A 60,948-nucleotide genomic window follows, 5' to 3' on the forward strand; every position below is an offset into this window, starting at 1 on the left:
AGAAAGCACCCAATAAAATGACAACAAAATGTATTTTATACTGCATATGTGTATTACTAGTGAAAACACTTGCTGCACATAATCTATGGGGTTTCACATAGTTAATGTTATTTAATCACATTTCTAAAAGTATGCACAAAAACGACATGTCGGGTGCCTTTATGACTTCACATAACTTTTTTGGGTGAGTAATAGACACTTCTCCTTATCTCTGGGATAGAGTCACCAGAATAGCAGCAGAAACAGCTGTTGCAGGGAGTAAGAATTATCTCATTGAGCAAGTAGACTCATCCTCACCTCCGACCTTAATGAATGATGCATGAGTGATGGAAATAGGGAAGTCACCAAAGGCAGGCCTGCTGTGCTGAGAGCTCGATCCCCGTCCACCAACACTGAAGACACCTTAACTTAACTGCATTCCTGGCACAGTCGCAAATAATTGATATTCTAATGAATTATAGTTTATGAGCTATCCTTCCACTTTGTGAAGCATGTTTGAAAGAAAGAAATGACAGAAATCAGCCGATCTCACTCACCGTCCGCCCATTAAGCTCAATTCGCCAACAAGGTGTGTAGTGCTCGCAAGAGACAGAGCTCAAGTTTTTACCTTAATTTAAATAACACATTTTCTTAGTCTGAGCCTTACCTGGCTTGGCCGGCTTTGGAGGAGGCTTCGACATTTGCAGGGCTCGAAGATTAAATAAAGCTACAGTGTATTTATTTCAGGCTCAAACGACGCAGGAGTGGTAACACTTTGCTGCCAATGAGGAAGTGCAGCAGCACAACAGGCTAGCCGGAAAAGTTCCGATGCGCATGCGCAAAGCTATTTCATTTATTCTAACCTAATTTGTGTTTTACATTTTAGATATTTTGATAATATTTCATGTGAAAACCCTAAACATTGTATTTTATTCAAACATAGCTGTTACTTATCATTAATCAATATATATTAATGTATTGCTTGTTTTTTCGTATTGATTTACAATGCTTACGTTTTAAACATTTATAAAGATGTTTTTATAAAAAATGTGCATAATGAATGTATTCTTAATATAACTATCATTATAAGTAGTTTACATAACCTCACTTTTTGTATAGAATATTTTGTATTTGATTTTTATATTACTTCTCATTTCAATCAATTAAGATGTATTTATGTATAATGTTTAACGATATTTAAAGTGTGTTTTCATCTCATTTGTTTTTAGGTAAGATGCATTAATTAAATGTATTTTTTATGTTTTTGAAGTAATAACAATTTTAAACGCATATTCAATTAGGTTTTTTGTGTATATTTTCTTTAATTAATAGGCATCTGTTGTAATGTTGTAACACTGATTATTGATTATTCCTGTATTCTCAATGTGTGTCTTTTTTTCGCAATGGGTGGGTCTTTAGTGACGTAATAGCGTCATCAGCCAATCATGAGCGTTCTAAGGCGGAAAAGCCTGAGGGTACAGAGTTGATGCAGCCACTACATGCCTGGCCACAAGTTAAGTTTGCACATGAACTGTACATTAATTAGCTTTTTCTAGTATCTTCTATTTTAAAAACTTTGCAGCGAGCACCCCCAGCAGGCTGAAATGAAGACACTCGTTTTGGGAGTTGGTGGGTAAGTAAGCTGTTAAATGTGTTGCTGTAATAACCCTCTCCGTTTGAGATTGTGATTCATCGATCATGAAATGTTTGTTGGTTTATTGTGATGAGTGGGAAATGGAGGGAGACTGGACCATAGTTCTTGCATTAGCCTCCTATGATTAAATTACCTGTTAACAGTGGTAATTATCCAGTGGGGGGGGCAGCAGGGACTCATCAGATCAATAACATGTGACAACCTTGTGGCAGATAAGACTGATAAGAGGTGGTTATTTTTCAGAGAAAAAGCAACACGTGTAACCATTCTGAGAGTCAAAAAGAGAAATCAAAATGTCTATGTATCTGTTATATCTGACAATGATTCATTGTAAGAATAGAAAACATATTTTTCTTTAAGGGAATACTCTTATAAAGTCTATAATATAGCTTTTCTTGCATTTGAAATCAGCACATTTAAGCACATTGGGACACACAGATATGTTAATTAGTTGCATGCATTTCAACAGATGTCATGCTAAAAGTGTGCATCAATTCTTTAGTTTCTTTTTGCAATATTATTATTTCGAGGTTTGATTTTTTGTGTTTTTAATGCAACTAAGTTAAATTTAAGAAATAAACAATTTCAATGTGTATTGTTTTTCTTTCAGGGTGACTAATGGAGGTAAATCTACTCTTTCTAAGAGTCTACACAAGCAGGTACCCAACAGCTGTCTCATTGCACAGGATGCATATTTTAAGGTATACTTCTTTAAATCATATCATTATGTTTTGCACTTCGTCTGGAAAAGTGAGAGTTCGAGAGATCACAGTAGAAGTTTTTTATTTTCAGGATGATTCTGTGGTACCAGTGGACATCAATGGGTTTAAGCAATATGACAGTAAGGAGACTTTATTTAACTGTGTGTTAAGATCCTGAGGTCTTTGGTGATTTGTTTGGGAGTTTTATCTACCTGGGGATGTTGTTAAATGTGCAAATGGTTGGTAAGTTTCATGAAATAATAACCAAATGTTAAAAATTATTAGAATATCACATTAAAATCATCAAAGACAAGCAAAACATTCTCAATAATCTAATCAGAGAATGATTGAAATGTTACCAATATATTACTTAAATGTGTATTTAATTTGATGTCTTAATTATATGGAGTAGTCATTAAAAGTACTCGGCAGTCAGCAAAGTAAATCCTTTTATTATCTTATATTCTGTCGCAGTGCTTGATGCTCTTCACATGGACACCATGATGAGAGAGGTGGAGTCTTGGCAAAAAGACCCTGTGGCGTTCCTGCGGCAGCGAGGCCGTGAACACACCACAGCATCAGCGGAGGAAGAGGAGGTTTATGTGCTGATCGTGGAGGGCTTCCTCATTTTTAACCACAGGTACATAAAGAAGGCTTTCCTGAAAATACTGTGTTTATGACTGGTCATTTACACTGTCTTTTTTTGTATTTTCTACCTAAAAAGAACGAAGCAACTTGATATTGAGATCAAACGCAGTTGGTGCAGTGTGACATTGGGCTTTACATTTATAAATTCAAATTGCTAATCAGCTGAATCTATCAAAATCAAATCTAGCATTGCTTTGAAAGAGGTATCTCTGAAAATCAACAAAAATGGTATATCTATAATAAGTACTACATTTGATAACTGATCTGACAACATATCCCTTTTTATATTAGAGATATGATATTTTTCTAAATCGTAATAGGTTAACTCTGACATGTTTTTGTTTGTTTTTTCAGGCCTCTGAGTGAGCTAATTTACAAAAAATACTTCATGGAAGTACCTTACGATGTCTGCAAAAGGAGACGAAGGTGTGTGATGTTATAATCAATACACATTATTTCTTGGTTTACCTTTTTTCATGGATATTGTTTTACTTTCATTTCATTGTTCAATGTTTGAGAAACGTTGTGTCTTCCTGTTTTGACCTCTCTTGTTGTCTTTGATTGACAGTTCGAGGGTGTACAAACCTCCTGATCCTCCAGGATACTTTGATGGATTCGTGTGGCCAATGTACCTGAAGAACCGTCTGCAGATGGAGAGCATGGTGTCTGGAATATGTGAGTCAAAGATGTCATGAATAAAGTTTGTGTTTCTAATCAGATCAACACTTTAATTCATTTGGAGCATTAGGGTACTTATTGTGTTTTGAGACCTCAAAGATAGGACATTTAAAGGATTAAAAGGTAATATTTATCCGTTTTTGTTTTTTTAGTATTTCTGGATGGACTGAAGTCAAAGGAAGAGCTACTGGCTGTGGTGTGTAAAGATGTCTGTCAGGAACTAGAAAGGCTCAGGGGTGAGTTCCTTAGGATTTACTTCTTCTTATGTTTTCCAAGATTTTTATGGGGCTGTCTTACAAGCATTCAATTATGATTTATATTATTTGCAGCTGTGAGTAGAGCATATTCATACTGCACATTCCTACTGCATTAGGACATTTTCTGTTTGACTTTTGCTGTGTGGGCTTACTACATACTTAAGAATATGCCTACATTCTTATGTAGTATTCAAATGATATACAGTTGCCCTAGAGCCTAAACAATACATCTACAACAGATTCAAGTTGACTAAGACAATTTTATACTAAGTATGTGTTTTCATTGTTAGTTGGGAATGTTTGAAATGAAAAAGAATGCATATCGGTGGGATTGTGGAGAGACAGGCTTAAAGTTTGACAAAGATCGTTTGAACCTTCAATTTAAAATACAGTATTTAAAAAAAGAAAAAAATATTGAAGTTATTATGTGTTTTGTTTGCAGAGGACGACTGAAATGTTTGGAGTTTTATTTGTTTACCTTTTGAAGATGGAAACTGCTGCTCCTATGAATGTCAGGAAAGTTCAAATGTTTTGGCTTGTGTGACTTTAAGGACCAAATCAAGTATTAATGGCTATGTTAAACCTACAATAGTTAACGTAGCTAAAATGTGAACTAGAACATTAACCATACACACACATATAACCTCAACTTTTTATGTGACTCCAGATAACCAAATAGTGTGCATCATTGCTAAAAATAGTATTACAGATTTTTCACTCATATTTTAAACAATGATAATTGAATACTGTGGTTTAGTGAGCTTCAATATTTGTTTTATATCATTTGTCAAAGGTTACAACTGTGAATTTGTAACATTAGTTTGAGGTTGTCTCCCTCTGTTGGTTCAGTCTGATAAACTTGAGACAGACTGGTGACCAACTTGTATTATTCTCTTTTCAACTGTTCTAAGCAAGTACAAGGAAAGAAGCAGCACAACAAAAAAATCACATCCTAACAAGCATGTTGCATCTGTCATTCTTCTTTTATAATCATTAAACCAATTACATTGTGAAGTGAGAGTGTCCAATCTTGGAGCATCTTTTTGTACGTATGAGAGGAAACTGGAGTAAAAGATAACACAAACATGAGAAGTTATGCACATTTCTGGTATTCCCCAAAATTACTGTTGACCAGCCTCACGCCAACAATCTCCCTCTGTGCATTGTCCACCCTTTCACATCAAAGTTTTCATTTAACTATACAAAAGACTACATTTGGCATTATATGCAGGGACCTTATAACCACCAGTACTATACTGGAATAACATTTCTTGGCACCAGTTTTTCTGTAAGTCAGGTAGTTTGTAGTACTTTCAATCAACAAAACGTTATTTAGGAATAAGCACCTTTGGATAAAATATGACTTACTTCACAAAACATGGCCAAAACACAAGCTCATAATGAAGAGTCTGTCTATCTTACACTGTACTGGTGTAACATCCAATTGCCAAAGTCAACTGACCTCAGTGATTTGGGGCTCCCAGGTCTCTACTGTATCAGGCAGTATCACACTTTGCCGAGTGCGTTATCTAGCCTCCATTCCATGGTTTGCACTGATTTTAATGTTTCTTTCTACTAGCAACCACACAAAAAGGCTCATGGGTGAACTTTAACGCACATTTCTGCTGATTGAAGGTATTCCGTTTACCCTTACCCTATTTGACCTATAGTTAGACAGAACATACACATCTGAAACACACATTTTGCTCCCAAAATAATCTTAGAATAAGACAGCTGTGCACTTCCATTTATCCAAAAAGCTCTCATGTTTCAAACTCTTTTGTTTTTTCTTAGATTTGAACCGCATCTCACAGTCTGCATTGGTGGTTTATGATTGCTAACTTGATATAAGAAATGTGTCTCCTGTTACCCAATCTGTGTTGAAATATGTTCTATTGCAGTATCTGCAATGCTTCCAGCATTTTTCTTATTGCATCAGAGAGGTCCGTTTGCATCCCACACAGCATGCTATCCAAAAGTAAAGCCGGTTTTAAAAAATGCCGGAACTGTATGTTCAAAACTTGGACTCAGAGACTGGGCACTCCTCTTGGTTAGCTCCTGCATTTAAAATCCTATAAATAGAAAGCCTGCTCTCATTTTCAGAATGAAACCTGTTTGACAGCACTTTTTTTCTAGTTTGCTGTTTGAACCGAGGAATGCTTTCTAAAACACTGACATGAAATGTCTAAGAACTTCATTGCAAAACCCTCCTCTGACTGATGAAGCTGGTTTGGTTTCCCATGACACTTAATGATAAAAAGTTTACCAAAAGTCCATGCTGTCAGCAGAATAATAATGTGTCCATCAGCAGTCAACTTGCCTGACCGGCATGTGCAGTGTAGGAGTTGTCACATGTAAATCTGGGCATTCCTTACTTCCTTATACTGACTATATCCTCTTCTAACTCCACACATATAAGCTGCATTTGTTTTTATACATCGACAGCCTCATATCTTGAATTAAGTTTTGGCTGTTCAAACTCAGGAGAAAACATGTCCAACACAGGATTTTCAACTTTTGCATGCCTGTTTTTTGCATGCTGCTTCTGCTACAGCATAGCTCGGCCAACTAATCTCAACCAAGAGGCTTCAAACGACAGACCTGTGATCGGTGAGAGAAATGTGCCACTAGAAATAAAGAAAAGCAATACAAATATTCAAGATGAATTGGAAAAAAACGATTGTTAATTGTCACAGTTACTGTGTTTTTGTCCCACAGGTATTTTGACTCAGATGATTTCAGATACGGCCATGAAACCCTTCGGGAAGACCTACATACCTTCCTCATATGTGAAATACATCGAGTCTGGAGGCAGCAGAGTGATGCCTATCGGGTAGGTTTAGTCCTTTTAAACTGGTGTTAGTCATAAAGACACACCATCATACCAATCTATATGGCTGGAAGATTTGATATCATATCTATTGAAAGCAGGAAGTAAAAACTGGTAATCATGGACATAATCCAAGAAAAATCTACATTAAAATTCACTATACCTAAAAGAAATAATACATCAATCCAATCTGAATAAAAATAAGAACATGGTGTTTTTGGACTATACTAAAAGACTCTTTAATTATTTAAGGAAAAAAAAAAAAACACTGCATCCTTTTTTAACGTATCTTATGTTTGGAACAGTCATTTACATTATTTGTTAACTTGCTGTTGTATACTTTTATGTCACTGTGGAGTTGCTGCTTTCGTGCTGTCAAAACACACAAATAATTGGAGTATTTTTTTCTTCCGCAGATTGACTCTTACCACCGCTGATTATGAATCGATTTTCAGGAAGATAAATGGGTGAGCTCCATTTCTATAAATGTCTTGGAAGAGGAAAATGCAATAACATTTACATCTTAAACAAATTAACTGAGTGACTGAGCATTTCTGTCACTGACTAACTCTGTGATGTCGGTTTAGCTTGGTTTTCATCGGGGGGGCAGTGGATTTGGAGAAATCTGACTATGCCAGGGTGGCCAAGATTTTTTACAGACTCGCTCTCAAGGTTTGTACGGCATTATTTTTCATTTGTGCTGCATTCAATGAAAGGAGCTATGCCAATAGAGTTTATCATTATTTCACCTTTACATGAAAATGGGGATGCAGGAAATGTGCTTTTCTGCCACAGCCTGATCAAGATTCAGTTTATTGAACAAAAAAGTAAACTCTCACTGTGTTTATTGCAGGCCAATGATAATGGGGACTTCTTCCCCATCTGGGGCACGTGCATGGGCATGCAGCTCCTGACTGTGCTGGTGGCCGGTAAAAGTCTGCTGGAAAAAACCACGGCTGAGAACGTAGCGCTGCACCTCAACCTGACCTCAGGTTAGAGCTTTCTGCATTTCTTTGGATCTATTTTCTGGAGAACATTTCCTGCATGTACTCAATCGTACCACTTGGTGTCAGTAGAAGCAAGTTACAAATGCAAGTTAAAATGTTTTTGTCTAATAATAATGTTCTTGTTTGATAAAACCCTGATTTAGTATATTTCTCCCTGCAGAGGCCGAGTCTAGTAAGATGTTTGAGGGTTTCCCCCAAAAGCTCATGAGTGCTTTGACCGAAGAACCTCTCACTGGCAATTTTCACAACTATGGACTATCAGTAAAGGTACAAAAGATCTGGTGACATGTGTTCAATGTTTTCACGTTTTTTGTTATTGTGCTTAAAAAACATAGAAACCATCCTCCAATCATTTCATTCATAAAATGAGGGTTTCAAAAAGGGTTTCTGTTACTCAGGTCTGACACTTTTGACTCAACAGGAACTTAATATGACTTGCAGTAAAGACATATATTAACAATCTGCAGATTTACTAAAGATTACAATACGAGTTTTTTCTCCATAAACTGTGTGGTTTATTAAAGGCTGGAATAAATCCCAAAGACCCAAACTGCACAATGTAGCAAATTTAATCTGATATTAAGCTTATATGGTGCATATTTTTAAATAAATGTCTCTTTAATTGAATCACCACACAGCAAACCATAGGCCAAATTATCCAGCACAATAAGGCTGAACAAAGTGTACAGAAATTCGAGTAATTATGTTCAGGTACCCAGGCATATCTGTTGGCCCTTAAGATAGCTAGAAACACTTCATTGTTCAAATAGCGAGTTAAGAGTTTCAGAGCATTGCAATAAAGCACATATTTGTTACGTAACTTTAAAACATAGAATATTGTTTAAAATACGGAGCATTACAATTTTGATGAAAAATAATACATGTAATCAAAACTGATAAGACAATTGTTCTTTCAGAACTTTCAGGAGAACGAGCCGCTGCGCAGTTTTTTCTCCCTTCTGTCTACAAATGTTGCTGAAAACCAAGTCCACTTTGTTTCAACCATAGAAGGTTACATTCATATTTTAACAAAGATCTCACAAACTTATCATCATTGCACTGTAACAGAGTTGTAACTTGTCTTTTTTCCTTCATACCAGGTAGAAAATATCCCTTCTATGGAGTCCAGTGGCACCCAGAGGTGAATCGTTTTCAGTGGGAAAGAAAGCGTAACTTTCCTCACTCTGCTCACGCTGTCCAATTATCTTCCCTGCTCGCACAGTTCTTCGTCAATGAAGGTAATAATAATAATATTTTTACATTTCATCAGGAATGAACTATGATTGTGGGTTATAGACCATTACAATAAAACATGTTCGATTACATTTTGCGATCTCCATAGATGTTGCAATATAAGCTACAAAAATGACAATCTAATCAGCCAACCTTTGTGTTGAAAAGATAGCTTATATTTTTAACTGTAAACGTGTTAAAGTAAATGGCAAAAGCAACATAGTCATGGATTTGTCAGCCCTTGTGCAGATAGATTTGAATTAACTGGAATGGGAACAGAAAAAGAAAAAGTTTGGAAAGTGTTAGCAAATTGCTCTTTGGTGGGGAAGACAAACAAATAAAAAGCCCTCCCTTTAAATAGTTTAAGGAAAATGTAATCAGAAAGTAATTTAATGGTAAAATGTAATAACATTAACACCGATAAAACATGTTAAAATAGCCGAGTTAACAGAATTCTTGAACAGAATAACAGTACAAAATGTATAATCTGTTTTTGTAGTATATACCAAAAAGTTAAAGATGCTAATGCAAATATTACATTGAACACTTGTTTATCTGCCTTTTATACAATTTCCCCATTGAGATGATTCATCTATTATTGTAATCTATTCACATGCATCTCACTTCTGCTTTGTTTAGGAAGGAGAAGTTTACATCAGTTCGACAATCCTGAGGAAGAGGCCTCGTCTCTGATTTACAACGACACGCCTGTATACGCTGGAAACTTCACAGGATACGAACAGATCTACTTCTTCTGAAATCCTCTAGTATCTGTCTCCTGTCCCTCTGTGAATTTACAACAGAGACATCTATATTCAGTCTGTGGTAGTTTTGATCAATGATTGTTTTTAAATTGCTTGATTTCAAAATACATTTATATTTGTGTCATTCCTGAATGTAGCTTGATGGAAAATGCAGGGTCTGTCTGTCCGTGGAATTCAGAGTCAATTATTGTACTTTTTACTTTCCTACATTTGTCTGTAGTAACTTTAAAGGTTTACATTTTTAATGCAAAATATATTAATCATTATATATACAATGAGATATATGGTACAAACTCATAAGCTATGCAGCAGAATACTTAAGTATTAGCCCTAGGACATTTGAGTGATGTCAATCATTTTAATCTAATAATATATATGATTGTCAAATAAGCACTTTTGTTTTTGGTACTTTAATTGATGCTAATTCTAGTATACTTTTGCTTCAGTAAAATGTTTAACTTTCTCATCACAAAGTCTGCATACAGAAGCTGTTCTGCAGCTTTTAAATGGGCCACATGATGTTGTCATGTCAAATGATAAAATGTCCATTTTGTTCTATTTTTACTTTACATGAATTTGTCTTCCATGTCAAATTTGAGTTTGAAAGTTAATTGTTGACCATGGAAACAGCGGGTATCAAAACAACTTCTCTTTAAAATGCATTAAAACAGTTAAAAGCTAAATAAATGTAAAACAAAGTCCAATTGAATCATTCTGAGATTTTATTTTGGTGTCTAGTCAAGGCTGGATTACCAGGAAAGTTACATAAAAAGCTTGAAATGTATCGGTTTGATTTTCTTTTTTTGTGTAACTCAGGGTTTTTTGGAATCAGTCAACCAATGATTTTTGGCATTATTGTTTAATTAAATAATTGTTTTAACTTATTGTGTATGAAATCTAGTGACAAAGGTAATGCTTTGTCCAACCAACAATCAAAACCCCCCACACAAGTCAAATAAAAATAAAAATGTTGAAGACAAAGGAAAATATACAATGTTAACCCATCATTTATGTCAATGATGATTTATTTGTATTTGGATTGACTTTATCAAGTGTCACATTTTCACAGCTTTTATTTGATATATAGGCTACACAAAAGGGTGTCCATAGGGGCTTAAGTAAGTGTTGCACCAACACCCAGAAAGAGGGGTAATCCGGCCCTGTGTAAGTGAGGAGCCTTTGATTCATGACCTCAAATTAGCTAGCAAAACACAATGGTGGATGTGTTGGCACCAGGTTGGCACAAAACACAAGCAACCAGGCCCTCACACACACACACACACACACACACACACACACACACACACACACACACACACACACACACACACACACACACACACACACACACACACACACACAAAGACCGCCTGCTGATTGGTCGCCCCTCACGTCAGTACTGTCTGCAGGGGCGGAAATAGGCAAATCCAGCCAGTGCTCTAGTTTCTCACACAGATGCTGCTGCTGGGTCAGTGTTATGCCGTCTATTAACAATAACAGAGTCAAAAGAGCCACAACGACGAGAAGAAGGAGGGGAACATCCACATCACCATTTCTCCTTATCTCAATCTGCAGGGATGGAACAAACAATGTGACATAACCGCGCTTCAACTTCCGACCAAAAACGCTTTTTATCCACCTTTTTATTCGTCTTTTTCACAGGTGCCATTGTCTCGTCGCCTCTCACAACTGGCAGACAGTCCCTGGCACGGCTCGGTTCACTTTACAGCCTCCATCCATCTGCACGGAGGCTGCGGCTTGTTGGTAAACAGGATCGGACTCCCTCTGGTGCATTGATGCACCCGTTTCAGTGGTGTAACGGTGAGCAGTCATTTTACATTGTTAGGCCTCTCACAGAAAATGTGCAATACAGCCTGTTATTTAGAGGGAATCTCTCGTGGCAGTTATATAATAGAGCAAGACTGTAGTCTCTGAGTCACTCCAGTCTTCTTTTCAATTTAGACATTTCTATTGTGAGAAAAGACAATGTGTGGAGCATATCGGTGAGTTTAAAGTGCCATGTTGAAGCAGTATATATCATACATGGTTTATAACACACTCATGTTGTTGTTTAAAGTCTGGGATTCAAGAAGTTGTATAAAGGGTTTATTGATATATTCAACATTAACTTTATCCCTTCCTGTTGCACCCATAGGTGAGGGCCCATGGTATTTTGAATGATAGTAAAACATTGTCGTAATCATATAAAATGTCTTTATATCATAAGTTATAATCACTGACAAATACTGTCAACTAATACAAACGTAAAAATGTTATATATTTTCCTAAAACTACATTATTAGTGATGCAACAATTTGTCCATGAATCGATTTCTCAATTGACAGAAAATAATTCAGCTACTATTATAATAATAGATTATTAATTTAAGCATTTTTCAAGCAAGAATAGCTCCACAAATGTGATGAGTCTAATATTTTCTTTGTCACACATTTGCGAATACATTATCTTTAGATTTTTGGTCTAACTGTTTGAGTGCATCACCTTTTTTGGACAATAAATAGACAACATATTTTGCAGATTCATTTATGATGGAAAATACTATCATTATAATATGTTATAAACCATGTATGGCGTGTATTGTATACTGTGTGTGACTGCTAAATAGAAGGACCTGTACATAATAAAAATGTTAGGTTACCAATATCCAGTTTATATTCTTATAATATATCTGAATGTTATATCCATTTTTGTATTGACAGGTAGAAAGAGTCTGCTTAATAAATAGAATCCTTTATTTCCATCTAGATTTCTTCCAGTTGAGCGCCACACAAGGCCAGTCATTGTGCTCTCTATGTAACATGTTGCCTCTGTGGATAATGTGGTTCACACTATGTGCAGTCTCTCACTTACACTCCTCTCCCCCAATTATCCACTAAAGACAAGTCTAGCAACTTTCCCTGTCTTCTTTGAAAACTGCTCTTTGCATCTGGAGGTATATCTGTCATGCTTAAACAAAGGAGTCTCTCCATGGCAGTGAAATGGTGTGTCAGTGCTTTATTTGTCAGGGTGAGACCTGGTGAAAAATTATGGATTATCTTTCCTATTCCTCGTGTCACCTTTTTGAGGGGCAGCTGCCACAGCAGTGTCCTCACTGGACTGTTGGTGGTGTTCAGACAAGAACAATTACTCCCTTTGTGCTGATCGACTCCCCTTCTATTCATAGAGGAAATAGTACACACACACACACACACACACGCGCGCGCGCACGCACACACGCACACACACTATCAAAGAGTGACATTCTCTTGGCAAATGAAGCAGTGTCAGGCAGCCGCAGCTCAGCTCTGTTTGTCAGTGTCTCTGTGATCATGCCTACAGTGTTTATGCGTGACACATGTAGCACTTTGATGCATGTGATGGGGAATTCTGGGCCCAACCTACTTTCTTCCTCTTCTTCAGCAGCAGGCAGTCATGCAGGCGAGCTTGAGTGTTTCCCCGATGAACTATTGAATATTTTATGGCAAGTTCTGTCTTTAATGCTAGCAGCAGCAGCAGCGGCAGAAGCAGCTTTGTGTGTGAACGCAGCGTATATAGGACAATACTCTACCAGGCATCTCATAGGATCTGTCAGGGAAGATGCCATAGTCGAGGCAGTTTACAGCCCTAGCAAATCACGGAGGGACTTCCCTGCCTTTTTAAACCAACAACGCCAAAATCTGTCTGACAGCTGAAACTCAATATGACCGACTCAGATTCTCTCTAAATGTTTCGCTATAGATAGCTTTCATCCTTTTCTCCCTGTGTCTGCTTCTCTCAGTGCCGTGGCAACGGTACGCCTCCTGAGTGTGCCAATATATAGGTCAGTGGTCATGCAGGGCTCCACCCAAAGCAAAATACCACATATAGCTGTCTACTCGCATACAAAAGGTGGAGGAGGAAGACGTGTGTACCGGCAGTCGTGACATGACAAACACACACACACACACACACACACACACACACACACACACACACACACACACACACACACACACACACACACACACACACACACACACACACACACACACACACACACACACACACACACACACACACACACACACACACACACACACACACACATGCACAAACACAAAGACTTGAATACTATTGACCCAGATCTGATTTGCGAGTCTGCAGCAGCATCACAGGTGATTTATGCCATCAGCTGTGCAGTGACATGAATAGTAATAATAATAGATGCATTTTGTTAGCACTTTTACAGGTGCTCAAAGACGCTTTACAGATATAGTGAAAAGAAAAGATCAACAACTAAATATATATAGTTAAAGTCAAATATTACAAAAACAATCACACATTAAAAGCCAGATTGAAGAGGTGAGTTTTTGTAAGTTTTTTGAAGGTGGTGAGGTCAGTGCAGTCTCTGATGGGTTGTGGGAGTGAGTTCCAGAGGGAGGGGGCAGTGACGGAGAAGGCTATGTCCCCCCAGGTCCGGTGATTGATGTGGGTGGTGATGGATAGGAGGTTGGCTTCTGATGAGCGGAGGCAGCGGGAAGGGGGGTGGTGGTGCAGCAGGACTGTGAGGTAGGGGGGGGGGGCCTGGTTGTTGAGGGCTTTGTAAGTAATCAGGAGGACTTTGAGGTCGATTCTTTGACGGACGGTGAGCCAGTGGAGGTTCTGGATACAGGAACATATATCATAGCCCCCCCCTGGCTGTATGTGTCTCTTTGCCTGCTGGGACCTTTGTGATGCAGATTGTTTGACACAGTATGAGGATGATGGAGAATATTTGTCCTACATCTATCTGCTGGTTTGTTTGTATGTCACTTGTATGTAATGCTACCATTGTGGACGCTGAGTTTTAGCCCTCTGTGGTATATGAATATGGAGGAGCCGACGCAATCATAATGAGTTTTAAAATGTATTATGAAGCACGTGCAGGACTTATTATGAATCAATAGCTAAACGTGTTTTTGTAGAGGAGAAGGGACGTTCTGGCACAACTTCACCTACTACCAAGGTACTGTATATGGGAAAGGGAAAAAGTCCAGAGTGAAGAGGAGGATTTTAGTCGTTTTATTAGATTACCATTCCATTGTATTGACTTGCAGAGCTGTAAAAGAAAACAAAGTCCTATTTCACAATGTTGTATTCATTTTGTGGGCTTTTTTTTTGATAGATTTTTGTGAAACACTTTGACCTTTAGTTATGGCACTTTGGTTTTTAAATGAAACCATCTGAGACCATGGTTGGTTCTGTTATATACTTCTAATGCGTGGCAAAGGGCCCAACTAGACATTTATTGTAAGGGATTGGAAACAAAAATATTGTGAATGGCTGCTTTCATCTTTAACAAATATTGTGTTCTATAGGCTTATCATAATATGATAAGCCTATAGAACACAATATTTGTAAAAAACAAAAACAAATTATATTTAAAAAAACAACATATTATGTTGTTTTTTATGTAAAACAGGAATCTGCAAGGTAACTAATGACTATAGCTGATAAATAAATATACCTCTCAAATGAAGTGGAGTAATAGGGCTTATGTACGCTATTATCCACTACAATTACATCCATTTCAGAACAGAAAAGGCTTTGCAATGTAATTATTATAAGGGTTTGACACTTAATTTGTCTGATAATGGTAGTACGGCCCTGCACATGTCTTTCAGTTTGTGTTCAATTCACAAACATTTGAGACCCTGGTAGTGATTGCCTCTCGCTGAGTGAAGTCATTTAGTATGGAACTTAAATGTGCAGCCACAGACGAGCCTGGATAGATGAAGCATCACGGCTCATTCAGAGAGAGTGGAACTACCAGGTGGGAAGTATTGATCCTCTCATACTGCAATTTCCACTGTGAGATGGGAGAAATGTCAAATAGAAATGTCAACGTTTCACTTCGACTGCAGAAGGTACTAGAAATACAGCAAAAGGCTGTGTAACAAGAAAACAATACTAATCTCAGGGATATGATAAAGGTAAAGGACTCCATTTAGCCATCCATCGGTTGATCCATCTCTCTATTAATCCATCCATCGTCCTATATGTCTGTCTGTTCATCTATATATACTTTTGGAGAAATGTTATCGCCTATTTAATTGTGTGTCATTCTATTCATCCTCTCAGTCGTCTATTTATCTATCCATGCATGCACCCATTTGACATACAGTATATCCATCCCCCAGTCGATAGTGCATCCAGCACACAAAACGGATATCAAAAGATTACCACATCAAGGGGAAACTGTAGGACTGTAGATATACAAGCTGTTGTTATAATAGATACATTAAATAAAAAGCAGCGTTTTTGGACCAATTTAACAACACTCGTCAACCACCTATCTTCTTCCTACATAGCCATGTCATTTTCAAAATAATTGCGCACTGATTCGGCTAAGTTGAACAGTCAATCATAGCGATTTCTCACTGGTCTGTGCCACAAATGTAATCGGGCAAGTGATAAATCAGAATCGAGGTTCTTGCCAGGTACGTTTATACATGCAATGAATTTGCTTTGGTGTCTGGTGGTGCAAACATAAACCATCTAAGAAAATACGTTGCAATTGTAGGTCAAAAGTAGAGTATAATGATGATAAAAATTATGTTTTTTTAAGAAACGATTTTGTGGTGTGGCAAAAACTGAGCCATGGTCGCTCTGGATGGCTCGACATTGATGTGTCAGGGCTTCTGTTTTAGGAACAGTAAACATAGACAAACAACATAAACAGACTTTCCAGTCCACCTAACTCTTTGGACTGTGGGTGGAAACTGAAGCAGATAAACAGTAAGAACATGCAAACGTTACATATACTGTACAGAAGAAGCTGGTTTCTGGCAAAGCTCTTAAATGTGCAATTTCTTGAAGTACAGTTTATTTTAGATTGAATATAAGCTGATGCTGGTGGCATTGAAAAGTATGGATTTCTCTGTTATGATTAACAATATACAAGCTGATTCCGATCTCACAAAGCCCCCTCTCACATGCACATCTGACTTCTCATTACTCATGCAGACGCACAAAACACAAGTGTGCTCTGTGTGTCTCCTTGTGTCTGTCCATATCATCTACAAGTGTTTTTCGGCGTTATTTCCCCCCCTAGTAATCAGGGAATGCATGGTTCTCTATTTGGTAAATAAAGTCCGTCATATCTAATAGTCATGGCCACATTTTATCTTCAATCCTCCCCCTCCCCCGCCCCTCTTCTGACCTTGACTGCAGACAGCAGTGCTACAGTGATAATCTATTTCATGGTAAAAGAAACACACACAGTAGTGTAGCGTCACAGCCAGAAGGATGAAACAAAGGGGGGCACCTTTGATGGGAATACCATCTGTTTGGATTGGAGCACTCTGCAAAGTTCAAGCCATGAAAACAGCCATTAGTGTACGAATCAGCTCACTGTACAGGAATACAGATATATTTCTGTGAAATAATTGAATAGTGCAATGACTTTAATGAAATTGCACTCAGTGATTGACTCTGACTCTGTGGCTAATTGTTCTCTTATGTTTATTTTTGATACCTTCACAGCGCACAACAAATTGTGGACGTAACAATGTTGCTTTGGCGTACCATTTAGTTTTACATGTTTAGGTCCAGGAATGAAAAGGGCTTTACCTTTCCCTCAGCCTTTCTTTCTAAGCATATGTGTGTATTTGAAACTTCAGTGTTTTACTTCTGTTATATGCAAAGTTGCAGGTCTGACTCTGAGCTGCACATGGATAGTAGAGTTCTCTATATATGAACCTTTAATTTGTGTTTTTAGACATTCCTGTGTGAAGCAGAGTCAGGCTTTCATTGTTTTGCTATTTTTTCGTTGCATACTTCTTGTAAATGTATTTTTAAATCTTTCCTCTGTCTTTTCTTCAGGGTGCTTCTGTGGTCTGGGACTGGTTTATTCCAACAAGTCGTGCACCATGCCGCCCATCACCTTCCAGGACCTGCCTCTCAACATCTACATGGTCATCTTCGGGACAGGCATCTTTGTCTTCATCCTGAGCCTCGTCTTCTGCTGTTACTTTATCAGGTGAGGGGCAATAGAAACAGAAACAGTGATCAAAAAAAAGAAAGGCGTTAAAACAAAGGAAAAGGTGTGTTTTGTAACATGGGCACTTATCTCAGTTTCTCTTTACACCAAAACAAATTCAAGAAAAACCTAAATGCATTACCTGGCTAAAGTAACGTACAGTGAGGACAGTAACAGGGTATGCTGTGTAATTAGAGTACATGATACCGCTGGACTTGAGTAAAACATCTGTCAATGATTCAAGGCTAATATGCTACATAATTTAAATGCATGTTACTAAATGTTTAGCATCATAACTTATCAAGAACCGAAAAACGTTATTCAATCCAAGTAACTGCTACATTGCTCACTATAACATCTAATCTATAGAAGTATTACACAAATCAATAAAATAGATATTTAGTGATCTATATCAAACTGCACCAAAGTAGTGGACCGACCAACGTCAGTACGGAGAAGTGTGTGTATGTGTTATGTGTGTGTCCGTGAAAAGAAGAGGAACAGGGTGACCTCTCAACTGTTGACTGTGTGTGAACTCCCTGATGAGCTGAGGGGACGTTTGTGTCTGAAGCACGGGATATGAGGCAACAGGAAGTAGCCCGATACAATGTGTGAAGACAGTAGCAAAGAAAACTGCAGAGACTCAGAATAAACACGACCTGAATAGCACACAGTCGGAGTACACAAAAAAAATCAACATCAACGTCTACAATGTATACAACCTCATAAGGAAATGTCAACACCTGCAGTAGGATTCGGTTTTTTTTTTTTTAAAAGCTCTCTTTGGATGGCTGGGCATCTCATAATGAGCCATTTTAGCTGTCGCTGTGAGAATCACCTCTGTTATCGAAATGTCAAACAATTTACAGAAAACCTTGGTTTTTGGCTGGATAATACAAATACAACCACTAAAGGCTGGTAGTTGGTATCCAATGTGCCGCTTTTCCTCAATCATGTGCATTTAACTCCTGTGCAGTTAATTCCTTTTTTCTATATATAATTACATTAATGAACAGCTGCACAAAAGGAAATTCAACATGCCTCCAAAACATCGTTTATTCTTGACCTTAAGACACCAGTTGACAAAATAATCTCACCCTGCTCCCTATTTAATAGATGTTAACTTCTCAATCATATCATCCTACATTTGTTGGATGTTTTATAGGCCAAACTGAAGTATTTTTACTTGAAGTAAATATATTTCTGGACAGAGCTTTTTATGTTTCAGCGCATTGTTTAGCTGCTTGGCCAGCTACTGGACCGTTAACTCTCACCAATCTCAAAGTTTTGTTTATCGGCTGCAGCAGACAGCTGTTTTTAGTGAAAAGTACCAAACGGCAGACAGAAACAGTTAGCGACTCTCTGTAAACATAATGGAGCATTTAGCAGCCAAGTATTTCCCTCAGGAGTTGTTAGACAACAAAAAAGATTCCTTCTTAACTGCTGGATTTGTAAACAACTAACAAGTTCACCATATAACCCTAATTGTGATAATATGAAAATGTTCTGTTCATAACTTCTGGCCAAAAAATTTAACTTATTTATAATAATTTATGTTGAATAAAAAAACAAAACACCTAATGGACTCTGTGGTGAGATTAATGTGTCAACTGTTCTGTGATGCTAACAATTAACTTTGATTCGTAAGAAATGTAACCTTGTTTTTTAATCCAATCATTTTTGTATTCAACATGGATGAGAATAGGAAGAAAGCACCTTTTCAATTTCAATTGAAAACAATTAAAACAAGGGGAAACCCCATGTGTTGATGAACATCCATAGCAACTAATACATTGGCCTTTTTTCAATAAAACACACTTAGGATTGGATACAGTTTAACTAATAATAGATCCTAAAGGTTGGAATTTTCAGTGCAAAAAAAATCCATTGTTTCAACTCTTAGGCAAATCTGGGAATCTTGTATTATATAAACAATGGTATCAATGACAATTCAAATCAATCAAAAAGCATTTTCGATTTTCTGAGATCATTTCATATTGTAGTTATCTGCCCGAGAAAATAAACTTTTGCAATCAAATTTCTGTAATCATAATCCTAATAATGTGAATGCTTTATTTGGTCTAGGTTTGGCTCTAAATTGACCGTCAACTCTGTCAGACAGCCGGGATCCTTCCTGTTTTCTTGAAGCACTTACCTCTGAATCACGACCAATGAGTCACTTCCTTTCGGCTCCTTAAATGGGCTGAAGGTAGTCTTCGGTAGGAGTGTGATTGTGAATTCATTTATAGACCGGGGTGATTCATCACATGAATACTGAGTGATGAATGCCATTCTTTGTTGGGGGCAGGCTTCCCATTATCCACTCAGACAGGCTCTCTGTAAATCAGTGTCAGGGACTTAGTGATGTTTGGTTCACCGTGACTTAAAATCTGTCTCTATTCAGCTATGTTATATTTCCTCCTCTAATCATACAAAGCAATTATATCGTTTTCTAAAAAGCCTTGCAAAATGGTGGAGTACACACACACAGCAATATTTTCAGCCTTCATTTTCAAACAGTTTCTATTATAGTGGCACAAACCGGGGGTGTACACAGCAGTATACCTGCAGTGTACAAGACGGTAAAACCACAAGAGTGCCAAAAGCACTCACCCAAAATATCTCATCTTAAATTATACCCTAATGTGCTCTAACAGCACACTTGTCGGAGAGAACCACGATTTGCAAGCCTTAAGTGAAATCTTAAAATAGGACTAATATTGAGTGATTTTGCATTTTATTTAAACTAAATTACAATTTGGTCCTTTTAGTTGTGTGTCATACCCTCCTCCCTCTCCCCTCCATTTCTGATATGAAGCTGTAGATTCACATGAAAAAACCATCTTACATGCCGAGAATGAGAAAGGCAGAGATTTGGGAGAATAAAGTGACAGTTTAATTCCAAAATGCTTCAGCAGCAGATAGGGCAGACTGGAGGTCATCTTCTATCATGAACACAGCTAGAGAGTCAGCAGTGAGATTCATTTGGTTAAATCTGTGAAAAACTTTTCTAATAAGAAACATTTAGCCTATAAAAAGTTTGTATCTGTCTTTGAACAATCAGAACTCGAGCTGATGCTCTGTGGATTTCTGAAAAAGATCATAAAACGGAAACTGTAATGCCAAAGCAGGAAACAAATGAAATGTGTGTTGATGTATTATAAGAAGTCACATTATAGTTAAAGGGGACCTATTATGCTATATTTGAAAAATATATTGTAGGGCCATACCTATACAAAACATGTCTGTGAAGTTTTTTGCTTAAAATACCAAACAGATCACCCATTGTAGCCATGCCTCATACTGCTCATACCCTTCTATTGGCGCGTTTCCACTGCAGCGGGTAGCTCGCTTTAAGCGTGCCGAGCCGTGCGGGGCCCGTTTTTGGTTGCGCTTCCACTTGGCCTAGTTTTGGCCCGGGGCTACTTTTTCACCTTTTTTCTGGCCCGACTAAATCGTGGTTCTAGGGCCAGGAACAACCAGGCTGAGTCGGGCTGAGTATGCTAAACTAGAGAGAGAATCGCTGGCAAGGGGGCTACAACTACAACAAGATGAACATATTTGACCGTGATTTAATTGTAATACACGTTTCAAAATGATGCCGAAGTAACAACATACTGATACCGGTTAGTAAAAGCCATGAATTAATGCTTTGACAAGTCTGCAGACAGACGGCAGGCGAAAAACCCTTTTAAAATGCGTGCTTTCTAAATCGAGCTTGGCTAAGCTAACGTTATATATGCTCCGACCGTCCACACTCACTATACTATAGTAACTACCCCAGTTCCTAAACTGTAATGGAAGCGCAGCATTAAAGTGAGCCGGGCCTAATAAGGCCTAACCAAACCGAGCGAGGCCGAGCGAGGCCTGCAGTGGAAACGCGCCATATTACAGCCCTGTTCCAAAAAGACTGATTCTGCTTTAAATGGAACGGCTGCTGCGAGCCACGCCCCTTTGTAGAGTCACGCAGCTTTCCCCTGCTAAGAGAGTTTTCTACCGGAAGAAGCTCAGCTAAACACTGCGGTGCCGGTGACTAAATGCCATATTATGTTCCCAACCACTTCAAGCATTATTTCTGAAACAGTATGGAGCTCAATCAATCAATCAATGTTTTATTTATATAGCCCAATATCACGAATGTTACATTTGTCTCAGTGGACTTCACAGTTTGTACAGAATATCAGTATGACAATACAACACCCTCTGTCCTTAGACCCTCACATCGTACAAGGAAACAATTCCAGAGAAAAACCCACAGTTTAAAGGGGAAAATGGGAGAAACCTCAGGGAGAGCAACAGAGGAGAGATCCCTCTCCCAGGACGGACAGACGTGCAATAGATGCCGTGTGTAAATTGAAGAGATAATACATTTTACAGCGTAGGTAGACCAAATGTTTAGAAATGCATGTGTCTATAATAAGAAGATAAATCCACGAGGATGTCAACAATCCTGTGGGAGCCATCAGGGAAGTAGTATGATGAGATTCAAATCCAGAACTCAGGAAAGAGGATCCAGCTCAAACCTTTCTCTCTCGCAGGGTTTACCGCAAGGACATTACGTTACACATATTCTCTCCAGTACAGCGTTAGCTCTGAGTGTTAGCATGCTTGCTACTATAAACACAGACCATATTACTCCCAAAACACTCAGCGTATTGTGTCTGATACAGCACATAGCTTGACATGTTCTTTCTTAAGTGTTTATCGCTAGAACAGTGCCATTATATGTATTATATATATAACAACTTTACTCTAAGTGCCTCCTGCAGACATCCTGCTGAATACACAGACACACAGCTGCGTGAGGGGATTCAGCTAGACGACTGTATACGGAGACGATAGGTTGGGACGTGTCACGTGTGCCACATTTTACCAATGACGTCATAGGACCCAAATGCTGGATCAGCTCGTTTGCACACACCGGGGACACATATTTATGTATAAAAGACATCAAAAAGTGCATTTTGCATAATAGGTCCCCTTTAACATTAGCAGTACATCAGCTTGGTTAATATCAAAGGAAATTATATAGTGTTTGATGGGCTTTAATAAAGTATGTTAAACATATTAATGAAAAGAAAAGCAGCAGTAGTTGTTTTTTTGGCACATATCCTTTTATCCCCCCACACCTGTTGAATTCATTGTGTTTAATAATAACTGGTCTGCAGTAGCTGTATGAACATGTTCTATTCTTGTAGACCGGGCACAAAACTGAAACACTGAAATCTCCGTCATTCCCCTCTTTCACCCACTTCACATTATTCTTTAGCCATGGGAAATCTGTACACGTGTAAAACGTGTATCCTCACATTGTTCTGCAGGGAAGATTGTTAGTAGCAATCAGCGTAAACAATAAACCAAGTGACAAACACAACCAATAACTGTCACTTCCTTACTTAAAGCATAACAATTTTGTATTTTTATTTCATTTGAGGGGTAACCGATGGCATAAATAATTATTCATATCTCATCTAAGATGCTCTCACTGCATTAATTTAAAATCCCAGACAATGATAGACATGTGAGTCTATGTTTAGTTGTGTAAAAACAATAGGCCAAAAATAACCCGCGGCTCGCCAAATGATAAAGATCTCCTCTCTATTGTTGTTTATTAGGGTGGTGCAGGGATTCAAAGACGCACCGTACTCATTAACTATGTTTGTGTGTGTGTGTTAGCATTGGCGTGTAGTTGCTACATTGTGGGAACAATGTGTGTGTGCTTCCAGGGGAACTTGTCTTTGTCTCTGGATGTGTAGTTGTTTGAAAAGAGTTAATTATCAAAGCTTACCCCTGCAATTACACAGCTTCTGTTACACACAGCAACATCATGTTACTGCACAAACTTCTCCAAATCTCAGCCGGGATCCAAGGACCTGCTGTGAAACTCATCATAGAATAAATATAGACATCTTTGTCTTTTAACAAACAAGTGTCAAATGGGTAACTTACTGTATGTACCACTTTCAAATTGTCCTTTATATTCATCTCTAAAGTTACTAGTTACTTTGCAAACTATAATTTTGCTAACATAGAAGTATACTTTAATTCATACAAACATATGATACGAATGAGCTGTTCCGCAACCAGCAGCAACAATCAAATGTTGGTTTACATTATAAATAGGACTTTACATTTTATATGGAAATAGTATTCTGCATTCCTCACTGTGTAAAAGGTCCATCGTAAGAAGAAGAAATCTGGAAAACAATGAGACCTGATTGAAACGTTGTGAATTAATATCCAGCAGCACGTAAGAAACTGTGTGTGTGTGGTTCTCATACCTTTTAAATATTCTTGCCTGCATCTGTTTCTATTGTTACTTCAGTGACAGATTCTTACATCACTTTAAACTAGAACGTCAAGCCAAAGTATAGTTGATTGTATGTTAAAATGATTGTTTCCAATAATTTCTCATTATTTAATATGTTTATTAAAAACCTTTTTCTCTTTTAATCCACAGCAAACTACGACACCAAGCCCAGAGTGAGCGGTTTGGATACCGAGAGGTAAAGACTTGACTGCAATATTTAAGCATACTTTACGGAAACAAAACCCTCTTTTAAACATGTTTATTTTGTGTCAATCCTGCAGGTGGTTTTAAAAGGTGATCCAAAGAAGTTGAATCTTCATGGGGTAAGGATGTGATTATCATGCACATTTGCACTGATTCTTGCACATAAACCCACCTTAAGAGATTTATAACGTGACACAAACGTAAACAAAGATAATGCATGATAATTTCATCAAATGAGGGTCCTCACTGCGTCCTGTGTGTCCCTCCTGCAGCAGACGTGTGCCGTGTGTCTCGAGGACTTCAAAGTGAAAGACGAGCTGGGAGTGTTGCCATGCCAACATGCTTTCCACAGGAAGTGAGTACATGAGAGAACAGTGGAGTCTTTCTCTGATGCTTGTTACCGCTTTGCACCCGCACTGGCTTGTTCACATGAAAACGTTCATGTTTCATCTAAAGTTCAGTGATTACAGGAATTATACAGAGAGTTTCAGTGGATTTATTGCTGACTGCAGCTATACAGGAGCTCTTGTTCAACATTCAGGGAGAAAGAGTGAGAGCAAACGCGTATCCCAGCATGCAATGGGTAGACAACAGGAATAGATAGTGCTACTGTATGATCTTGTAGGGGAGGCATTCCTGATGTTAGTTAGGCTTCTAAAAGTGTGATTTCCTCACAGTCATCTGGAAAATGATAAGATTTTTTTTTATGTCAATATTAATCAGGAGGGAAGAGAGGTAAAAAGAATGTTATTTTTGTTTGACACAGTGCATAACAGTAGAAGCTGAATATATTCTTTGAGATGTTTAACAGTTTAAACCATGTCTCTCAAACTGCAGTTCAATAAGGACAGATTTAATGGAAATGTATAATAAAGAAAGACTTAAGATAAAGACTTTATTGATGTGAAGAATCCTCACTAAGTGTCAGTCTGTATGAAGACAGGAGATTGGACAGGTACCAGGTGATGGCAGTAAAGATAAAACAGCAGGTGTTTGTTAAAGCTCAGCTTCCTTAACATCTTGGACGTGGTACATTGTGCTATAGTAAGTCTGAGAGACGTTATTATTATTATACTTAAAGATTGGCTGGAGAAACGTGGGCAGAAAAGTCAATGGGTGGGATCTATTATTATAGATTAAAAAAAAGAATCATGAGTCATAGTCAAGGAATAAAACGAAAATGTGGACTAACTTCAATCAAAGTTTCTTTATATTACAGGGCTCTCTCATGTTCATGCATGGGCAGTGGTGAAATGTACAAGTCCAGTTTTGAGGAACATCTTTGCCACGTTATCCTTATTTTTACACTTATAGTTACTTTGAACATCAATTTACATACAAAACATTGTCCGTTTAAAATAAATAAATTAGGATATTTTGACTATTTCAATAACTTTAACGTAATTTTCATGCTTAAATAGCAGGAAATGCTTTTCAGACCCTCAAATGGGGAGCTGTCCTGTGTTTCTCTGTTTTATGTGATATTAAACCGATTATCTTTAAATATTAGAATATCATCATCCATAATACAATTCATTGTTATTTGCAGCCCAAGATCCAAATATTTCTTCCCCATGGTTAATCAAGTATGGCTTGGCTTTGATCAGTGAAACATATTAGTGAGAGGAATCATGATCTCATGTTGCTCTATCCTTTTAATTTCTCTCCTGAACAGGTGTCTGGTAAAATGGCTGGAGGTGCGCTGCGTCTGCCCCATGTGCAACAAACCAATAGCGGGCCCCCCTGAGCAGCACCACAGCATAGGGACCCTTCTGGATGAACTGGTGTAACTGAAGGACCCCTGCAGCCCGGGGTGGCCCGCCCGCCACGCCCGGGCCCGAGCAGCTGATATCATTTAGCGACTAGCAGGAACATGGACCCTGTGCTGCTGTTAAAAGATCAGCGAAGAAACACCGACATGATAACAGTAAATTGGGGTAACCTAGTTACCGCCCAGAGAAAGACTGAAGGATGCTGTTGCCTAGCGACCATATCCAAGATGGCAACACGACACCTTGTGATGTCTGAGAAATTATCTCCAGCCACCCACACATCACTCCACCACTCTTCTTTCAACATCCCCCCACACATCCCTCACATCTTCTCTGGTTACCTCGAGTCAGTTTAATGACACAGCGACGAGTGAGTGTTGAAGGATGGCAGCGCGGGGTCAGAGGCACTGATCCCACGGCATGTCTGAGTGTTGAATGTCATGGTGGTTACTAACATGAAATAATTATCGGAGGATGTTATTAAATCTCTCACTTAATTATTTTAGTAAAGACGTTTTTAAACAAAGCTACAGAGAAAAATATATTTCATCGTCCCTTAAAGGTGGGGTAGGTAATTTTGGAGAAACCAGCTCATGCTCTGTTAAGAGCATTCCATGGAATATAACAGAAAGTGTATCTCGAGCCGGTTTCTCAAACTTACCTACCCCACCTTTAACATGTTGAGAGGAGTTACACTGCTTACAATTCTGTATTTAAAAAAAAATGTTTCAACAGGTACAACAAGGGTTTACCAAAAAGACCTGGAGCCTCATTTATAAAGCCTTGCGTAGGATTGGCGTGGGAAGGTTGCTTACGTAGGACAAAGAAAATAAATACGCACCGACACTTTCCGATTAATAAAAGACTACGTAGGGCACATCCTACACCGGTTTCCCTTTTATAAATCACAATCAACTCCAAATGCGGCGCAGCTTTTGCGGGCTTCACGTAACGCCCATATTTGCCTATAAATAGTCAAAGAAACGCCCATTCATTCATTCCTTTTGACTGACTGCATGAAGAAGAGCTAAAACAAATAAAAAAAGACATCTCACACAGTGGGTGTTTCTCAATGTCGAGTAAAGCTGCTCCAGAGCCACTATTTCAAGCATACTACGTCATCGAGTGCCACCGAAGGACTGTTCCAATGTCCAGCATACTTGGGATTCTACCGAGCCCGGCGTACTTCGTAGCGACAAATTTCGAGGCTGCACATGTGTAGACTCCCTGGTCTTAAAATCCCCACAATGCATTGCGCAGGGACCAATTTCCCCAAATCGGTGGCGGAAAATGTAAAGCGGGCCTCATATGACGCACACCTGCACACTTGCTAGCCTGTTCCACTCTTTGTTTTCCGAATGCCAGGAAGTATTCTTGCCTCGCTTCTGAAGCAAGTGACTCGGAAGACATGTGCTACCAAGCAAGCGTATTCGACATTGAGAAACACCCCGTGTCAGATTTTGGTTATTTTGGGAAGGTCGAGATAAATCATATTGTTTGGTGGATGCAGTTTGAACCAGAGTAGCAGCATGGAGGTCGGATCGTCACCAAAATAAATAAATAAGTGAAAAAGGTCAGAAAAAGGTTAATGACAAAAATAATACACATAGCCTAACCTTCCTCAGGCAGTGTGTTTGTACCGGGACAGGAGATACCCCCTTGATGAGAAACTGTAAGAAATGATCAGGGAATCCCTCCGGAGTGGAGTCATGACGACTGGATCTGAATGATTTTTTTTTATTTGGTTGTTTGTGTTCCAGCTGTCGATCAGCAACTATATATCCATAATCCACCAGTTAAAGGAAATACAACTAATGTGTTGTGTTATATTAGCTGTACAATTGACCACATATGGTGTTCTTAGTTTCCATACCTCCTGTGTTTTACGAGCGACTTATCAAGTAAGCGGCGAACGGCATAAAACATGATTAAACATGATAGTATATGCATGCTCGTATCTATACAACCTATAGAAATGCAAAACGGCGTCAGTTTAAAGTGGACCTATCATGCTATATTTGAACAATATATTGTAGGGCCATACCTATATAAAGTATATAAATATAGTTTTTTTTTCAAAATACCAAACAGATCCTGCATTTTAGCCATGCCTCATTTCGCTCTATTTGCTCTTTCCAGCCCTGTTTTTGCAGGGGCTGATTCTGTGAGGTAAATAACAAAGAAGACCTTTGACCGGCACTTTTCTAATTTTGTCCGGAAGATTTCAACTTTAACGGACATGTTGACCGGCGAAAAAAAATCTAACTGAAACTCTGCTGCACGGTCCCCTCGTTCCTTGGAAGAGGCGGAGAGGTGGGTGTTTGTCATCTGCTGGTGGACTAACCGGAGATAATTACAGTGCTTGCCTCAACGGGGAGGGATTGCATTGAATAACAGCAGCAGAAGCAAACGCTTGCCTCGGGGAGGGAGAAAAAGAGCCACAGCGGAGAATAAACAGAAGGGCAACCATGCGCGGGAAATCTTCTTCGCTGCTTTTGCGGCAGACTACAGTGCCACTTACAGGCCTGGCATATGTACTACAGCGTCTCCAGCGCTTTCGAGCGGCAATGGCCGGCTGTGGCCCAACCCCACATTCCCCCTCGTTCCTGACGTCAGAGAATTTTCAAATCTGTATCAGTCTGTATCAGATCCGTTGCAGCCCTGTTTTTAGAGATTTGGGTATGGAGGAAAAGAGAGAGGGTTGTGTTTTTTGACACTTGGACACATATTCATGTATAAAAGATGTACAAAAGTACATTTTGCATGATAGGTCCCCTTTAAAGTAATTCTGTCCTTCTGTTTACCGCATCATTCATGAGAATACATTTCTTAACAAGAGAACATAATCGAGGGGTGATCAATAACATTTCCGTATTTATTATTTCTCCAAGTTATGTTTTTGTGTGCACTGAGGAGTCTCAAACAGGCGTTTGTTTAATCATTTTAAGATTGGCTTCAATCAATTTGTGAAAATGAATTCTTCATATACAGTATGATAAATGAGAGGTAACATTCTATTTATGGTATTATTTCCACATATTTCTCTCCATTCTTCCTTCTGCCAACGGTGTCGCAGTTTCTCGTCTCTCCCGTTTTTGTGCTTAGTGCGTACGCATAGGTCAGAGTTTGCGTGGAGGACCGCACATTTCCCGTCAAGTTTTTTTTTTATACATCGCAAACTGTGCGTAGAAACTGGCATATGCCATCTTTTGTGCTTACGCACCGTTTATAAATGAGGCCCCTGGAGCCAACAACATTGAGGCAAAGACATAGACAGGGTTTACTAAAACTGCTTCAAGGGAACTTGTAAGGTTTTGGGCCAAAGATTATGAAGTTGCATTGGTAAAAAAAAAAGATGAACATTTGAATTCAAGCGTCATCAGTGGGACCTAAATTAATCATATTAACATCTCAAACTGTAATCCACATGTAGCAAATTAATCAGTATTTCCATGTAAAACCAATTGCCAAACTGATTTAATACTTATGATTGATGTGTAAAATCCATGTTGGTGCCCGCCTCTACAGTGATATAATGTTCTATGTGTTGTTTTCCCCACTGGGATGTTATTTTAATGTTCAAACATGTTTAAATTGTGTTAACATAGATGAAAGGAACTGACACTTTTTACCTTTCACTTGAACATTGTGTTTTTTTGTTGATTCTTTTTTTAGATATTGCACTTTAAATTCACAAAAAAACATACCGCGTTTGTTCTTCTAAAATGTTAAGACTAAAGTTTGGAGGCAGCATAGCTGGTCCCTTGTTTTAAGGTTTGGTGAATCTTTTATAAAAGTCTGTGAAGTATCCGAGAAGCTGCTTCATGTGAAGAGAAGAGAAGCAGCAAAGCCTCGGTGATGTTCTGTGAATTCATCTGGGAAGAAACTAGATCTCACTTTTATACATTTATGTGGCATTATTGCTGGTGATTCTGTTTTTACATTCCTCCATCCTATTTTTTGTGATTTACACGATTCAGAAAGCGAAACACTGCCTAAAATTGAGCACAAAACTCACAAAGCACATTGTCCACAGGCACCTGCACTGTACATTAAGCCAAACACACACACACACACACACACACACACACACACACACACACACACACACACACACACACACACACACACACACACACACACACACACACACACACACACACACACACACACACACACACACACACACACACACACACACACACACACACACACACACACACACACACACACACACGTGAGGCTGTCGACTTCACATGAGTCCGCGTGCCAATAAAATAAAATAAAATAAAATGTCCAAGAGATTTGTTCACTCTGATTCTTGCCACATTCCACATTTTGTAATCCAAACAGATGTAAATATCTTGAAACAATAATAAATACAGTTGTCTGTTTTGCTCAGTTTCTCTTGTTTATTTCTTGGTAGTCTTGTATCTGGCGCCATCATGAGGTGAAAAACTGTAGGAAAATGTGTTGGATTATTCAATCTAGCTCATTGGTTCACCACCTTTTTGGCTTTTGACCCTTAAACAGAAGAATGCCATAGTAAATTATCCAAAGACAAATTCATTTTTAATGATTTATTATGGTTCTGAAAAGTTCTGGATTGGTAAAATCAATTATTTCGCTAGAGAAAAGCAAGGAACACTTCTTTACAGATGTAAAGATTTGTTGATTTCATAATTGGTTATGATTTCTATCAATTGCTTTTGCTAAAAAAAAATGTGTGTGTATCCATCGAGAGTAAATAAAAAATGTATTTTTTACTTTAAAGGGTCAGATGACCCAAATTACATATTTCTACTTATAATGCCACAGTATCTTACCATGCCGTTGTTTTATCAGCACCGCCATCAGAGATTTTGAATATTTTCTTTGGGGGTTTATTGATTTTAACTCACTGCAAGTCTAGATACCGCTGAAGGTGATTTGTTTTCCTTTTGTGGAAAGTCAGTGCTAAAGGGCATTGGAACTACATACATTGTTTAGTAAATATTAAAGGTCTCCTACCATGCAAAATGCACTTTTTGATGTCTTCTATACATAAATATGTGTCCCCGGTGTGTAAGGGAACTCACAAAGTGTCAGAAAATACAACCCTCTCTCTTTTCCTCCGTACCCAAATCTCTAAAAACGTGGGTTCAACGGAGCTGATCCAGATTTGCGTCCGATATGATGTAATATCTGAAATGTGGGCTGGCTTTACGCCAACGGCAATATCAGAAACGTTGCTGTATCAGAACCAATGCGCATCGTTTTGGAAGTAATATGATCTGTGTTTACATTAGCAAGCATCGCTAACACTCAGAGCTGACGCTGTACTGGAGAGTATGTGTAAAAAATCAGGATATAAAAAAGGAACTCACCTTGTGGTAAACCTGTGAGAGAAAAAGCATTTGAGCTCCAAACTGTTTCAGAAATAATCCTTGATGTGGTTTGGAACATAATATGGCGTTTAATCACGGCAGCATTTAGCTGTGTATCTGGGTAGAATTCTCCTGCATGAGCTCTCATCTCTCGTTCTTTTTTTTAAAAAAAGCTACGGACCCAGAATCAGCACTTCTCTAACAGGGCTGAAATAGAGGGTATGAGGCATGACTAGAATGGGTGATCTGTTTGGTATTTTGAGCAAAACACTTCATAGACATGTTTTTTATATATCTGAGACCTATAATATATGCCTACAAATAGTATAATAGGAGACCTTTAAGTAAGAGAATGCCCTTTTTCTGTCAGTGCATGTCTTCATATCAAATGTGTTTGATACAGGCTGAATAACTACCACATAATACATTTTATTTTAATATTATTTAGAGACTTTCATTATGAAGTGTCGTGTTAAAGAAAATTAATTAATATTGGACACTGAAATCCATTGTTTTAAATGTTCAACAGGGGGAAACACAGTAGCAAACTGAAAGATTTAAAGGAGTCAGAAGTGCAGAGTTGACATCCATATGAAAACAATGAGCATCTGTAGGCGGCCTCATTAAATGTGAAAGACCCAGCGCTATTGGTGGGTCCAACCAGTAACTAGCTATTTCCCCGCAGCAGATTGCAGGTGGCAGAGCATCGAAAGTCTAAAGAGGCATTCCTCCTTACTCCTGTCGCCTTCTAATTAGACTTAAAGGCAAGGAGGAGCCTCGGAGGAGCTGAAAGGGGATTCAGGATGGAGGCAGATGGTGTGAGATCTCAAATGGAAGGAAGTGAACACTGGGTCTGATAGACTGAGAGGGATGGAAAAGGAGAGTGGAGAGGAGAGGGAGGTGGACGGAAAAGGTGGAGACTGAGAGGAGTTACTCAGTTTGGACACTTTAACTCTCTATTTTGAGAAGGTAGAGATTTGTTCAATAATTAAATGGATGAGATAACTCTGTTCTGACGAAACAAATGCCTCCAAAAGAAGCAAGAAACACAGCGAGAGGAGAAGATGAGCAGCTCAGGATGATGGACATCTGGGCGAAACTATCCTTTGAGACTCACAGCAGTTGGTGAATATATCAAAATGTTTCTTTTAAATCTGTCTGTCCTTAATTACAGCATTGCAGTGTGTTAAGAGTGTGTTGGTGATGATGTGTGTGTATCAGTGTCATCATAAATCTGATGACCTGCTGTGATATCCTGCTTGTGAGTTGATGGCATTATGGAAGCACTGCAGTCATGTTAAATAGATAAAACTATATGCGACTATATGAGTCACAAAAGATGGGAGGTTAACCAAGATATTTAAGCTGAACATCTTTTGATGCTAAAAAAGGATTTAATTAGTGTGCAGGATCCAAAAGACAAGCTAAACCTCTTATTTAGATTACAATACTTAATGGTAGAATGCTTTAATAGGGTCAGCATTGTATGAACACATGCATCATGTCATAAACACACGCTTTTGCTGAAATACCCACACACTTGCACACACACACACACACACACACACACACACACACACACACACACACACACACACACACACACACACACACACACACACACACACACACACACACACACACACACACACACACACACACACACACACACACACACACACACACACACACACACACACACACACACACACACACTGCTTGGGTGGACCTGGAAACACATAAGCAAGTCTTTCATGAAATCAGCCTCTACCTGAGCAATAAAGAGCCATCTGTGCTGTGAATAAACTTATGATGGCAACACACACACACTCACACACACACACACACACACACACACACACACACACACACACACACACACACACACACACACACACACACACACACACACACACACACACACACACACACACACACACACACGCACACGCACACGCACACACACGCACGCACACGCACACACAGGGTGGAGAGACAAACACAGAGAAATGCTTGTTTCTGTCACTTCCCACCTTAAGCGTCGTGGCACTGCTGAGTGAATGTAAGGTCAGGTTATTTCTCTTTCTGTACATTTTATAGCAGCCAGCATTTACCTGAGCAGCAGTCCAGCAGCAGCGAGATGAGGCCGTGTCAAACTGACATGAAATCAAATAAGCTGTCAAAACATTGAGGCACATCAAGAGGAGACTGACCAGGTTAGTACTTACTTTCTTCGATTGTCATTTTAATTTGTTAGATGAAGATGGATTTCGTTGTTTCTATGTTGATACTATTATCTGTTGATGATCTAGGATCCCCAAAAGATACATCTTGCTTAAATTCATGGTGCCCAGAGGATGACTCATAAAAGCTTTTGAAACCTCATCATCCTGTCATTTCTTTAGTTGAGGAAAACTATGTTTATAATGAATGACAGTCCTCAGCCGCACTTTATCATTTGCTAATGAGCAAATGATAACCTGTTAACTAGCGAAAATGACTAAGTGAACATGGTAAACATAATAAAAGCATGTTGACGTTAGCATTTAGCCCAAAGCATCTAGCAGCCCTGTAAGGCTGCACTAAAATATCAGATAGACTTGTGTTTCCTTTTGAAATACTGGATAGTCTGCATCCAAGCCTTAACAATCCTGAAAATAATCTTTTAAGGTAAAAAGGTTGGAAACCTCAGCCTCAAAATGCACTTTCTGTTTATCATTTAGGGAGTTTCAGTGCTGCGGTGATGGTCTCGTGAAGATGCTGTCTAATGAAGAATTGGACGACAGAAGAAAACAGCAGGACAACTTATTTGAAAGCCATATTTACTAATCTATGGTTTAGGAATTATGGGTTGCTCTTTTTGGTGTGGGAGCATCTCCACGTGACAAAGGAACCGTGATGATTTTATAAGCCTCCAGTGGTTAAGGCTTGTTAAAAGAATACCCACCATGTTTAAACGGTGGCTTTTGGCCCTGGTGGCCCGGGTCGGCCTCATTGTGCTGGGCCTCTGCTGCTGTCTGTTCCTGTTCTACCTCCTCGCCTGTAAACCTGCGTCACACAGCAGCCAGCAATCTCTTTCTTGGTCTGCGGGGGCCACCAGTAGGGAGGGATACATGGCTTTGTTGCAGGAAAGAGAGGAGTCTCACAGACATTACATGAACAGCCTGAGCAAGCAGATAGCCCAGCTGAAGGAAGCTCTGCAGGAAAGGACGCAGCAGCTTCAGGAGACCCTGGAAAAGGCTAAAACAAGAGGGATTCTGCCTCAGGGTCTGGAGAGTTTGCACAAAACCCTGACACAGACCGACATGAAGGTAGGAATAATGGAGTAATGTTGTCTGATGAGATACATGGATGTTATATGGAGCAGTAAATCTTACGCCATGTCCTTCAGGAGTTCTTCCGCTCCCAGCTGAGCCAGGCCGAGGTGAACTCAGGTGTGAAGCTGCCCAGCGAGTATGCAGTGATTCCTTTCGACACTTTCACTCTGAGGAGGTGAGTGGAGCACTCGTTCCTCTGTGAGGACTAAAGTAGAGCTGCCAAGGCCTCCAAGAGTCTACTGTCAGATCTTACCTCACCTTAATTTGTGTTGTTGTGTCACTCAGGGTGTACCAGCTGGAGACGGGGTTGACAAGACACCCAGAAGAGAGGCCTGTGAGGAAAGATCACAGGGACGAGCTGATAAGCACGCTGGAGACAGCTCTGCACGTCCTGAACGGGCCGCAGCAACACACAGACAACACAAGGCGGAAGCGCACATACTCCCCTGCAGACTTCATTGAGGGTGAGAAAGATCATTCATGACTCTTCACACAAACAGTTTCCATCAATAGCTTAGAGATGTAACATTTTAAGGAATACCGTAACCCCAAAATGATGATTTGTATGTCAATGAATAACCTAGAGTTTGCTTGAATTTGTCTGGCAAACTTGCATGCCTCCAAGGTTTTTAACCAATTCAAGTAAAATTGGGCCTAATTTATCAAGGCGTGCACAGGCATTTTTAAATGGTAGGGTTTTAATGCAGTTTTCTTCACAAATAAAGGGTCAAAGGATGTGAGTAATTGATATAAAAACCTTTGCTCTTTTAATAATATCTTTAAAATATTGGTATTGCTTTGTTTTCCATAAGTTCCCTAACATTAGTTTGAAAGTTTTCTATGAAGACCTTAGTCAATTGGTACTAATATATAAACATATGATATAGGGAAAAAGAGACATAGCAATGAGGGAGTAGTTTAGTGTGTTGAGATATTTTTAAGCCAATAATGGGAGAACACTGAGTTCAGTTTCTGTAATACTGCTAATTTCTACAGTATTATAGGTAAAATCATTGGACCAATAAATAAGAGTGCTGCCTGTCTGTCACAGGGTTAACCCGTACTGAGCGGGACAGAGGAACTGTTTATGAGCTGATGTTTAAAGGCGACGGCCCACGGGGCTTCACACAGGTCGTCCTCTTCAGGCCGTTTGGTCCCGTGCTGAAGGTGAAGAGCGAGAGCGTGAACACGCGCAGCACGCTCATCAACATCATTGTACCTCTGTCCAAGAGGCCGGAGGCTTTCAGGCAATTCATCAACAACTTCAGGTAAAAAAAGGAAATTAAGAAGCTGCATGGCACCCACTCACACTGCTTACATCAGGACATTATTGATCTGACGCTTACAAATAGTGCATTTGGCAGTGCCTAAAGTGAAAAGACAAAAAGACTCCTCTCCACTTCAGATACAATGTGAAGTTTATTGCTTTTATAGCTTTAAGTGTTTTAGAAGTGTTATAGAAGTGGGCCTAACACATAATTGATTGTATGTTTTGTGTTGTGTTTTTGTTCAGAGAAGTGTGCATCCAGAAAGACAGCAGGGTTCATCTGACTGTGGTCTACTTTGGTCGAGATCAGATAGATCAGGTGAAGGCAGTCCTGGATCAGACCACCAGGTAATGTTTACAGTTAAATCATCAACCTTTCACATTGGTTTTGTGTTGAAGCAAACAATATTCACACACAAACATTTCATTTTTTTCAATCGACCATCTCTGACGTGCATTATGCAATTGGCATCTTAACAAAGAGACATTTTGGGGGTTGTTACAACTAGTGTTTAAGATCCAGAGCTGGGAAATATTCTCTATTATAGGCTGTGAAGTCATGGTTCAATTCCCAAGTTAGGACCAAATCATAAAATGTGTGTTTCAATTCCTAAACAAGTCATTATGCACCCTTCATCAATTGTAATTCCATTTAAATGTTGTGACAGTTCAGAAGTACATTAAAGTTACAGAAATATTTAATGCTGTGCAAGTTTGTGGACATACCAAACAAACATACAAAAGCAGAATGATCAGGTCTATATCTTTACTGCAATACTCTTTTCAATCGGTCACAAATTTGTATTGAAAACTAATCGAAGTTGGAAACAAGTGAGGAGCAAAATACCATTCATCTTCTATGAGCCAACTAACATTTTGATTAATGTATTAACATTTTAAATGCATTAGAGTACCTGTCTCAGTATCCCAGATGTTTCCATGACATCCCTCCTGTCTTCTTCTCTCCCTCAGAGAAACTCGGTTCAGGAGCTTCACTCTGATCCAGCTGAATGAGGAGTTTTCTCGTGGTCGAGGGTTGGAGGTGGGCGCCCGGGCGTGGAGGCGCGGCCAGAACGCTCTGCTCTTCTTCTGTGATGTTGACATCCACTTCACCCCTGACTTCTTAACTTCTTGTCGTCTCAATGCAGAACCTGGTGAGAGAAAGGAGGATTTATCCCTGAGCTTTTCAACATTGAAATTCAGCACAACTTGCATAGACTTTATCCAGCCTTGATTCATACTATAATCTGTTTATGCAAGAATAAGCTTATAATGACAACATTAAATCTGGGGTAGGCAGTTTGAATTTTTATGTTTTTGTTGGCATTATTGGGCAAAGAATCCATAATAACCTTATATAGTAATAGTTATACTCCAGGGTAGGCATTGTTCTGGGGGGAAAACACACTAAAATGTTTTTAATGAATTTGAAAAGACATTCCTTGATCTCCTAATCCCCTCCCAGGTCCGCATACTATCAGATGTTACAGTGACTTGGACGAATAATTATTAATTAAAGAAATAATTGTGATTGTGATCCCAAAGCTGTAATATAGTGTTGTTTTATTAAGTACTATACTGTTACATTTGCAAAATGGTGGGCCTTTCGAGCACTTTTGAGATGTTACTCTAGGTTTTCAACAACATTGTGAGAGAATTGGGAGAGAAAGACGTTGGTAGTTGTTTAGCCTTCTTTAAACTGGAGCCGAAGAGTCGGGGCAGAAGAAACATTTTCCCATCTCTAAAACACGCTGGTTCTTTCCGACTATCTTTGTGAAAGCCTGTCTTCCTATTTGGGTTACTTTGCAGTGTGGGCAGTTGTAGTGCCAATGATGGGACATCTGAAGGGACATGCACAAACATCTACTGGCTAGATTTGAAAAAGCCAAAAAAAACACAGAGCCAGGATGAGGTGCCGGAGTCTAGTTTTGTCCCAGATTAATTGAATGACAATATCCTGAAAATCAGAAAAAGATACAGTGCAGATAAAAGGCAAAAGGGAAGAGTAGACCTAAATATTTAATAAATAAAAAATACAAATAAGTAAACCATGTTTGTTTTTTTAAGTGGCAGTAATATAACAATATATGGGAATATAAAACATATTAAAGGAGATGGTAACATTTCCTAATAGTAAATCAATTGTAAAGTAATACATTATCAACTATAAATTATGAAATGCCGCCTGTTACATTGCATTACACAATGGGCCCTGGGTGTTTTTAATAGTTCATGCTGATCAGACCTCTGCTTGGGTTGAAGTTGGGCAAAGCTACATTATGCTAGAAGTTATATAAGGTCATGTATTATTGGATGGGCTCCAACAAGCTGAACTGCACAGTGCCGGTTTGACCCATTTACTGTAAATAGAGTGGTTTCAATTTGGCACAAAAAGGTACATGCCTCATTCGCTGACTTGAATAATGGATCTTAGCCTAAGGTGAAAAAACCTATTCCTGCAGCTTTATAAACAATAAGGACAAATAAGCACATATTTCCCATGGTTTGTTTTGGCTGAATCCGAATGTAAATAAATTGTTCTGTCTCTGCCAACAAAATGTGAAAGAATGAAATTACATTTTCCCACGGACTCTCTGACACCTCCTGCAAACAGCAGGAGGTAATCAAACAGATGATCAGCTCACAGAGATTCAATGTCACACCTGCTGCCTCATATGCTGCCTGCACTCTATCCCAGCAGGGGGTTGTGCTTTTTCCACTATGTAACAAGCAGCTTGCCATCTAATCCTTAGCTTTATGACATACCACATATCATGGGGCCAGGAATAGGGTGTAAAAATAATGTAAAAGCTGTAAGCTGACATGAAGTTTCAAGACAAAATGTATACTTAAAATATACACAGCAGTGCTATGGTGAGATTTCTGGAAAAGGTAGTCTTTTCAGATTTCTTTGTAGAGGCCTTGTTGTTATCACTACTATATAATAACTACTCAGTTCTGAAATGTTCACTCCAGGCAAACTTCTGCTGTTGCTGCCAGTAATAAACAAATCCATCACGTCCTGCCTGCTTGGTGTTTAAAACTGAAAATGTGTTTAGTTCAGTTCTGTTTTGTTTTTCATCTGATATTTTGTTTTGTGTTTTTATGGCTTTATTGACTTGACAGTACTTGTAAAGTGCTTCTTTTAACTATTTTGTATTGCTTCCTTCTCCAGGTAAGAGAGTGTACTACCCAGTGCTCTTCAGCCAGTACAACCCGTCTATTATCTACAGTAATCAGAGTCTTTTACCCCCAGTTCAACAACAACTGGTAGGTTAAAATATATCAGATACATGTACTTCATTGTGTATGAATAGATTGTCAAGTCTGCCTCTGATTTGGTCTTTTTGTTTCAGGTGATAAAAAAAGACACTGGATTCTGGAGAGACTTTGGGTTTGGTATGACATGCCAGTACAGGTCTGATTTCCTCAACATAGGTAATACATCTTCTGCCGTAAAGAAAAACCTGTTCACAATTATCCCTAAAGTCATGTTTTGTAAATCACATTTGATGTCACATTATATACATGAAAGCACAGCATTCTTTGTATTTGTCTACAGAATTCCACCATTTTCTGTCATAAGATGAAATTGTTTATTAAGTTGTGGCCTAATGCTGCAAAGGTAGTTGTACATTGTTTATGTATTGTTGTTTTTTTTAACTCCAAGACTCTTTCCCTAACTGAGAAAAAGCTCTTTAAATCCCTGATGTCTTTTAAGTTACACATTTGAATAATCTCTCTCTGCTTTATGTCCTTTTTATGTTTAGTTCAACTAAATGTATGTTCAAATTCAATTATGGAAACAACATCCTCCTTGAATACTGTTTTTTATTTTTATTTTAACCTAGCCATTGAACATGCATGCCATTCCTGATTTCCTGATCCTCACTGTCTCAATGCGCATGTTTAAAGTTATCTTCTTCTTGCAGGGGGTTTTGACCGCAGCATCAAAGGCTGGGGGTTGGAGGACGTGCACCTGTACAGGAAGTACCTCCACAGTAAGCTAATGGTGATTCGCTCTCCATCCCGGGGCCTTTTCCACCTGTGGCACGAGAAGGACTGTGCAGACGAGCTCCCTCCAGACAAATACAAGATGTGTATGCAGACCAAAGCCATAAACGAGGCATCGCACGGCCAGCTCGGGGAACTTTTATTCAAACCAGAGATCGAAGCTCATTTGGGCAAGCAGAAAAACCAAGGAACATGATAAGGACAAAGCGAAAGGGCTTTTGGTTATTTTTGTTATCTCTGTTTAGTGTGTTCTTGTTTCATGATAATTTATATTTACTGACAATAAGTATTCAGCTTCAAACTAAATATTTGTACTGTAATTATTGTTCTCCACATGGACACATAAACTTGTGCAAACAATGGCTGATACATTTTGTTAGAATAAAGAATAATGTGATCTATTTGCGTACTGATTTGGGTGGAGTTCAATGCAATAACAGGTTCTATTTCGTCCCTACTGACCGCCAGAGGCGGTGCTTTAGCACTGGATATGTCCATCGCGCGCATGCGCAGCTCGAGTACCAATAACAACAAAGTCACCTGTGACCCACGTGACACCGGCTATATCAGCCGGTATTGTCAGAGGATCTGTTCCTTTCATCTTCTCGCTGCTCGAGGGTACCGTGGCTACGTTTTTGTAGCCTACAGCGTTCAGGTTTGAACGTTTGATCTGAGGGATTTCTCTGCAAACAGCTGGCCGCGTGCAGCTTCGCGACTGACAGTCGGAGCTACGGGTCATTAAACGCGTCCTCCAGGAGCTGCGGCCGGCTGTGCGCTGTGCAGAGCCTCGACAGACAGGTTTGTGTCAGCTTGTTGCTGGTGATGGCTGTGTTTCCACACCCTCTCCCAGCCAAGTTGTCCTGATTACCGTCTTATTGTTTGTGGCTTAGACTTTCTGGTGACGACAGTGTTCCCGCTTCCTCTCCCATAAAGTTGCCCTTATGCTCTTTTGAAAGTTCTGCTTGTGGCGTTGTGCCCGAGCTATCATTAGCATTTGAGTCCCAGCTTGGCTGCATCCCTCATTCAATTTAGTATGGAAGCCCAGAGGGTCATACTTTAAACCCGTTTTTCGTTTAGATGCAGAAAGTAAGGTAAGTACTTTCTATTTCTTAGAAGCTCTTATCTGGTCTTAACATTTGTGTTCTGACTTGGTCGCTTGATTGTTAGCAGCAGCCGCTTGGCTAACACTTGCTGTTGAGCTTAACTATTAACTCAGGGCAGTGCTCCCGCTCCCTGTAGCATAGGGTTTGATTGCAGTAGCGCTAGATCGTTGTATTACTGCTCCTAGTACTAGGCTCCTAGCACTAGGATGATATGCAGAGAACATCTTCACGGCGGGTGCTGTGTGCTCGGCATGTGCGGTTACTACTGTAACCAGGCACGGTTCTATGCGGGCTGTTCTCTTTCTTAGAAGCTAATTATCTGGTCTTAACATTGTGTTCTGACTTGATTGCTTGATTGTTAGCAGCAGCCGCTTGGCTAACACCTTGCATGTACGGTTAAGCTTCATTATTTAACTCAGCCGGTGAGAGCAGTGCTCTCGCTGCCGCTCCCGGTAAACGCATGGTATGGTTGCAGTAGCGCTATATCGTTGTATTTACTGCTCCTAGTACTAGACTCCTAGCACTAGGACGATATGCAGAGAACAATCTTCACTGTGTGTGCCGCGTGCTCTGCATGTATGGCCATTAAGGAGGATTTCATCCTCCCAATATTATATTGTCTAGTGGGCAGCCGTTGGCTGACACTTTTAGGCACCGGCCACAGTTACTATTGTAACTAAGGTTCTAAGCCGTAAGTACTGGACATAATTACTACTGTAACTACGGTTCCAAGCTGTGTAAGTACTGGCCATAATTAATACTGTAACTACGGGGTTAAGCCGTAAGTACTGGCCATAGTTACTACTGTAACTACGGTTCCAAGCCGTGCACGTACTGGCCATAGGCAATACCGTAACTATGGCTCTATGCTGTGTAAGTACTGGCCATAGTTACTACTGTAACTACGGTTCTAAACCATGTAAGTACTGGCCATAGTTACTACTGTAACTACGGTTCCAAGCCGTGCAAGTACTGGCCAGAGTTACTACTGTAACTACGGCTCTATGCTGTGTAAGTACTGGCCATAGTTACTACTGTAACTACGGTTCCAAGCCGTGCAAGTACTGGCCAGAGTTACGACTGTAACTACGGTTCTAAGCCGTGTAAGTACTGGTGCCGTGTGAGCCCTGGCCATGGTTACTGCTGTAACTACGGCTCTGTGCTATTCTCTTCTTTAGAAGCTAGTTATCTGGTCTTAAACATGTGTGTTATTTGACTTGATCTCGCTTGATCGTTAGCAGCAGCCGCTCGGCTAACGTCTTGCGTATACTGTTAAGCTTCTTTATTTTACCCAGCTAGGTGAAGGCAGTGCTCTCGCTCCCGCTCCCTCTACCGGTAATGCGGATGTAGCTACATCCCTTTTTCTGTAGTAGCACCGCTCTACTCTTCCCGTTCAGCAGGTAGCTGGTGAAGGCTGTGTTCCCGCACCCGCTCCCGGTTACGCTGCATCTGGCGTTCGACTCTAACTTAACCAGTGAAGGCAGTTCTCGCCCCCACTCCTGGTAGACGCCAAACGGCCTCGTTTTTGAGTTAAGCAGGTATCCGGTGAAGGCTGTGTTCCCGCACCCGCTCCCGGTTACACTGCATCTGGCATTCGTCTCTAACTCAACCAGTGAAGGCAGTTCTCGCCGCCGCTCCTGGTAGAAGCCAAAATGCCTTGTTTTTCTGTTAAGCAGGTAGCTGGTGAAGGCTGTGTTCCCGCATCCGCTCCCGGTTACGCTGCATCTGGCATTCGTCTCTAACTCGACCAGTGAAGGCAGTGTTCTCGCCCCCGCTCCTGGTAGACGCGGAACTGTCTTGTTTCTCCGTTAAGCAGGTAGCCGGTGAAGGCTGTGTTCCCGCACCCGCTCCCGGTTACGCTGCATCTGGCATTCGTCTCTAACTCAACCAGTGAAGGCAGTGTTCTCGCCCCCGCTCCTGGTAGACGCGGAACTGCCTTGTTTATTCCGTTAAGCAGGTAGCGGGTGAAGGCTGTGTTCCCGCACCCGCTCCCGGTTATGCTGCATCTGGCATTTGTCTCTAACTCAGCCGGCAGTGTTCTCGCCCCCGCTCCTGGTAGACGCTGCACTGCCGTGTTTATTAATCCAGCCAGGTGAAGGCAGTGCTCTCGCTCCCGCTCCCTCTGCCGGTAACGTGGGTGTAACTACATCCCTCTTTCTGTTCGGCGAGTAGCAGCAACGCTCTACTCTTTCCATTAAGCAGGTAGCTGGTGAAGGCTGTGTTCCCGCACCCGCTCCCGGCTACGCTGCATCTGGTTACCTACAGAATGGTTCATTCATGTAGCGCCTGTATGGCTTCTCTTGAGCCCGAGGACGGCCACGACCGCTGCCCCTCCTGCCTCGGCCGGTTCTGGCGGTCAGTGGGGACGAAATTCGAGCATCTGAGGGAGGTTCTCACGGTAAACGCCTGCATGAGCTGTAGCTGCATGCCTCGGGTGCTCAGAGTGGCTCGAATCACTGAGGTGGAACGTCTGGCAGCAGCCAACAGACACCTCTCCTTGTCACGTCCTCCTCCAGATCAATTCGGCCGTTCCCGGCGACTTGAGGGAGCGACGGCTATGTGTGCTCCCCCCAATAGAAGGACTAGAAACAGGCTGTCCTCTAAAGTGGATCGGCTAGCTGCCGATAGGGGCATGATGAAGTCGCCTCTTGGCCCTTCAGCCTGGGCCCGGTGCTAGCGGGCCGCCTGTCCCCTGTCCCCCCCCTCCTTCGGTTGGCGCCCCTCCTTCGGTTGGCGCCCCTCCTTCGGTTGACGGAGAGTCCTCCGTAGCGTACCAGTCGAGCCAGGGGAGCTGTTTAGATCAGCTTCCCTGGAGGCACTGGAGCGTGCCGCCCAAGCTAGGCAGACCAGGCAGCAGCACTCGGGTCCTCGCAGACCTGTGCCCACTCCCAGCAGGCCCAGGGGCCGCTCTAGCAGCCGCACTCAGCCGCCGGATTACAGGGGTGGTCTGCAGAGGTCTTAGCGGCCCACTCAACCGCCTCCCAATGACTTTCGTGCCCCATGTCGCCCGCCTTCCAGGTGGCCTCGTGCCCCAGAGCCTTACCGGAACCCCCCAAGAGGCTCCAGGGTCCGGGGGGCTGGGCTCTGAAATCCCGGGGGTGGTCGGCGGCTGCTTTCCCAGCAGCAGCTCTGTCTGGGCAGTCTGTACCTCCGTCCCTTGGGTGGTTTTCACCTTAACCCAGGGGTACGGACCTTAGGGTGCCTTATATTCAGTTCCTCCGGCCCTTGGGCAGACTGGCAGCTGCCTCGGCCGCTGGCCCCTTAGGCCCGCTGTCGTTGCGCCCCATGCAGATGTGGCTGAACAGCCTTCACTTGGACGTCAAGTGGCACAGTGAAGTCAGGGTGTCGCAGCATTGCTCCACTCTCCGTCACGCTGGAGGGGCAGGGCCTATCTCCTGGTAGGCGTGCCCATGGGCGCCATCCCATCCTGCCAGGAGACCATCACCATAGGTGCATGTCTCTCAGGGTGGGGTGCAGTGCGGCAGGGCAGGACCGTTCAGGGTCAGCGGTCTGCCCAGCAGAGTGCGCGCCGGGTCAACGTGCTAGAGCTTCGGGCCGTGCAGCTTGCACTCACGCACTTTCTACCCCAACTGGGGGGCAATAATGTGCGTGTTCCTTGGGGACAGCACGTACATTGTTGCTTAGACAACAGTCCCTTCTAGATAGTGGACGTTCTCACTCCACTCTGAATTTATGTGGCTGCGATTCTGCCCGACATGTTCGGGTCGACGGCGGCGGGGTGCCACAGGTCGGTGTCCCTCTTTATGAGAGGGGCTTTACGGCAGCGTCCCCCTTGCACCCCGAGGGCTCCGGCTTGGGACCTGCCCTTGCTGCCGGATGCCCTATCATCTCCTCCCTTCGAGCCCCTGGCCCAGGTGGGGCTTAGGTGGCTGCCCACGAAGGCAGCATTTCTGCTTGCCATAGCCTCAGGGAAGTGAGTCGGGGAGTTGCATGTCCTCTCCATAAACAATACATGCCCGAGGTGAGACTCTCAGGCGTTGCCCTTTGGGCAAATGTGGCATTCCCGCCCGGGGTCCTTCCACAAACTCACTTCAATCAGCCTGCCCAGCTGGCACGCTTTGACATTCAGGAGTACGGCACATCGAAGTTGCTGTGCCCTGGGGGTGCCCAAAGGGCGTATATCAAGGCTACTGCCTGTATACGGCAGGAGGAGCAACTCTTGAGTTTGCCCTGGCGGCACTAAAGGAGGTTAGGCCCTCTAACCAGTGGCTGCCCCACTGGGTTGTCGATACCATCTCACAGGCTTACGGGGCCAGTGGCCGCCCCCCTGCCATCAGGCTGAGATGCCACTCTACAAGGAGCATCTCAACATATTGGGCTGCCCTGAGAGGGGTGCCCCTGGAGACCATCTGCGCCGCGGCGTCGTGGGCGTCTTCTGGCACATTCTCCAGTTGTCATCAGTTCAATGTCGCCACTCCCCATTCTTTGGGCGTGGTCCTTTTGCCGAGCTCCGCTGCTTCCAGTGGTGAGCAGGGGCTTGGATTCTTCATGACATTGTTGGTATAAGTCATCCAGTGCTAAAGCACCGCCTCTGGCGGTCAGTAGGGACGAAATAGAACGATAGTTACGGCTGTAACTACGGTTCTATGAGTCCCGGATGACCGCCAGAGTTCCCTGTCAATTCTTGTGTGCTCGCGAGAAGATTCGGGGAACAGATCCTCTGACAATACCGGCTGATATAGCCGGTGTCACGTGGGTCACAGGTGACTTTGTTGTTATTGGTACTCGAGCTGCGCATGCGCGCGATGGACATATCCAGTGCTAAAGCACCGCCTCTGGCGGTCATCCGGGACTCATAGAACCGTAGTTACAGCCGTAACTATCGTTTTTCTGAGGGCTTGTTCCATGGAGTGCACGCTGAATTTTCATCTGAAATGTTCTTTCTCATATTCGCGATTCCACTCCTCCGGCTTGGTAGATTTTTCTTATCTTCACTTCTTTGATCCTTCTTTGTTTTTAAATATCTGGAAGTGTTATGACATTAGTTGTTACTCTGCTATGAAACTTTATACACCAGTAGATATTATTGTGGCTCTAACACTCCTCTGAACCATGCACCTCCTGCATTCCTTCCTGCTGACGTTTCTCATCAGACGTCATTATTCGGGTTTTCTTGATTTGTTTCCAGGATAAGTATGACGCCTGTTGCCTTTTAATTGTTGCAATGCATGTGAAGCCTGTTTTTATCTGAACCCTCTGTTCTCTACTGTTTCATTATTTGTGCTTCTCATGATTATGGTATACATACGAAAACATTATCATTGACACAAGAAAAGTAAAGAGGAATAGTTTGTGTTTTTTGTGTATTTTTCTTACAGCAGATATTCCCAAATTCTGTCTGTCATGCCACTCTGAAAAAAATGAGCTGGATTGCTGAAGTGCAAGATACCGCAGCATTTCACAAAACGTCACAGCATTTCACAAAACACTACAGTATTTCACAAAACGCTGCAGCATTTCAGAAAACACCACAGCAAAAAACTGGACAAAAGTTAAACATGTACAAACCACAGACTGTCTATGTCAGGGATCACCAACTACATTTGTCCATGGGCCGAAATGTAACCAATAGACACTATCGCGGGCCAGCGATTTTTATATAGCCCAGAATTTTATAAATAGTATTCAGATTACTTTTGGAATACTTTCTTTTTCCATAACAGATGGGTATGTTTTGGTGCACAGGAGACACTTATTTGACTGTTTTCATGGCTTATCAAGAACTCAAACACAACATCTTGGTGTCATTCTGGACAGCTCTCTCATCTGCACCCCACATAAAAAACATCACCCGGACTGCATTCTTTGTACCGTCTTAAAACCTTTCCTTGGAATATGTTATGAATTGTAAGGTGTCCTTGGGTGCTTTGAAAGGCGCCCCTAAATAGAATGAATTATCATTATTATTTATTATCTGAAACTATGTAATAACTTTTAAAACTTTTTCCAGTCACTTGCCCCATGCATTCAGCAGCAGCAGGCCATTCACTTTGATTTCATCCCGTTATGAAATGTCATCATTTCGACAATAAAGAAATGATACATAAACGTTATCTTGCACATTTTATCCAACCATCTCCGTTTCTAACTTTCAATATATTTTAAAAGAGATCCCTCTCTCATCTGCGTGCGGGGGCGGGGCCTCACAGACACGCTGCATCTCTCTCTCGCTCACAGACAAGCTGCAGCGCTGTGCAGTGTGCACACAGTTCTGTCGGTAATGAATATTACATTTTGTGAGGAAACCTTTCCACCAATAATTCCAATAAGTATTCCAAAATGTATTCACTTCAGGTTTACGAAAGTAACTGTAATCAGATTACTCGTTTTTCAAATGTAACGCCAGCTGAATACAGTTAGCCTACTTGATTTTTGTATTCTGATTACGTAACGCTGTTATGTATTCCGTTACAACCCAACCCTGCTTCTAGGCTACTGTCCCGCAGCTCCAGCCTCTCTGTTGGACTCTGTCGCAGCGGGGCTACTGCTGTGGTGCGGAGCGCATTAACCAGACTCTTCACAACTAAAGATCACTTCTTCTTCAGGGGAGGGAAGGTTTCACAGTACGCAGTCTACTGTCCCGCAGCTGCTGCCTCTCTGTTGGACTCCGGTACTGCACCTTACTCACGAGACGTTGTAAACAAAGAAATGGGTGGGGGGCGAACGCAGTAACCACTCCGCCAACGCCACAGTCACCCCCGTCGTGCGGGCCGGATGAGAATGTCTGGCGGGCCGGATGTGGCCCGCGGGCCGCCAGTTGGTGGTAACTGGTCTATGTCATGGTGAATACAGTCGCTGCTTTATTTATGTCTGTATGACGTTGTTGTGAGTGTGGACCGTGTGGACGGAGCAGCTACACGTTAGTTTAGCCTGATCGATCCGATCTCCATTCAGAAAACACGCATTTTAAAAGTTTTTAAAATGCGTGTTTTTTGATTGCTAACACCACAATTATTTTTAACTGACACTCAAAGAGCAAAACATCGGTTCAAATCTCCAAAACTCTAAACACGTTTTCAGCTTTCAGATTTGCAAATCAACATGGCACTTTTTGCAAACCACTGCACACGTTTCTCCACGTAAGACACAGGAATCTGACATAAAGTCACGTGTTAGCAGGTTTAAAACACTGATATTCAAAATTCCTCACACATGGACCAATGATCAAGAAACACGTTCCACCTGACCAAACACCTGATGGCATAATTGTTGGCTCATCAATCAGGATGTTAGCACTATAAAAAGAACACAGGTGAGAACTTTCTTACAGCAACAATGGAAGCCAACATGGAAGCAAGAGGAAGAGGAAGAGGAAGAGCTGGGCTGAGAGTGAGAGGAGGAGGAAGAGGTGGGGTGAGAGTGAGAGGAGGAAGAATGAGAGGTAGAGGTAGAGCTGGAGGGAGAGGACGTGGACAAATAAGAATACTCTCTAATGAAATGTTATCAACCATGGTTTGACGATGAGAGAGGCTGGACAGAGGGTTCAGCCTAATCTAAACCGATGTACTGTTGTCTCTGTAATCCGGACACTTAGACTTGAAAACAGGTTAGTTACCAGTTTATAGCTCTTCATAATTCATGATATATCAGTGCTTATATCTGTTGTGTGAAACGTATTTCAAGAAACACACTCCTCAATGTCAGTTTCGGTACTTTAATGACAAGAATGACGACACCCTGAAACAGAGCAATGCAGCAAGATAAACTGACAAAGTACTACATCCATGCATGTCATGACCAATACACATATATTCAACGACACAGAGTATAGACACACCAAACAATAGTGGAAACAATCTTACATGAATGAGTGGATGAACGTCTCAACTCGAGGCGGAGTGAGGCCCTATCCCAAACCACTCCCTCGACCCTACCCCTCCGTGACGGAGTGAACTTCGTCTGTAGCCACACTCGCAGCTCAACGAGGCTCCCTCCTGTCAGATGGAGGGAGTAAATACAGCAGCAAGCTTTGTGACGGCCTCCCCTCTCTCCGGCAGAAACAGGAAATGCCGTAACTGTATGTAACAACGGTTTCAAATCAGCATCTCTTAGACAACCAGTTTAAATGAATAACTCAAATAAAACTCCAAACATCTTTCATTGTGTTTCAAAGCTCTTTTAGTTTTAAACCTGATGTTTATAAGCTTCTTAGTTTTTGCAACGGTCTGTAGGCCTACATATACACAACTTTATAATAAAATGCACACATTTACCTTTTTCTAGACTAAACACAGGTATTATCCTAAGTTAAAAACATATGAGGTTATCATGAGGTTGTTAACATCGCAATTTATCAGTGGATGTTTGCTGGAACTACTTGTAAACAGCGTGTTTTCCTGGTGGACACACACAGCGTGACTCCGGTCAGGTAGAGTAGAGACCATGGCTGCAGTCGAATAGTCCAAAGATCAGCTCCTAAGTTCTAACCCTATCGTCTATTCCTTGACCTCTGAGTGAAACGTCATGGGGTTAAGGGATAGTGGATAGCAGAATTCAAAAGGACTTAGGAGAAGAGAATCCGAATGCACTTTCACTATCCAACGTGTTTATGATGCGCCAGCGGACGTCATTGTGTGCGTCTGCTGCTGTGGGGAAACTATGGAAACCACAGTTTTCTATACAGCGGACTACAACATGGATGTTTAATAAGAACGAGGGACTACTGTAAACTCATCTAGAGACTCTGCACCGTGCTCTGATTCTGTTGCTTTATGCTTTATGAACGTGGACAACAGAGAAACATATTCTTCATGACCAAAGTTGGAATTGAAATAAAAAAGGAAAGTGAAACTTATGCTCGTCACCCTCTCCCTCCGGTCCACATTAATACCAATGATCCCAATACGTATGATTGTATGAACTAAAGATCTTAAAATCAATACAAATGTATTTATTATAAACGTTAGTCCTTACCATCTATCACTGTGTATATTACCATTCAAACATCTTTTAAAAGTTGAACAAACCCCACACAGCTCAGTAAAGACTAAAATGTTGACTTTATTTGATAATTTCAGTGAAAACTAACGTTCATATTTCTCTTTTTGAGTATAATACTGATGAACGTTCAAAACAAAGCACTTTGGCAACTTACCACCTATGTTTTAAAAAGCTTAATAAGCACCGTAACTTTCATGATATCATTTCTCGGTCATAATCGGTTGTTTCCGTGAACGGCCAACTGTTGAGTGACGGCAAATGCTACGGCTGCAAGGCATTGTGGGGCAGCATTTTCGCTTCTCCTGTCGGTTAGGGAGGTCCAGTGGTTCCTAAGCTAAAGGAGGTTATAAAGGAAGTTTGAAACCTCCTTTCCTATCATTCTCATAATTCTAGAGAATTCGAACGGCACTTATCATGGCTGCCACTGAGGGACTTCCGGGTAATTTCACTCCTTTAGGAAGGTTCCTAAGATAAATGGACTATTCGACTTCAGCCCATGGATGTATAATAAGACCGGTCTCAAGTCAGCACCGCTGCAGACTCGCTGTTTGAGGGCTTGATAGCCCACTCCACTCGTTGCTTTGGAACAGCCCTCAATATGACGGACCCTCCGCGTGAACCATAGACTGTATATATAAATGGACGTAGTGTCCGTGACGTCACCCATAGGATTCTGCAGAGTTGCCGTGAAGCCTTTAGTAGGCGGAGTCGGCCACTAACGGCTCGACTGTGACGTCAGAGTCTAATCCCGCCTGCTCCAAATAAGGGCAAAGAGGCGGAGCCGAGGCGGGACCTGCTGCCTCCGAACTGGAAGTAAACAGAGCTAGCTCAGGCTAAGAAGCTAAGCTAACATGAAATACATGCATACCAAGTTACTGCTAACAGTGTAGTTCCCCTATATAAACGTTACATTCATAATCAAATGAGACAATCTGCAAGAGAATTAGCTATATTTTGTTATTCTTAATGCTTGTCATTCACACGTTGAGAAAAGACGGACTCCACCGCCCGGACCTAACGGAGCCGCAGTGGGCTAGCTCCGGGACGCCGGCTGGAGCTAGCCCCCTGCGGCTCCATTAGCTCCGGCGGCCACCACTGGGATAATTGGGTCCCCTATTAACATTTACTCCCGTTTAGCATTATGGGCGTCATAGCCATAGACTATAAAAGTCTTACCCAAGGCTGAATCATAAACTAAAATGTATATTATTGTATGCATAAAGGGTTACGTCCTTAGCTGGCTAATAAGTAACAAGCTAAGCTACCAAGCACACAAACACCTGCGAACGGGGTTAACATGTATACTATTATCATGTTAGACTTCTTGGAAGTTCTGTTAGTACATTCAAGCGCACAGCACGACATTTTAATTGTCTGGTATTTGTAACAATATTCCCTAAAAGGCACAATCACCACGAACACGGCTAAAGCTAAAGGGTCAAGTACAGTACTATGACTAACTAACGTTGTAGCCTCTATGGTTGTAGCCTAGCAGAGTGGACAAGTTGCTGTTAGCTGACAGTGAGGCATGTACGTGTCCATCAACGTGACCACGCCCTAATTTATACAAACACTTTAAGACCTAATATAAATAAAAGGGTCGTGTTAGAAAACAATTCACTCACAGATTCATAATCATGAAGGTGGAATCTAACTATATCGATAATAATATTTATTGCATCCATGGGTAGAAACATGTTTTTTTCTGCTGTAAATTTGGGCATTTTAACATGGGGTCTATGGAAATTGCTCCTTTCTGCAGCCAGTCCCTAGCGGCCCATGTATGAACTGCAGTGTGTGGCACTTCCGTATTGGCTTCCCGGCTGTTCCCCAGAGTTTGCCGCTTGGCGTGAACGCGCAAACGGAGGGGTAGGGTGTAGGGGGCGGTTTGGGAATGGGCCTGAATGAACAATGTTTGAACTAAAATGGCCGCTCGGCACTACCGGGTCAGAGCACGGCATATCCGGATAGCGACAGCAGTGACGCTGCCCTCTAGTGGCCGGCGATAAACTCTTCATCCCCCCCAGACCGGAAAACTATGGGCCGGAATAGAGTAACGGTCTAAATCCAGCTGCCGGACTCGGCTCGTAACGTGCAGGCGGCCTCCTCACGCGGCCTGGCCGAGTAGGCTTGGGCGGCGACTGCGGCACCGGGAGCGGTGCGCCCAGGAAGGCACCCGTAGGAACGGTGAGGTCAGAGGACGCCTCACCAGCAGGCGCCGGTGGGGAAGCGTCCATAGCCGAGTCGCGGGGTCCAACAGCCGGCCACTGAGCAATCCCCTGGGGCGTCGCCCAGCCCGGGTGGATAAGTGGGGGCTGATGGCCCAGGGCAGCGGGCGGCGGCAACGGCGCAGCCGACTGCTCACGGGCGCAGGGCGTGGCCGGCGTGTAGGCATGGAGGAACCGCCGGTTGCGCAGTGTCAGACGTCCAGAACCGTCAACCCTGATCCGATACTGGTCGTGGCCCGGCGACTCCACCACGATCCCTGACCTGTCCCATTTGTGGGGGCTCGGGCCTTGCTGGTTCTGGAGGAATACCCTTTCGCCGAGTGCCAATGGGCGGAGCGGTCTTGAGTGAGTCCCCAGAGACTCGGTGGTACGGGACATACGGGTCCGAAGGGCGTCCTCCTTCGCCGCCCATGCCTCGCGCCATAGCAGGCGGATATGCGGGTTCGAGAACTTCTCGAGGCGGTTCACGAAGGAGTGCGAGCCACGAAGGAGAGCGAGCCACGAAGGAGAGCGAGCCACGAAGGAGAGCGAGCCACGAAGGGGGCGGCCGAAGATGACTGCGCTGGCGAGAGGTTGCAGTCGGGGTCAGGCGTGTTTCGCAACTGCAGCATAGCAGGGCCGGTGTTGGACATCAGGAGGCGCTTAGCAGTCTTAACCGCAACTTCCGCCCTCCCATTCGACTGCGGAAAGCTAACGGAAGACACACAGTGTTTGACGTAGTGTTGCACGGTGTACCGATACTTGAAAGGTACCGCGATACCCTGCCGTTAAAAACGGTACGATTCCTCCGTTTCATTAGTATCGGTACTTTAAGAATGACGGGGAAAAGTACTCCCGTGAAAAAACGCCGTTTAATAAGAGCCGTGTGTGTTCAGCGCTCTGCTTCCACTCCTTGCACTGCAGCCGTACCTGTAGTCCCGCTCCTCTCAAGCACGTTCTAAGTCCCTCCCCTCTCTCTTGCACGCGGCTACGCGCTAGCTGCCAGAGCATGTGAGAAAACGAGAAGCATGGCTGCAAGTGGGAGTGCAACTGCCGCTGCGCTTCGGCTTGTTGACAAAAAAGACGCCAGAAGTCTGTGAACGGGCGGTTCAGGTGTTCAGAGCAGAGCTTCCTGTCGGAGCAGCAGAGCGTGATGTGCACTGAAAAGTTTTTCTGTCGCAATATTATCGTTGAGCAAACTTAACTAGCAAACTAGCATCACTATCTGCTAACGTTAGCTTTAGCCTTCGTTTTCTATTAGTTTTTTTCATAGGCTATAAACAGAGGTGGTATAAGTATATATCTTGTACTTGAGTAAAAGTAGAAGTACCCAGGTCTTGTACTTGAGTTAAAGTAGAAGTACCAGAATGTAGGAACAATCCTGCAATCAAAATGTTCCTCAAATAAAAGTACAAAAGTATTATCATCAAAATATAGTTAAAGTAGCGACAGTAAAAGTAGAAGTGCTCAGGTCTTGTACTAGAAGCACCAGAGTGTAGGAATACTCTGTTACAGTAAAAGTACTGCATTCAAAATGTTCCTCAAGTAAAAGTATTAAAGTAGCGACAGTAAAAGTAGTCATTGTGCAGATTGGTCCATTTCAGAATAATATATATGATATGTTTTATAATGATTGATCATGAAAGTGTTCTCAAAGCTGGTAAATGTGCAGCTAGTTTGAATGACTTTGTAGACTGCAGGGTAGCTGGTGGATTTACTCCAGGTGGAACTAAAGTCTGATTTAACACTTGATTATATTTCACATCATTCATCCAGATCTGTGAAGTAACTAAAGGGATTAAATACATGTAGTGGAGGAAAAGTACACCATTATTTCTGAACTGTAGTGGATTAGAAGTGCAAAGTAGCAAAAGAAACATTGAAATACTTAAATAAAGTACAAGTATCTCAAAATTGTACTTGAGTTTATGAATTTAGTTACTTTACACCAGTGGCTATAAAGATAGAAAGACTAAGCCTTGCACAGAGGCATGAAAATACATTTTCAAAATGCTCAACAGTGCTGCCAAAATGTTAAACTCACTGCTACACAATTAAAATAAATGCTTTTATATATATTTATATTAGATGTGACTCTTTGGCGTTTCTGTTCTTAGTAACACTGCTGCTTTAGTTGTTCTGACTGCTAAAATCATCTGTTATTCCTAATTTTAAAGCCGATATTCCGTGTTTCCCTTTTTTTAAGAAAAGTATCGAAAAAGAATCGGAATCGCAATTCTTGACTTGGTATCGGTATCGAAACCAAAATGTTGGTATCGTGACAACACTAGTTTGACGTGCCATAAGCGGAGGAAGTCCTCAGTGTGGCTCGCCTTGAATTCCGGACCACCGTCGCTCGAGAGCTCCTCCGGTACGCCGAAGGTGGCGAAGAACGAACAGAGGTGTTGGACCAGGCCAGCTGAGTCCGCCAGGGCAGTACCCGCCGTAGAGCTCAGGACCTCTACCCAGCCCGAGAGCCGGACCCCGACAACTAGGTAGTGGCGGCCCCCATAGTCGAAGAAGTCAGCAAACACCGCCTCGAATGGCGTGGACGGGGGTGAGGACGGCCGGGGGGGTGTAGCCACCTGTGACGGAGCATTGCGTTTTTTTTTTAAAAATGTTTTTATTTAACCAGATAAAAGCATTGAGATAGAATCTCATTTGCAATGCTGACCTGGCCAAGAAGGCAGCAACGTTACACATAACACATAACACAAACATATAAAAAACAGAGACCATAACTAAGAAAACAAAAGACAAAAAAGCAGTCACTACATTTTGCACATTAGGACAGTAAGAAAGGTGCACTACTTATTACTGCAAGAGCAGCCGGTGGTAAGGACTTCAGACAACTTCAATCTAAAACATGCTATTGAGACAAGTGCCCTCAGTTTGAGGCGTGATTGAAGGTCATTCCAAGACCAAGGACCATAATAAAAAAGACTCCTTTTCCCAGCCTCAGTCCGCACAGCAGGTACCTGGAACCGTATCCAGGCACTGGATCTGAGGTTGTAAGAGTCACAAACTGGAGCAAATCTGGCACATATGTACAGTGGAAGCTTTCCTAAAATGGCTTTATACATTAATAAAAACCAATGTTGCATCCATAGTAAGTGAGGACCATCCAGTTAGGCTATACAGTTTGCAATGATGAGTCCTATAGGGTGCATTTGATATATAACGCAGTGCAGCATGGTAGAGTGGGTCAAGTTTGGCCAAAACAGTGGGACAGGCAAATCTATAAATGGTATCACCGTAGTCCAGCTGGGACAGGAATAAGCCAGAGACCAACCTTTTACGGGATGAAGTTGAAAAACAACATTTAAGTCTGTAAAGGAAGCCAAAAGTGAATTTCAATTTCTTAGTTAGAACTTCAATATGGTGTTTGAAGTTGAGATTACTGTCCAACCAAAAGCCAAGATATGTGTAGGTATCGACAAACTCAACAGAGACGCCATCAAGGGTGTCAATGGAGAGGCAAGAGGACGCTGACTTGGGAGCAAAAAGCATTGCTTTTTTTCCCTTACTGTTCAAAAGCAGTTTGGAATCAAGAAGTGCATGCTGCAGTGTGATAAAATCAGATTTTAAATTGGAAACGGCCATATCCAGAGAAGGAGCATATGAGTATACAATAGTGTCATCAGCATACATATGATAGGTAGAAAATTGCATCTGATTACAAATATTGTTTACATATAATAAAAAGAGCTAAGGCCCCAAAATAGAGCCCTGTGGAACTCCCTTCTTCAAGGTGACAGGGTCAGAGACAGTACTACCCAACCTGACGCATTGAGTACGGTCGGTTAGAGAACTCTGAAACCAGCAAATGGCATTATGACCGAAACGAGACATCAACATAACATTAGACATAATGTGGTGATCTACAGTGTCAAATGCTTTGGCTAGGTCAATAAACAATGCAACACATACAGATTTGTTATCCACAGCAGCCTTAATATCATCTAAGACTTTCAGACCGGCAGTCACAGTACTGTGCTTTGATCTGAATCCAGATTGCATAGGGTTAAGGATGTTGTGTGAATTTAAAAAAAGTTTTAGCTGAGTAGAAACTAGGGACTCAAGAATCTTTGATAACGCAGAAAGATTTGAGATAGGACGATAGTTATTTAACTCTGTGGGATCACCAGCTTTCAAGAGGGGCGATACCAGAGCTTGCTTCCACACAGCTGGCAGTGTGTGAGTGGACAGGGAGAGATTACAAATATCAGTTACTGGTTGTGCTATAATCTGAGCTGCAATTTTTTAAAAAGAACGGGTCGAGGCCGTCAGGCCCGGCAGACTTTTTAGGATCAATTGATTGCAAACCCTGTAAGACTTCAGAGACCGAGAAATAAGCTAAATCAAAAACAGGGGAGTTCATCTCTTGACTAGGGCTGTGAGTACGACCATTTAGAGAGTCATGACTTTGCTCATCAAAAATGTGACCAGCCTTTTTGAAGTGAGCATTGAAAGCATTAGCCATACCATCTGAATCTGAAATAAAATAATCACTGACCTTCAATTTTTTTGGGAAACTAGAAACCTTCTTGTTCTGAAGTGATTTAATTGTTTTCCAGAACTTAGAATGGTCATTAAAACAATCAGTGGTTAAGCTCAGATAGTAATCAGCTTTAGCTTTTTTAATAAGGGCTGAACATTTATTTCTGAGGACACGAAAAAGAAGCCAGTCATCACTCAGGACTAGTGCTGCGTACCGGTACGCCGAACCGGTACTGGACTTGTAAAAAGTTTCGGTTCAAGTCCGGTTAAAACCGGAACGTCGGGAACCGGTACTTGGACTCGCAAAAAAACTAGCACTTACGTATATTCTGGTGTCTGTGGTTATTTAAACATTCCCTGATAAACGTTATTCAGCGTCAATAAATGAGTGCTAATCCCAGTGTGTATTAAAAAAGTATTAAGTTAATAGTGTTAACTTCCGTTTTTTTCAGAATAAAACTGATTTAAATTAGTGTATTTAATTCAAAATTACGCCATATCAACATTGATTTTAATTTAACAGTATGTATGTACATCACTATGTATGTACTGTATAATGTACACATGTAGAGTTGTAGAAAATACATGGTGCACAGACAGTACAGTACACTCTGACTGTACAGTCACTACAGTGTAGCCTATACTGTATAGTAGGTGTGTAACAGTGTAATGCGTATAGTCTACTCTACACTCTACCTTTCAGCAACGTTTTAGGGATTTAGGCTCAGTCAGCTCAGGGACTGTTTGGGTACTTTAGTTTGGTAAATGAAATAAACGTTTGAACTTTGTAGTAGTTCACTGTAGTTGCTGTCATAAGTCATTTGTAGACTAAGTGGCACATTTGTACTTTGTAGAGAAATGTAGACACAAGTTGGAAGGGAGCGCAATAAACCTGATGAGTTTGAATTTGAGTTGATTATGAGTTAATTTTCAATTGATAATTAGCTCACAATAAGTTCACTTTAGTTACTCACACAACTTGACTCAAGCCATGGGTTCAGGTCCGGACTTATAAGTCCGGACCTGAACCTGAACCTCTGGACTTGAGTCCGGACCTGAACCTGAATGTGAGTCCAGGTACGCAGCACTACTCAGGACCATTGCTTATTTCGATCATGAATTAGATCCGATAGTTCTCTAGTAAACCATGGAGTGTTCCTATTCTTAACTCTGAATTTTCTAAGGGGGGCATGTCTATTAATAATCGATAAAAAGTGATCAATAACAAATTGGACGGCAACATCGACAGATGGAATTAACGCTATGAAGTGCCATTTAACCTCCGCCAGATCGTGTAGGAAAGCCTGCTCAGAGAAGTGTTTGAAGCAGCGCCTGAGCACAATAAGGCCCTTGGCTTTGGGCAACTTAGTGCTCCTAACGCAAGCAATAGTGCAATGGTCGCTGATATCATTAGGAAAAACACCAACAGACACATACTTATGAGCTGCATTTGTTAGAATGACATCTATAAGGGTATCGTTATTGGGTTTGGCAGGATTTATTCTAGTGGGACTATCAATAAGCTGAGTTAAGTTCAAAGAATCACAAACCTGCTTCAACTGTGAAGATTTATCACTCAACCAGTCCCAATTTAAATCACCCAATAATATGATTTCAGAAGAAAACGTAGACAACAATTCAGTAAGGCTAGTAGTTGCATCCATGATGGCCGATGGAGGCCTATAACAGCCAATAACAGCGAGAGGAGCATTTGCTATAGTTATTTGGACTGCTAGAAACTCAAATTGCCTTGGAATTGAAATTGAGAGAAGGACTGAGCACTGTAGTTTCTCAGCAGTGTATATTGCAACACCACCAGCTCTGCCCTTACGATCTTCTCTGAATACATTATATCCATCAATGTGAATAACAGTGTCAGTGACAGACGGTTTTAACCAGGTTTCAGAAACTACAACAATATCAGGCTTAGCAACTAAAAACCAGGTCTTGAAAACATCTAATTTGGGCACTAGGCTTCTAGCATTAACATGCAGAATACCCAATCCTTGCCTACAGCTAAACTCATTCGGAGTTGGCAAATGATGCAGGGAAGCAGAGAAACACTCAGGACCAGGGTTAATGTTAACGTTACCAGGGAGTAAAAGCAGTAACAATATTAACAGTCTGGAAGATGATTTTTTCACATGGGCTCTGGACGCGTCGCTCCTCAGGGGGGCGGGGCTGCTCCGATCCTTCGATATTAGCGAGTCCAGAGTAAAAAGGGCATACGGAGAGTCCGAAAGAGCGACAGCTCAGGCAGAGAGCAAACAATCCAGTCACAGCGAGGCACCGGCACAAAACAGCCCAAACAATTAAGCTTTTAAAACGTTTTTAAAAGCGCAGCAGACCAATTTAAAAACGGGTCTAAAAAGCTAATTAAAAATTATAAAATGTCAGTATGCACAAGAAGAACGAGAATGAGACAAACACTAACAGAGACAGAAACAAATCAACGTCCTTCCATCTTGGAACAGTCTGCACACCCGTCCCTGGTGGCCTGAATGTCCCCGGACATCCCGGGCCAGTAAACTATGGCTCGGGCATGCTGCCCCATCGCTGAGGTCCCCTGGTAAGCGGCATGGAGATGCCGAAGGACTCTCGGAGGGATGGGGGACCACGACGCGGTCCCGATAGAGCAGGACGCCGTCCTGTGCGTAGACGGACTCACAGACCGATGACAGACTCGCCAGGGCAGGGTCATTTACATCAATCCCACCCTCCTGCTCGATGAGTTGGAGGAGGTGGCCGAGGCAGGGCCGGCCCTGACCAATTTACTGCCCTAGGCAAGATTTTAGCTGGCGCGCCCCCCCCCCCACCCTAAATGCAGACACTTACACTTACTATGACTCGCGCATGCATGGTTGTGGCATTACCACCAACACAGAAAGATATGGACACAAGATATGTGCAACTGTATTTAGTTTCCTATCCAATTGAACATGATTTAAGTGGGGGGGGACCTCACCTCCTCTAGGGGGGTCCGGGGGCATACACCCCTGGGAAGATTTTTTGTTTTTGTTTAATATTGGAGTTAAAAGCATCAATCTGGTGCACTTTGAGAGCAACATTAGGAGCTCTATGGATACATCTCTCAACAACACCCATATGAAACAGAACTGTAAATCGATTTTCTTTTTCTGTATGGATACTTTACAAATCACTCCCCTTTCAAACTGTATTTTTGTTTATTAATAACAACTTTTTTATACTGTCATATATTATTTATTTTATACCTGTTTTTCACCTATTCTCTAATTTTTTTATAACTATAATGATCATATAAAGGTGTGCCTTTACCTCACTGAGCTGAGGTTATCAGAGCCTCTCAGTCTTTCAGGAGAGAGCTCTCTAAAGCTCTCCCCCCCGCGGCCGCTTACACAGTAAATTCTAATGTTAATAAAAGCACACAGAAGCTGTGTACGTTTTTTGGGAGTTTGATTTATTGTAAATGAACACAAATATAAAATGAAAACCTATAATTGCGCACTACCATTATTTAAAAAAAAAAAATTAACAATTTCACATAAACCTCTGGTTTTTACTGGGGCTGGGGCAGTTCAACTTGATTTTTTGGGGGGGGGGTGCCATAGTTTATGGGCGCTGTACGCAATATAGGCGTAGTTCTGTAAAAACATATAAAAAACAGAGACCATAACTAAGAAAACAAAAGACAAAAAAGCAGTCACTACATTTTGCACATTAGGACAGTAAGAAAGGTGCACTACTTATTACTGCAAGAGCAGCCGGTGGTAAGGACTTCAGACAACTTCAATCTAAAACATGCTATTGAGACAAGTGCCCTCAGTTTGAGGCGTGATTGAAGGTCATTCCAAGACCAAGGACCATAATAAAAAAGACTCCTTTTCCCAGCCTCAGTCCGCACAGCAGGTACCTGGAACCGTATCCAGGCACTGGATCTGAGGTTGTAAGAGTCACAAACTGGAGCAAATCTGGCACATATGTACAGTGGAAGCTTTCCTAAAATGGCTTTATACATTAATAAAAACCAATGTTGCATCCTACGCATAGTAAGTGAGGACCATCCAGTTAGGCTATACAGTTTGAAATGATGAGTCCTATAGGGTGCATTTGATATATAACGCAGTGCAGCATGGTAGAGTGGGTCAAGTTTGGCCAAAACAGTGGGACAGGCAAATCTATAAATGGTATCACCGTA

The 60,948-nt window shown here is 41.5% G+C and overlaps 5 protein-coding genes across 6 annotated transcripts in view; 4 read left to right on the forward strand and 1 right to left on the reverse strand.

Annotated features, from left to right (window-relative positions):
- ostf1 (osteoclast stimulating factor 1) overlaps positions 1-787 on the reverse strand; it is a 16,574-nt gene extending 15,787 nt beyond the window's left edge. The window contains exon 1 of the mRNA XM_034090183.1: positions 647-787. Within this exon, the coding sequence (XP_033946074.1) occupies positions 647-680 (34 nt within the window). The 5' untranslated portion in view covers positions 681-787. The remainder of the gene's footprint in view (positions 1-646) is intronic.
- Positions 788-1,453: 666 nt separating this feature from the next.
- nmrk1 (nicotinamide riboside kinase 1) lies at positions 1,454-4,934 on the forward strand. Its single transcript, XM_034091578.1, has 8 exons — positions 1,454-1,612; positions 2,244-2,334; positions 2,426-2,474; positions 2,809-2,974; positions 3,337-3,408; positions 3,551-3,657; positions 3,813-3,896; positions 4,360-4,934. Exons 1-8 carry the CDS (start codon positions 1,584-1,586, stop codon positions 4,368-4,370), a joined length of 609 nt encoding a protein of 202 aa, XP_033947469.1. The 5' UTR covers positions 1,454-1,583; the 3' UTR covers positions 4,371-4,934.
- A 1,358-nt stretch (positions 4,935-6,292) lies between these two features.
- On the forward strand, positions 6,293-10,631 carry LOC117453165 (gamma-glutamyl hydrolase). The gene is made up of 9 exons (XM_034092064.2): positions 6,293-6,527; positions 6,636-6,750; positions 7,164-7,214; positions 7,335-7,419; positions 7,601-7,739; positions 7,915-8,021; positions 8,672-8,765; positions 8,855-8,992; positions 9,627-10,631. The coding sequence occupies exons 1-9, from the start codon at positions 6,410-6,412 to the stop codon at positions 9,743-9,745; spliced, it is 966 nt and encodes a 321-aa protein (XP_033947955.1). The 5' UTR covers positions 6,293-6,409; the 3' UTR covers positions 9,746-10,631.
- A 534-nt stretch (positions 10,632-11,165) lies between these two features.
- Positions 11,166-30,158, forward strand: rnf122 (ring finger protein 122). Of its 2 annotated transcripts, none has more exons than XM_034091485.2 (6): positions 11,166-11,572; positions 17,594-17,750; positions 24,211-24,256; positions 24,342-24,383; positions 24,540-24,619; positions 25,940-30,158. In XM_034091485.2, exons 1-6 carry the CDS (start codon positions 11,548-11,550, stop codon positions 26,052-26,054), a joined length of 465 nt encoding a protein of 154 aa, XP_033947376.1. In that variant the 5' UTR covers positions 11,166-11,547; the 3' UTR covers positions 26,055-30,158. The 2 variants fall into 2 exon arrangements, with proteins under 2 accessions (XP_033947376.1, XP_033947375.1); XM_034091484.2 differs by having other exon boundaries at positions 11,169-11,572; positions 24,537-24,619.
- Positions 30,159-34,350: 4,192 nt separating this feature from the next.
- Positions 34,351-40,196, forward strand: LOC117452984 (chondroitin sulfate N-acetylgalactosaminyltransferase 1-like). Its single transcript, XM_034091808.2, has 9 exons — positions 34,351-34,713; positions 34,794-34,894; positions 35,005-35,183; positions 35,771-35,987; positions 36,233-36,334; positions 36,959-37,140; positions 39,162-39,256; positions 39,343-39,424; positions 39,919-40,196. The coding sequence occupies exons 1-9, from the start codon at positions 34,351-34,353 to the stop codon at positions 40,194-40,196; spliced, it is 1,599 nt and encodes a 532-aa protein (XP_033947699.1).
- The last annotated feature ends 20,752 nt before the right edge of the window (positions 40,197-60,948 follow it).

Source organism: Pseudochaenichthys georgianus, chromosome 9, assembly GCF_902827115.2.
Source record: "Pseudochaenichthys georgianus chromosome 9, fPseGeo1.2, whole genome shotgun sequence".
Classification (NCBI taxonomy): domain Eukaryota; kingdom Metazoa; phylum Chordata; class Actinopteri; order Perciformes; family Channichthyidae; genus Pseudochaenichthys; species Pseudochaenichthys georgianus.

Excerpts from the sequence above, each read along its gene's own strand:
- rnf122 (XM_034091484.2), top strand. The coding sequence starts at position 11,548 with ATGCACCCGTTTCAGTGGTGTAACG. Across the intron at positions 11,573-17,593 it reads CCCGTTTCAGTGGTGTAACG|GGTGCTTCTGTGGTCTGGGA; the intron begins GTGAGCAGTCAT and ends TCTTTTCTTCAG. Across the intron at positions 24,384-24,536 it reads AGAAGTTGAATCTTCATGGG|CAGACGTGTGCCGTGTGTCT; the intron begins GTAAGGATGTGA and ends TCCCTCCTGCAG.
- nmrk1 (XM_034091578.1), top strand. The coding sequence starts at position 1,584 with ATGAAGACACTCGTTTTGGGAGTTGGTGG. Across the intron at positions 1,613-2,243 it reads CTCGTTTTGGGAGTTGGTGG|GGTGACTAATGGAGGTAAAT; the intron begins GTAAGTAAGCTG and ends TTTTTCTTTCAG. Across the intron at positions 3,658-3,812 it reads GAGCATGGTGTCTGGAATAT|TATTTCTGGATGGACTGAAG; the intron begins GTGAGTCAAAGA and ends TTGTTTTTTTAG.
- LOC117452984 (XM_034091808.2), top strand. The coding sequence starts at position 34,351 with ATGTTTAAACGGTGGCTTTTGGCCCTGGTGGCCCGGGTCGGCCTCATT. Across the intron at positions 35,184-35,770 it reads CCCTGCAGACTTCATTGAGG|GGTTAACCCGTACTGAGCGG; the intron begins GTGAGAAAGATC and ends TGTCTGTCACAG. Across the intron at positions 35,988-36,232 it reads CAATTCATCAACAACTTCAG|AGAAGTGTGCATCCAGAAAG; the intron begins GTAAAAAAAGGA and ends GTTTTTGTTCAG.
- LOC117453165 (XM_034092064.2), top strand. The coding sequence starts at position 6,410 with ATGTCCAACACAGGATTTTCAACTTTTGCATGCCTGTTTTTTGCATGC. Across the intron at positions 6,751-7,163 it reads AGCAGAGTGATGCCTATCGG|ATTGACTCTTACCACCGCTG; the intron begins GTAGGTTTAGTC and ends TTTCTTCCGCAG. Across the intron at positions 7,215-7,334 it reads ATTTTCAGGAAGATAAATGG|CTTGGTTTTCATCGGGGGGG; the intron begins GTGAGCTCCATT and ends ATGTCGGTTTAG.